Source organism: Teleopsis dalmanni, chromosome 2 (genome assembly GCF_002237135.1).
Source record: "Teleopsis dalmanni isolate 2A chromosome 2, ASM223713v2, whole genome shotgun sequence".
Lineage (NCBI taxonomy): Eukaryota > Metazoa > Arthropoda > Insecta > Diptera > Diopsidae > Teleopsis > Teleopsis dalmanni.
Window position 1 is genome coordinate 114,217,974 of NC_051847.1, and position 60,948 is coordinate 114,278,921.

The following is a 60,948-nucleotide window of genomic DNA, read 5'->3' on the forward strand; positions in this document are numbered from 1 at the left end:
TATATATCTATCGTTGGCGATATATTTTTTTTGCTCATTTGATACCCTTTTTAACTAAATGGCTAGTAATAAGTAATTTTAAATATATAATACTAGTTATATTTGCTTATAGGTGTTTAAAGTTATTGTCTTAATTTTTTGTTTTGAAATGTTTTATTTTGGTCAATATTAGAGTGTACCTGAACACACTCTATCTACCAGTTTTTTTTATTTTTTGTCTGTTATCGCTCTTTGGTATAGTCTAACTGCAATGTGTTATTGATATAACATAACAGCTCAACTGTCTTTTAGCTTTAAATATTTGATTCATCTATTATAAATTCTAAAGCATACACCGCAAAACCTGCAAAGTGAACGGAATCACTTCAATTTATTGCATCAAACTTTAATGGGATTATATTAGTACTCGTATTAACAAGAGTTCCATGTAACGAAGATATTTTAGAATACATCTGTTTATCATTTGAAACTGAATCCGTTACAAATATATTATTTTGGATATACTGTTAAAAAAAAATTATTTTATTACTTCATTTGTTTAGATTTATTTTTATTACATTTTTTAAAGCTATTATAGTAAACTCTTAATAAAAAAAAATGTTTTAGTTTTTGTATTTATTTTTATTCATAGTTCTTTTCTATGAAGTTGTCAACGTTTAAAATTTTGACTTCTTTTTCAGAGTGGGATGATTGAATAACTGATCTGATCTGGCCAGAATTGAAAATATTAGCTACTTTCTATAGAAAAGAACTATATAAAAAAATTAACATAAAAACTATATGGTTTTTTATTTTAAAAGTTTACGATAATGGCCTATAAATAGTAAATAAATAAAAATAATTTTAATTTCGTGCGTACCATGGGGACCAAAACGACGATTTTTCTGCTATCAAATACGAAATAAAATAAACAAATTTTAATTGCTAAACGTACATTTAATAGCAAAATTCAATTTTAATTTTAGTTGCATTTTTACTATTAGAATTAAAGATATTCTTAAGTAATAAAAATGTTTTATGTTTGGACATAAATCCTTGTAAAGTACTTGTTTCATCATGTTTTTTTTTAATATTTTAAAATTTCAATATGATATTAATGAAAACGTAAAATAATTCTTTCATTTGTTAATTTCTCTTATTATAGATTTTTGTTTTGATTGGATCAAAATATTAAGTTTAGAGTTTAATAAAGATATTACCATTTATTGATTTTTTTTATTTTGTTTTAATTTAATTTAAATTCAATAAAAACATATTTTGTCTGTAAATTCAGTTGCAGCTGTATGTTAATTTCTGAATTTTTACTCTGCTTTCTGTATTTCTATTATTTAATTTTAAAATCTATACATAAATAAAGGATTATATATATATATATATATATATATATATATATATATATATGTGCATATATACTTTTATATATGTATATATATATTTGCTTTTTTGTTTTTTGTAATTTCTGTAATTATTCGGTAAATGTTCCATTCTCGTTATATCCGAATATCGTTGTTTATTTCGGATTAGTATGCAGTACGCCGCTTTGTTTAATTGGCCCACCAATCTGGTCCACTGGAATTATTGGCATGTGCTGAATTGTAGCTGCCACCATAAGAGCCACCACCTCCACCACCGCCTGTGTAATAACCACTTGAGCTTCCTCCTGTAATTGTTAAATTTGAGATAAGAAATCAATGATTTAAATGATTTAAAAATAAATTAAAATGCTTACCATAGGAATTGCCATTACTGCGATATGATCCGCCAGATCCACCGCCTGAACGATTTCCACTGCCACGTGACCCACCGCCACCTCCCGATTGTTGACGGTAATCACGTGAACCAAACCCTCCACCATAGCGTGCACCACCTCCACCGCCACCACCACGGCGCTTATTAGCACCATGTGAGCGTTCGGATGATAGCATATCTTCTAAAAAGGAGGGTACTTCTTGTTTCGTTTCAATTAATAATTCCAAGAGATCGGAACAAATATTACGATTTTTGTCATTGAAAAATGATGTGGCGACGCCGAGATTTCCCATACGTCCAGTACGACCAATACGATGCACGTATTCTTCTACATCAGAAGGTAAATCAAAGTTAATAACGTGTTTAACATGAGGAATGTCAAGACCACGTGCTGCTACAGCTGTAGCCACTAATATTGGACAATCCCCTGAACGGAAGCATCTTAATGCTTCTTCACGTTCTTTTTGTGTACGATCACCGTGAATGCTAGTAACAGGATGATTGCACTGATACAAAAACTCTTCCAATGAATCAGCGCCTTTCTTAGTCTCTACAAAGATTAATGTTAAATTATCCTTGGAATATTCCTGTCCATCACGTATTGATGATAATAAATCAAGTAAATATGAACGTTTATCTGGTTCATAAACCCACAAAATAGTTTGTGTTATATTTTCAGAAGTTGATCCGACTCGTCCAACAGCCAAAAATATATAATTACTAAGAAAATCTGAAGCTAATTCTTGTATTTGTTTTGGGAAAGTTGCAGAGAACATAAGAGTTTGACGCTGTCCAGTTGGGGGCATATTCAATTGTTCCACAATACGTCGTATTTGCGGTTCAAAACCCATATCTAACATGCGATCAGCCTCATCCAATACAAGAAAACGTATGTTGTCTAAACCAACTTTTCCTCTTGTTATCATATCTTCTAAACGACCTGGAGTCGCTACTATTAAATGACACCCACGATCTAGCTCACGCATTTGCTCACTTGTGTTATTACCACCGTAGAGTACAGCAGGACGCATGCGAGAACGATAAGCAAATTTTTTTGCTTCCTCAAATATTTGTGTCGCCAATTCACGAGTAGGCGCCAGCACCAATCCCAACGGATATTGCTTACGACGACTATACTGACGATTGTTTTGTGGTGATGGCGTTATGCCATGCTCATACATCTGATTTAAAATTGGCAGCAAGAAAGCTGCAGTTTTACCTGAACCGGTTTGGGCGCAAGCCATCAAATCACGACCATTTGTAATAATGGGAATCGCATATTTTTGTACCGGTGTCGGTTTATCGTATCTGGCCAGCAGCACATTATTGCGTATAATTTCGGTCAGCTGCACATCATCAAAGGATGTGATATTTGGAGGAACGTTTTGGCCCGTCGCCTCCACGGGTATATCTTCGTATTTGTCGAAATTGATACCGGTATTACCGACACCGAATAGCTCTTGCTCAAGGCGTTCATCTCGAGGTCCCAATTTGGTGAAATCAATATCACCGCGTCGGTCCTCCTTCCAGCGTCCACCACTGCGCTCATTGCGCCCATCTTCTTGACGACGTTCTGGCTCTTTCCAACGGTCATTACGTGGTTGTTCATCGTTTTGTTCATTCTCTCGATTATTACGTCCGCCACGAAAACCTCCATCGTCACGACGGTCGTAATTTCTATTATTTTGTGATCCACGTCCACCACCACCACCACCACCACCACGATTCCAATCTTCACCACCACGCCTAGTATCGTTATCTCCTAAAAATAAATTTTATTATATGCTTTCAATTAGGCATTTTATATTATAACAAAAATTGTTTACCGTTGTAATTATCCTCGTATCTGTTACCCCCACCGCCGCCTCTACGGTTAAAATTACCAAAATCTCCGCTTTGACGATCACGATTATTGAAACGATTTCCGCCACCACCTCTACGATATTCACCACCACGTTGTTCTCTGTTATCAAATTTTCTATCGGAACGGTTATCTAATTCAACTAGAAAAATAAAATATGTAGATTATTTATATTCAGATAGTTAATTCAAAAAAAAAAGATGTTTTATATGATGACTATATTCTTGATGCGAAGAACGGCCGGATCTACGTTCAGGAGCCACTTGTCGTCAGCGACGACCAACCGGCGTTCAACCCGCCCCAAACCTGACCCAGCGGATTACAACAACAAGATACGATCACTAGAAGCTATTTATAATGCAACGAGATTTCATAGACAGATTTGAATAATGTTAGACATATATGGATAGTTAAATCAACATATATTCCACCTATATTATAATAATTTTAAGCAACTGATTGACATTAAAATCGTTGTTATTTATAGTTGTTTGTGCTGCGAAACGCAGACTTGAAAGTAGGTACTTGAGAAATTGACAAAACGCCGCAGAATAGGGTGGGATGGAAAGAAATGATATGGTGTAAGGATATCGAATCTAACCGGAGCCCAGATGAAGGAATCTTGCAACCTTAAAGAGATGAAACCATAAACAAATATGACTCAATATTTGTGTTCTTTTAGGCACTAAAGAGATGAATATCTTTATGTGGAGTAATACAACACTTATAACACATTGAGCATTAACCTCGACTAAGCAGTAACAGTTCTTGTTGCACTATACAATGGCCAGAAATATCACGATGGAATCTCGAGGAATATATTGCTTCAGTATGGAGTTGCGGTGGGAGTTAATGTTATCATGAGTATATCACCCTCTGGGGAAGAAGTGCATACACTCCACATGAGGCCATTTTGATAAACTATATGGCACAAATCAGTTTTGAATACAATAACTGATATGGGCAGACTCACGTATAGATTGAAAAGTATCGGTGGAGAAACATTTTTCTCCGGAGCTACTTGCTTTAATTTCCTTATTTTCCCTAAAATTCCTTGTCTCCCTAAAATCAAAAAAACAAACAATTTTCTAAATACAAAATATTTACAAATGCATAATTTTTTCGAGTCCGGTCGTTAAACAAAACTGTACAGGAACTATCTGTCTTCATGAACGACCTAATGCCGCCAGAAACAACAAAGTCAGAAAAAAACGTATTCTCTTTCACATTATTTTATTTGATATTGCGGTTGGGACGACATTTAGAAGACTCATTACGGTGAGTATTGATTTTAAAATTTATAATAAAGGTAACAAACTTCATAGATTAGTTGCTGCCGTGTCATATATTGTGTGAATATAGATTTCGCTATTTATTATTTTATACTTTCGTGATTGAAATATTAAGTTTTCTATTTCAAAGTTCATATAAACATGCGTCTTTAATAAATTTAATTAGTTTAATAATATTTATAAAATAATAACAGTAATCCTTATAGACAATAATATATTATATAATACATAACTACACACCTACAACTTAGAGAGACAATAGAATACATAAATCAACTAAACCAGCTCCAAAGAAGGTTCAAATTTTGCAAAAAGCACAACTTTTTAATTAATATCAATGCTGATTACTATACAGTATTACTGAATAATTTTAGCAAAAAATAAATTTTCTTCCATGGATTCGCATGGGTTTTAATCCAAGTATTTCGAATATTTCGAATATTTCGAATATTTCAACCTGAAGAGAAATCCAAAATTATGAGAGAAAATATATTTACCTTATCTTAAAAATTTTATAAAATCATAATATTCAGACAAATCCACAATCCTGTGAGTTTATTTATTTTATGTTACAAAACATCGGTCGCGTTTTGTATCAATTCTAAAATACGAATGAATTTTATGTATTCCATTAAAAATAGAACACATCCAGTTTAGATAACTCTAACTTGATGGTTACACACCCACGAAATTTTTTCTCAAGGATATTTTTGTGTTCTCAAAAAAACATACTTAAATCAAGCACTGCTTTTAGTTGAAATTGTAACAAATATTATCTATATTATGTTTAATTTTTTAATTTAGGAGAGGAGGAGAATCAACTTTAACTTATATGTAACAAAATGATAAGAACATTTTTAAAATATTTTAGATAACATTTAACAGGTACTGTACATTAATCTATTAATTAATTGACATAAAATAATAATAATTATTTAGTTTTTTTTTTAGCAATATTACCTCCTTCCCTCAAATGCGGAGGAATATAAACTCCTGAAGCTAAATTAGATGAACTTTTGTTAGTTATGGGGCTGCTATTATTAGCTTTGCCGCCATTCAAGTCCAGACCAGCAACCTGAAAAACAAAGTAAATTGTTTATTATTTGTATTAAATAATAAATAAATTAATAACAATAAGAATTTAAATTAAAACATTAAAAAACAAAACATAAAAAAATTAAAAAATTTTATACAATAACAAATATATATAAATACATAATTATATATACATATATCTTTGTTATTGTTAAATGGTTAGAAATCGCAAACAATGGCAGCACAATATTTATCAAATTACAACTTTATCTCCTATTGTTTACAAAGAAAAACATAGTTTCGCTGTTACACAAGACGCAAGAGTATAGTTCACAAATATACTTACTTGTATAAGTATATACTCATTTAGTGTAATTGATCAGCATCTGTACTAATATAATATAAATAAAATAATACGAACTTTATGTAATATAGTGTGCTTCCCCTAAATTTGTTATCAAATAGATATTGATTTTAATCAATTTTAACAGACTATACAGAAAATAAATTATAGTTTATATATAAAGTACATGTAGAATGGCACATCTAGTACTACATAGGGATGTCTGTTGTCGTAGTGTAAAGTAAAGGAGATCCAAAAAGAGAGATTTTTGTCAATTAATCATAATGGTACTAAGGAAGATTGACGAACAGTTCACAGATCGATTCTTTGTTATTATTACAACAAAGCGGAATATATATACAAAATATTTTAAATCGGAATATAAAGTACGTACATTTTGTTTAGTTTTGAAAGTACTTCTCTCTTTTTCATACAAAATTCCATGTATAAGCAACAGTTATTAAAAAGAATGACTAATGACACTCAGCACAATATACTGTTATGCAGGAAAAACAATTTATTTAAATATATAAAATACACGTGGTTATAGCTATTTTTAAAAATTTAATCGCTACTTCAATAGCCGTCAATACTTAATTTTTTGTAGAAATGTTAGCATTCCTGAATAATTAATTCAATTTATCAATTAAAATTATAATATCCGATATATGTAATATATATAAATATGACACTTCGATCATTACATTTGTTATCACAACTTTTCTCAATTATTACTCAGTGTAATAACCACTCAATTCGAATTAAGAATTCAAGAATCGGCATGAAGCTGAAATATATATACCATAGCAGAGACAAAAAGAAAATTACTCAATGCATGCAAAATTGTTTGTATGTAGTAGTTACGAAATCAATATATATAAAACATTATTATTCTATATCAAATTTGTTAAATTTATATTATTTTAATTACCTGCTGCTCTAGACCTGTTCCATTTTGGTTAATAGCATTACTCATATTACCCTCCAATCAGTTGCAGTTTTTTTCTTTCTTTCCGTTTAGGAAAATCTTTACGCACACACTTTTGCTTTATACAATAGTAATGAAATTTTCGTCCAAAAATATGATTATCAAAATATAAAATTTATTAAAAATACACTTATATAATTTCTAAAATAGTTTTTTTAACACTAAAGTATTTTTAGAGTTTATAATGTTTTTTGTTTTTCTAAATTTATTAGAAATTATACACACTATATGATCTTGAATTATAGACACGAGCGTTTCTTATCCCGTCCGTAAAAAGAAAAAAAAATATGTGAAAATGGTGGTCGGCTAAGAGTGATGCCAGTATATTGCAATTTTTGTCGTAGAGTTATTGACAATTTAGTTGAAGTGTAGAGTTTTATTGAATTGAGCTATGTTTCTACAAATCATTTGTTTTTTGTAATGATTCACAATCATTGATAACCATGAAACAGTCACAAGTAACAAAATATTTATTATTTCAAATCATAATCGCTGTTCTTAATGTGAAACACTTAACTTGTAACACATGTATTATTGAATCGATGGTTTTTTTTGCGGGATTTTTTAGTGGCAGCTGTACATGTTTTGGTGTTAATTGTACTGGAAAAATATGAACTAACTAACTAATATGTAACATAAACTTAAAACTACATATCAAACTATTTTAATATTCAAGCAATTTTTAAAATAAAAACACAATTGATTATAACATAAATGTTTATATGATAATAACAATTTTCTATAAATTCTACTTTATTTTGTCAATCCGACCACAAAAATGAATGTGTGTCCGAAAAAATCGTTTTTTATGTTTAAAGTTATATATATATATTTTCTGGGATATATAATATATGTCACATCTCCAAAAAGTAGAACGTGTTAGGTGTGTTAGTTAATATTGATTTTTTTTTTTCAAATTATTTTATTACTAAAAAAATATCTATCAACGTATAAGCATTATTCACTACTATTAAAAATTTGTTAAAATATGTTATAAAATGTTTAGAAATTCATAACTTGTATCATAATTCCTTGTAGAGAAGATTTAATTAGAAATTAAACTAAAATGGTTTCTAACATAGGTACAAATTAAAAAATGTTTATTTAAACCATTTATAATATTTTGAAAGTAGTTGAGCTAAGAAAATAGTTGCTCTTTATCAACTCAAGTTATATAACGCTGCGAGTTATTTTGTATTCAGTGTTTAGGGGTGGATATACTATGAAATATTAAATAAACAGGTTGTTTTTCAAACTATTAAGATTTTAATGTGCCAACAAAATAGTAAAAACTGCACAGCTGAATATTTTCAATTAACTGCAAAACAACATAGCTTTTTTTCTATCACACGGAAAGGCATAAAATCATTACAACTGCATATATAAAAAAAATTAAAATATATAAAAGTAAGAGGTGCATATAGTTTATTTAACTTGTCTGTTGTTGTCACTAAAGCTCCTATATTATCAGTTTATTATTTACTCTTACTCTCCACTATTGGAGTGGAGTGGAGTATATATACTCTCCATTTTTGCGTCATATTTTAAAAGTAAAACTTTTATCCGTTTTATCCGTATACTATGTTGGTATACTATATTGTATCTAATTATCTAATATATCATATGATATATATTTTTGTTTAGTTTTGATTTGTAATTTTCAAATATTTTTAATTTTCAAACATAAAATTACGCATAAATACTAGCTGACAAATCTTTCAGTTTTATGTTACGACATATATACCACGCCATATTACTTGAGCATAGCAGAATAAGAAAATATGGCAACACCTAACCAGTCATTATGTGATATTAACATGGATTTAGTGATGGCAATACATAATTTGAAATTAATTGAGGCATGGAATAAGGATTGCGTTGCCATTAATTAGCCTGCACATCGCGATCCAAGTAAATTCGTGTGTAAAAAAAGAAAAATGAAATAAATGGTGTGTATTATTTGCTAAAAGCCCATGACTTAGACACTTAGAACATCATTTAAAAAGTATAATATATTGTTTACTTATAATGAAATTATAACTCGTCATACTTTCGAATTTGCAATCTTTTCAAGTCGAAAATTGTGTTAAAAATTATAACGCAACTAAAAGCAATAAATTTTAATTTTAATTAAGTTAACAGCAGCAAAAAGAAAAGCTAAAATCATGGTTGATTTTAATCAATTGTATTTAAAATCCGGTTAACCAAATATTGTTTTCATTCAATTAAGTTTTAGTCGACGCATCTCCAATTATCTAAATTAATCTTTAGTTGACGAATCTCTAATTCTCTAAATTAATCTTTGATTCTGTTAACCGACTGTTTTTTTTTCGGTTAAGCAATGATTTCATGGTAATTTGCAGATTTTATTTAATTAAATTTGAACTTTTACTAACTTCTTACAGATTAGAAATTAAAATAATAATTTCATAAAGGAAACTATTTTTCTTTAAAATGTAATTCTAAATAATAATATAAATTGAGTAATACACAATATAATACAACAAATAAATAAACTTAAATTTATTTTTAGTTGAAATTAATATATTAATCAATAATAATATGCTCAATTAAAATTTGAATTCAAATTTCATTATATAATTAAAGTATATAATTAAAATATGAAATATCTTTAAATCCTACTTTTTTCTGTACATGTACACTATATTCAATAATAAAGTCCACCATTTTTCTCTTTATGCAATTATGTACCAATTCTAAATTAAAGGCTCTTTAAATTATTTATTATATAATTAGTTTAATTTATGAAATATCTTTGAGTTTACCTTTTAAAACAAAATAAAAAGACATTATATATCTTATATATATTTTATAGATATCGTTGGTTGACCGAACGAATGAAAAAATAATGAATGTCGTATTGTATAAGCAAAGATTCTTAACCAGTGCTTAAGAATCTTCGATTAACTAAACAATGATTTCCGATGTTTATTTTGCTTTGACAAATCATTATCATTTTGTCATTTTGACAAATCAAAAATTAAAACTGACAACAGGCCAGACACTTAAGATAACCCTATTTATACAATAAATTAAGTACTTAATTGAACTATTTTTACGTTATTCGTAATACAATGTAACATACCTTAAAGCTTCAAAAATGTCAAAAAAGATAAGTGTCGTATGAGTACTTTATATATTATGTCGTGTTTTGTAATGGTTTTATATATATGTGCACTATTTTCACACTTCCCATCCTTTTAGCGTAATTTTGTGAAAATGAAACAATAGCTGCGTTTCAGCAAACATGATCCGCTCAATTTTACATGCAAAACAAAAACAATGGGGTGAACCAGCAATTGATCTGGTTCATATGGCGTTTACATTGGCCGAAAATGGCTCATTTTGGTCAAAAATCGAAAATGAGTAGCGAATGGCTCATTCTTGCATATAAAATTTCAAGCGCGAAAATGAGCAATTTTCTCACATTCTGTATGAAAGACGTTCGAATGCATTCCACATATGTTCCAAATGCAAGGGAATCCATTGAACATACCCTAAATAAAAGCTTTTCATGGCATTTTCACAGTTTGAGAAAGCTGTTTTTGACATATTTACAAAAAAAGGTAAACAAATGTTTGGTGGTTGCATTTTCTTGAAAACGATGCACCTCTTTTTAGAACTTCTACTTCCCAAAAGGTAATTAATCGAAGTTAAAAATATGTTTTAAGTTTATATTGTAAGGTTTGAAAGCATATTTAATCTTCATGCAATATTTTTTTGGCACAGGCCAAAATCAAATCAACAAGCAAGTTGAAAAATCAGCTGTTTGAAATGAGAACAAACGAATTACAACGAATGTAAACACTTTCAAATGGCTCATTCAAAATGAGCCATTTTCGGCCAATGTAAACGCCATATCACTTTCTGGTTCAATGTGGAATGTATGTAAAAGATAAAAGTAGAACGTATTTTAATCCAAATGAGGTTGGCAATGCGATGCAACGGTGTAGTAAAATTATAAATAAATCTATATTTGTATTTATTTATTATTGATTTTATTTATTTATTATTTATTTTATGTACTTAATTATTTAATATGTCATTATTATTTATTTCTTTGTTTGAAGTAGTGTTTTAATTATTACTAATACTATAAATTAAAATTATTAAAATTAATTAAAATTATTACTTTAATTATTTACGTTTTATTATTATTAAAAAAGTGTTGCTTGATAATTTATGAAAATCAATTAATTTGAAATGAATATATAAACATTAAGTTGAATACATTTATTTAATTAAAACAGAACAATACATAAGGAAACAGGCTCTCCAACATACACGTTTATAAAAAAACCATTGCAAACTGCTTGCAAGTTTAAGCTATATTCATGCTTCCTTTTGAAATAAGCCTAATTGCTATGGTGAGGTGCATTTATTTTAACATGTGTGCTGTCTATGCAACCAATTACGAACGGGAATTTTTTCGAAGCTTTTACTTTTACATTATTAGCAAGTGCATATTTTATAAATTAGTGTCCAATTGATATAAGCTAAACACTAGTTCTTTCAATTATTCTCCATACAGAAGTTTTTGTTATGCCAAAACAAATACCAAATTAGCAAAAAGTATTCATATTCATATAAATATATAAAATTCTTTCATTGCAGCTAATGATAATAATTGTCAATCACATTAATGTGGTTTTACGCAATGACTAATAAACATAAAAATATATTTCTTTATACGTTTTATTTAAGCTCTTTTCTCAAAAACGTTTTTTAATACAACCTTGCAACGTAACATGTAGTGTGTGTAGAATTTAGACACGTAAAATTTTAAAGACAATATTATATTTCGTCGAAACTTTATTTTTCACATCATAAACAGGTTGTCGAGTAATATATATTATTTGGTAATTTTTTATTGTAATTTTTAAGTAGTAAAAATGTCAATAAAAACTGAAAAAATTGAATGCACTGATGATAACGATGATTGGGATGATTGGGGTGACGCAGAAGACAACTTTCCTGTTGAAAAGGATTCTCAAAGTGAAAAAGCAGCAAATTTTAATAATAATATAGGAAATATATCGGAACAAACAAAAACTCAACTAAATCAGCAGTTAACAAATGACGATATAAATTATAACAAAAATGAAAAAGAATTCATAAACAAAACAGAAACAAAAACAAACTCTTGGAACGTATGGAAAGTTTTGTCAACAGCGACGGAAGGTATAGGTAATATAACAACGTCCGTTACACAAGGACTAAATCAAGTGATAGGAGTACCTGATCCAGAAGAATTAGCACGAATTAATGCATGTGAAGGGAATAAAGTCAACAATACATATCATGATGACAATCCCAGTAAAGAAATTAAAACTACAGAATCTCTGCAAGAGAATCGTCAGCCTAATCAAGGAATGCCAATTTTCGGTTTAAGTTTAGTAAATGGTGTGACAACATTGGGATCAAAAGTAATCAACACTGGTTTAGACACATTAGAAGGTATTGGAAAGAAAACAATGAATATGTTGCAAGAAAATGATCCGTTGCTCATGAACAAACGCAAGATGTTAGGATTGGAGCCGGATAGACCGAACCTTAGTGAAGTAATAAGTTTTTTATTGTTTCTTTTTTAAACAGCTAATGTAAAGTTTTCTTATTTGTAGGTGTTGAAGGAAGCTAAAAAAGATGCAGATCAACTTGAAAATCAATTGAAAGAATTAAACATTGAAAAATCGAAAGACCTGCTACGTTTTGATGTGATTTTCGAAAATAAGTGTGGCCTAGTGCACTTTGAAGCTTTGGAAATTTTATCAAAAGAGTCTAATATTAAAATACTTAATCTTTTATCATCAGTTAGCGGCAATGCTCTAACAGAACTGAAAGAAACAATAGATGAAGTAAAAGAACTTTTAGACCTGGAAGATTTGGAAGGTGAAAGTGATGGAAAGTACAGTATGGATGAGCTTAATGTGAAGTTATCATCAGCTATCGAAGATGCTGATTTAAATATAAAATTTAATGATATTAGCAGGTATAATAAATGTAATTTAAAAAAATTAAAATACTTAAAATTTTTTCTTCGAAAGTCTTTGGGCTAAAACAATTGATTGGCTGGAAAATGTTACTGAATTTGATGAAAATGAAATATTTAGTTTTGGGTTGAATGCGCTTTCCGAAACATGTGCCTTAGAGATGACTAAGCTACATAAAATTGGTGAATGTTTGTTAATAAAAGAACACCATAGCACCGCTAGCGAAGTTGATGCAATTGTACAAATATGCAAGCAGTTTAACGTACATTTAAATGGTCTCACAAATCGTTATGCAGCAGCGCTGACTGCTAAGGAAAATATCAATGTTACCAAACCACTCATTACGACTCTATTTGCGGAGATGATAACAGCGACTACACATATCGAAAATGCGTTTAAACTATTTCTACCAATATTACAAATCGGTGCTGCTTAAATGTAGTCTTTCTACACTTCTATATTATTATATGCTTTATAACTAATTAACAAATATTGTAAAATGTTATACATGTGAAAAAATAAAGATATATATTGGAAAAAATTTTAACTTATAATAACTGTCTTAAAAAACAGTTGAAATAACAAATGGTAATTTCCTGCGTTGGCCTCTGATTGATACATTTTATGACAATGAAATCTATTAGCTCGCAAAAATATATTGTTGCTAGTTAATTTAAAAATTGTATCTATCATATATATGTGTTACGATATATGTGTATATATGAAGGGAATTTGATATAACTTTAAAACGAAAAACAATAAATTTGCTTATTAAATGTTTTATTTATAAAACGAGTTTAGATAAACAACAATAGTTTTTACAATTTAAAACATTGATTTATATTTTTTTTTATACAAATGTACTTAATTATATATAAATATTAATATATATATAAGGAAGAACATTAAATAGAATAGGTCTGCTCAACTAAATTTACTACAATTTTATTTACGAATTATTGAAATTAGTTAGAGAAATTGTCGGTTTTCTCTGGTTTTTATTTATACATATAAAAAAAAATTAAAGCATATTCAATGAGAGAATTAATACACTGTACTATATAACATAACAGTTTTCACATTCCTCACATAATACATTATACATTGTAGAAGTACATTTGCTTGAATGGAGACTTTCTCCTTAACTTATTATTTTTGATATATTTACAACTTTAACATGAATTATTGATATTACAATATTTAATATTAATGCATTTTTAGTCATATTTAAATATATCATTCAGAGTTATTCATAATTTGTATTGATATTAAAATTTATTAGTTTCTTAATGTATTTCGAATTAAAAATCAAAATTCTGAAGAAAACAAATTTTGCATATAAACATTAATGTTAAATGTACTTAATTTTCATATAGTGGTATTCGTGCATACATAGTTCGAATTAATTTCTTAGTACTATTTATTTATTTTATGTATCTCTTACAAAGAATTACGGTTCATGATTAGCAGGGTTCCTTAAAATCTGAGTTCAGGTTTAAACTTCATCATATATCTGTAAGTGCACAGAAATTAATACATAAATCTTAACAATTCATTTAAATTAAAAATATTTACTTATCAAGTGTTTCCCAAAATGTCATTAATACAGCACGATCTAAGTGTCTTCGAGTCTGTGATAAATTTAACAATGTTACCGACCATTTAGCAACATTTCCATCCAATTTCAATTCACTAAACCGCAAATGAAATGCACAAACTTTCAAAGAGAAAATTTAGTTTATAAAAATAAATTCCTTTATTTTTCAATTGAATAAGAACTTACTTTTTGAAAATATTTCAACGGGATTACTGTCCCAAGGCCAACCTTTAAACTGCCAAGCCGGACCCATAACAAACACAGCCACTACGCGCTGCCAATCTTGAGCGGTTAATTTTTGCGGATTGTCGATTACACGATACGGTACAGTCATATTATTCTTTTTTCTCTAAATTTAAAATAAAAGCATTTTAATATATGGTAATTATCTAACGTAATAATAACTATTTATATAATTTACCTGTAATAATAATTCATTATCTCGTACACAACCTTGCCGCTTTTTATCATCTGTAGATACAAATTTTAAATCCTGCAATATATCCTTCGCATTATACATTGTTATTAGACTAGTATTAGCGGATGGTATTATTATTATAGGTGTTCGGGAAGTGCGTTTTTGTACATTTTGTGCTACTTGTCGCACTTGATTTACAGGAATAATTTCTTTATTTTTTCCTAAAAAAATGTATGGGTATTTTAATTATTTAAATGTTTGTGTGTGTCTACTTACCTGTTTGTGGAGTAACATTTGCCTTACGTTGCACCGATCCTTCAGTTACAGATTTAAGTGACATACCATGATAAGTACCAAGTGTGTCGATTTTAAAGCCCTCGGTTTCTAAATAGAATGTGTGTGTGCTACTATCATTTATACCAACATAATAGTTATTAACAAACCTTCTTTCTGACGTGCAAATCTTTCCTGATCGTAACGGTTATATTGTGTTAGTTGTGGTTTTGTATTCACAGGCCGTGCTGGCTCTGGTAGTTTTATTGGGTTTTGTGTTATTGGACGGTTTCGCCCTTCTTCACGAGCTTTGATTCCTTGCAATAAGGCGAATATATTTTTAGCAAATAATTTACCAGAACTTTGAAGTATAGTAGTACGTGTTCGCCATTGACGTTCCTTGCTTATTATGTCCTTTGTAGAGTCTACATCGAAATCCAATATAGCACGCATTTCAGTCGCCATAACATCTTCATTATCAGTACGTTTAATTGTTGTACGCTTATTAGCTAAACGTTTAGCTTTAATAGCCGCAATTTTCTCCACTGACATGGTCTCTGACAGAGATTTAATGTTGTCAATATTGACAGTTGTTTCCTTTTTATTAACATCCCAACGGGCTGCAAGCTGCTCACGCACTTTTTGTACTTGTAACTCTTCGAAACGTGCTTTTTTAGCAACATTCTCACTAGTGGCACTTTCCCCTTCTGCTGGTCGTTTGACTTGTGTTGGAATTTCAAGCGGTGCACTTTTGTCAATACTTGCACATGTTTGTGTTTCACCATTCAAATAAGCTAGAAGCTCCTTACGATCTGGACGATTAACAGCCGGTATGTCTTCAGCCTAAGAAGCATCAAACTTATGACTATTCTTTCTATTTTCGTTCAATATTAAATTTTTTTATTTCTTACCGCACACTGGCGTACATACACCGAGTGCTGAAGAGTTACATTTTTCAGTAAATATAACAAACATTCCAATGTGTAGTATTCACGTGGAGCACCTTTTTTACCCGACCTGTATCATAAGTGATTAATATTGCACAAACATAAAACATTAAACTCAAATTATGTAAAACACATTTATCTCACCCATATTTTAAATAATTTGTTTTCACATTTTTTGGCCATGAAAATTCGCCAAAAATAATTTGATTATCTCGCTCAATAATATCTTTTTTGTTTATGTTGTATTGACGTAACAAACTCAGCGGATCCGCCATTTTTACAAACTAAATATATTTTCTACAAATTCTAGATGCACTATTTTGCAAATATTTTTATATTTTAATATTATCACACTTGATGTTTAATATTACACGAATTACGTTTTAAACGCATACGTTAAACTTGGATTTTACTAATTATTTTTATTTCAGAATTGTGATGTTGCCACAACACCTGGTCCGTTGTTTAAAATTGCAATGTTGCCATACATGTGAATAAAAAATTCCGTAACGTAACTGATACACTGAAAAATAAAAACATAAATCAATACAACATAACTGAGAACCATCACGACTTTCAAACAATTTTAAAACATAAATAGGTTTCCTGTAATAACACAATAAAAAAAATATGTGTGAAAATTTATGAGAACTTGCATACCTTCTCAATAATTCGAAATTAATTTTCAATCCATTTGTAGATCTACTACTGCTATTAGAACTTATTTATAGAGATTAGTTATGATATTTCTATGGCGATAAAACGAAATGTATTTTTCAAATCAATTCTTATAAAAATAATTATTAATAATTAAAACTCATAATTTGACATTGGAATATTATATTTAAATATTGCCTACTATATCATTTGTGCTATTGCAAAATCCACAAAATCTTGTATATTTTATATTTTGTTTCAATATAAGTAGTTTTGGTGTTTTAGCGTGGATAATCGTTTTCGATTAGTTAGTCTCCATTGATTTTTTAGGAACAAACTATTATAAGACATTTTAGGTGGCCCCCAAGTGTGGTAAAAAATAGCAAGTAGCAGGTCTATACTGGTGGAAATGTACACAAAACAACAACACTAGACCTTTTCTTTTATAAGCATATCACAAAAGAACAAACGCTTATTTCAAAAATAACATATGAAACAACAACACTGCTGACTTATTTAGTCCAACCTTTTTAAAATTGCTTAATTAATAAGCAGCTCAAATCACATGGTTGCCAACACTAAAAATTCGTATATTGTGAACGATTGTTGGAAGTACATACGAAATTTCCAGTCATGTGTGAACGAATGATTTCATTAATTATTCGTATTTCGTGTCCCCATTGTTGGTAACAAATATGTTATTTTTTCTGTTTATTATTTTACTATTAAAAGGCATTTAAATTCGTATTTTATTCACAATCACGTAAAAAAAATATTCTTACCAATAATTGTAAAGATTTATTATTCATTTTTGAAATTTTAACTTTAAATTTTATTATGTGTTTTGCACATAAAAGCATAACAAAATCTCCATTTTGTACATAGTTGCTATCGAAAGTAGTGCTTATTTTATTTGTTCTTTTGCGACATGCTTACAAAGGAAAAGGCATAATGGTACCAATTAGGTGTTACTTAGTTTTTATCTAATTTACCCTACTAAAAATTATGGTAAATACCATACCGACATAAGTTACTATTACCTCCAATTTACTCGAACTCGCACACGGCCTGAATATTTGACTCTTGTTTGTTTAATTTTTTTGTTTGTTTTGTTTGATTAAAAATAAGATATATGTTAATAGGCCGTTTATAATGTAGTATTTACAAGTAGACGGCAGAACGCAGAAAAAGTTAATACTTGTAATAGAGCACACACAACACATAGTATAATAAAAACATAATAGGGATATTCAGGCAACTGATTAGTTGCTTAGTTGATTCAAAAACTTCATATGAAAAAAAATTTAGCATATTGATGTTAATCAGTTGCTTGAACTACCCAAAATGCATAATCTGATTAGTTTGTTGTGTGTATATGCCTTGGCAGCACTCGCATCAACAGCAAAAGTAAAACATACTTGTGTTTGCAAAATTGTTTACACACAATTTAAACAGCTGAGAGAGACACCCAACAAATTTCTATACTAAAGTTCATTTTAAGTTATTATTACGACACTTGGTACTGGCAGCACTATTAATCAAATTTGTACTAATCTGAGAATCACCGAAATAGTTGATTCTCTGCTTAGTTTCATTTTTGTTTGCAAATTTTTGTAGTAATCAACTACTAAGCAACTAATCAGTTGCCTGAATACCCCTAATATAACTATAATCCGGTCATTAAACAGCGGGTACGTAAAGAAATAATAAATTGCTTAGTGTTTAAATTGGTTAGTGCTTATATCAGGTGATGTAATATATTTTTTACATTTATGAAAAAAAAACAAATGTTAGATAATCCTATATATATGATTTCATCCCTAAAACTTTAAACGAAAAAACTTATGGCGCTTTTATAAAATATTTCGAACTTTTTTTGCTTTTGCAACACTAGACCCACTTTTGAGTCATGTGTCAGCTTGTTGTTTTTTTTTATTAAATAGTTAAACAATTTAGGAAAATGACTATTTTAAATTATACAGTGAGAACAATGAAAAAATAAAAGTATGTAATATTATTAGCAATGGGGCAATCGGCAGGAAAAATCTGTAAGTTTTTAAGCTTAAACACAAAGTTGTAAGCATGTTCCGGAATGTGTGCAATAAAAACAAAAATAGGAAAAAAATTCAATAAGTTGACTTTCTATATTGAATAATAATATATTTTATTTATATGTGTAAAGGATTTTAAATTTCTTTAATAAATAAAGTTTATTAATCTTAAAAAATATATATATATATATATTTTTTTTTTTAATTATGCAAGTAAGATATAAAAAGTATGTAATTTTTACTAATGCACCGGCTTACTTCATTTAAGTGAAAAGGCCGATTGAAATATTTGTGAACGCCATGGTATCTTAATATAAGTGAAATATTTATAACAAGTTACCCGTTGTCTCTTAATAGGATTTATATAAGCCATGCTTGACGGCGAAATAAGTTAAAGACAATAATTGTTAAATAATTAACTACATGTAGAACATGTAGTTAACGATATATGTCAATAATCAAATATGTAGATGCAAGCTTGTATTAATGACATCAAACATATTGTTTTTTATAAATTGATATAATAATAATGCTTCATTTCTAGGTTTATTTATTCAACATACATACATATTTGTATATACTTATTTATATAGATTCGTTAAAAATGGAATACCAACTTTTTAATTAAACATACGAGTAAAATGTATTAAACTAAAATTTCTTTGAAAGTAGCATATAAGTTCAGCATATAAACTACTAATTTTAATTTAATTTAATTTTAATAAGTTTAATAATTGTTTCTTTTAAAGCTGAAACAAATGTAAATGTAAATGTAATTAAAACTCAACGCATCTGAGTTATTTGAATATTTCTATAAATATCCTAAGAACAGAGAAGTGAACAGATTGTGTAACCACTTAAAATAGATCATATAATAAGAGTATGTATATATTATATACAATACGATCGAAATGAATTCGTACATAATTCTTTTCGTGTACCTGAGCATGTTGTAAAGATAAAGTGTGGTTAATATCAAAAATTTCTCTACACATTTGCAGTAACAGTTGTGCAAAGGATCCGAAATGTGTGTACGCAAGCACACTGCAGCACTATGCATATAAATTTAGACAAAAAATCCAAGGAAACGCTATCTAAATAACAATCGAATGAAGTTTCGAAGAGCAATGCACACACAATTTTAAAACACATGTGGCATTTAAAATGGAAAACCTAACGGCCTTCTAAAAACCCAAAGGATACGATTACATATCTGTAGAATTCCCCCACCTTGAATGAGCAAATAATTTCATTTTTTTGCATATGAAACACACATGTTTATCTCTGCCCTGTGTCCTGTGAGTAAACAGTATATTATACTATTTTTAAAATAGTACTACAAGCACTGTAAGATTCTCTTACCTTAACTTTAATGCGAAGATATCATTGTCAGAAGTACTACAAGAATCTCTTACTTTACCTTTATTATTACCTTTTCATACATGCTTTACGAAGCATGTATGAAAGTTTTATTGCTAATCAAATTGAAATATGTAAGCAATTAAAATAAAATAATTTTCCTCACTCAATTTTTTTATATTATATTTTATTTTGCACTAGCTGCTATTTTCGCTTCAGTTGATAGAATTGTCAATGGAGATAGTCTCTCATGGCTCATCCTACTTCTCAATTAGGTCTTAATCCATTTCAACTTTGGGGAATTCCGTTCAGTAGATGCTATACTGACTGGCACTGTGAGCATGATTCTAATTACTTTATAAACATTTGTATATAGTTCCTTTAAATTATTTTCTTTAATATATTTTCTTTGATTGAGTATAGTGAGTTTGATTTTAAAAGCAGCAGCTCTTCATACAGTTCAATAGGCCGATTTATACCTAAAGCATTACAATGCATGAGAATGTCTTCCTTTGGTATACTTTTCATATGATTAATGTCATATATGAATCTATATTGTTTAAAATATCCATTAACTGCTTTGAATCGAAATTCGGTAACTATTTGCGAGGCTCCTGAAGGTGCGAGGCCGTCGCCGTCGGGGATTCTTAGCATCCTCTTTTTGCCGGAGTCTGAGGGCCGTTGATATCTTGTATCTTCCATATGATTTTTTGTGGGATGATAACTTCAGTGGTTCCCCGTTGCCTTTTGAATGGTTTAAAGTTTTCCGTCTTATTCTCAACCGCCCGTAACGTAGGGAAAATACGTTGTTTGCAGCCGCCAAAATGTTTGGAACAGATGCTGCGTTTTGACTTACGAATGGATATGGGCGTTTCCTCCACGTATTCTTCAACAATTAAGGTTTTACCACACCCATACTCGCGTTGTTTCTTTTATCGCCTCTTATGTGGAGGTGAACGATCCTGTAGTGCTATTCTATCCCGGCACTAAACGGGATATAAATTTGTTAAGTGAATTTATATTTAACAATGCTTTTGTATTGTTTTATAATACAAAAACATTACATTTACTAATATAGTTCTACAAAACTCCTTTTTTTGTGTATATATATAACAACTTTTCCCGAGTAAATGAAAATTCTAAGAGTTTTCGGTAATATAATCCTTTAGATGACCAGGTTTCGTTTTAGATCGCTACGAAGTTCTAATGTATAGCTTTAAGTCTGCATGTTCATTTGCATTGTTTAACGGATCTTACAACAAATCGCTAGTTTCTGCTGGCAGGTCTATATATGCTTCTGTTATTGATAAATGTATGAATTCATAACAAGAATTGCCTTGATTCTGTGCTATTTCTGGATGTGATGTTGGTAAGAAGATTAACTGAGTTTAATGCACATATTCCAGTCGCTTTATTTTTGACATAGTTACCGTCTCTGAGTCGTAGCTTTGCTTCACTGTAGTGGTTAAAATTAACTCACATATCATCCCTCTGATTTGATATACATGTTGTCTTCAAATTTTTTCATCAAACAATTTTACTTCATAGTGTAGTTTCTATAACACTTTGCATATAATTCCCAATTTCCAGTTGTCTTTTGTTAAGTAGTCACGCACCGCACGAATTTAGGTTTGTTCACATTTCTTCCCGGTTGTTAAAAATTTAGAGCGATTTCTCGATTCAATTCTTCGTCTGTACCCTGCATATTTTGTATTATGTTTAGTTGTAAGTATTCAAATCGATGTTCTCTCCTAATCAATGAAATTTATTTCAATCACATCAAACTGTCATCCTCAACTCAACCTTTACTTTGATGGTTAGCCATTACATTGCATCGGAATTTCCTTTTTTTTTGGTGGCTCAATTTTTATATTAAAATTACAAGCTTGTATAAACATTGCGTATTCCTGCAATCTCGATGTTGAAAGCAATGACAATTCTTTTATAGGTGAAAAGATTAGGACAATAATTTTTTGTCCGTGATCAACGTAGAATTTCTTGCATACCAGTTGGAAGAAGCTCTTATTTCATCCTTTTTAGATATTTGCAAATTGCTTGAATCGTTAAAGGACTTTTAAGAATTTCAATTTTTTTGATTATAAAACCACAGTATTTAATAAATGGTTTCAATTGTGATTTGATGTCAGTCATGACGGAAGAGATTATTTTACGTAATAGAAACTATTGTATTTGATAGAGACGTTTTGAAAAGTAGTGAACTACAGCAACAAAAATTGTTTTTATATTATTTTAATTTCGAATATTGCCAAATTCCTATCATCAGGTCTTGAATTTATTTCTTATACTTAATTATTCATAAATAATTTTTTTTGAGACTGCCAAGTACCAAGGGTTGAAATTTGAAGCTCAGAGTAAGCATGATTAGCCAACTGACCCAAAGCCATACTTGTATGTTTGTACTTGGAGTTTTATTAATTTGCCTTTAAAGTTCATTAACAAATTCACTTAACACGTTATATTAGAACGAAATTATAAACCAGCTGTAGAATAATTGAATTAATTATATTTATATTTTTAATTGTTGAAATTCAATACTATTCTTTTGTAAAGGCATCATCATGCAATAAATGATTTTATATTATTCTTTCTTGTGTATAGAGCCTAATTTAGGAACGTAATACGAAGAAAGTCATGCTAATGTTACTCCACGATTCACACAAGCGATAGTATTTTTTTAGTTTCAAGTTAAAGGGTTTCAAGAATTTTGATTAAACAATTCCTTAAACATTTAAGCTTCAACGTAAATGCTCTTTATTAGAGTCTACCGTAATTTAATAAAGGGTACCCAGTCCTAACACAAGCTCTTGTGTGTGCTCAACTTTAAATAGTCTCTGTCCTGTGGATGAACCTTTTACTGTAAATATGATTATGATAAATCACTTTTAGTAAAATTCTGGACATTTGACATAGTTGCAAACGATTCCTTGGTTGTGGGTAATAGGTATTTACCTATCTTGAGTAATAAGCTTGTTGTCACCTTGTAGCACCGGAAATTCTAACGTTGTTGTTGTTTTTCTTGACTGTTACAATAGGTGTGGCCCATTCACTATAATTCACTTTTTCCAAAATTTCATTGTCTTTTTGTTGTTGCAACTCTATTTCTACTGTATTCAGTAAAGCGAAAGGAATCCTACGGGTTTTTATAAACTTCCATTTTGCTTATTCTTTCACGTGTAATTTAGTTTTAAATCCACTAAATTTGCCGGTTGATTTATTAAACAATTCTAGGTATTGTTTATCCTCATATCCTCATATTTTCGATACTCATATCTGATACTTTATGTTTCTTAATGATTTTTACTTATAACATATAAATAATAAGGTGTCCTTTCTTTATTTTACTCAAGTTAAGTTTTATTTCTCTTAACCAATCCAGTCCCTGTCAAATAGAGCTGATTTATTTTCTATTGCTATTTCCTTTTCTTATTTAAAATTATACTTCACTTAACTGTAACTTTCACCCATACATATCCCAAATTCCATGTTCCGATTAGAATATTTGAATAATTTTGTAGCAGTGGTAAAAATTTCAATTTTCCAAAAAGGTTTGCTTTTTAAACAGCCCATGATTGTGGCAGCCGTTCCTGTATCAACTTCATTTCTTGTTGACGAGTATGCATATAGAACTTTTGAATCAGTTTAGTACTTATTTTGTTAAACTTTTTACAATAATTATCACTTCCTTACATTTCTTTTGCAGCATCGACTGTTGCCACAATCGTCTTAGGCTGCGGTTTCAATGCATGCGAATTTTGTCTTGTCTGATCAAATATACGTAATCATATGTGAGTGGTTACAGTTGCTGAGAACTATTTGTACGAAGTGTCGTCTTTCTTGTGCGAAAATTTGATTAAACAAAATATTTTGTTTGAAATTCATTCGGTCGTGTAAATTAAGAGGTGTGTGTTGTTTTCATTCAATCCAAGTTTCATAAAAGAAAGTATTTTTCAAAACATGTCAGTCTTAGAAAATGAATTGGGATTTGCTAATATTATTAGTTGACGGCTTTATGAGAATTTTAATTATTATTATTTAATGCTCTATTATTTTTTTTGGGTGAACACATTCTTAGGTGTGGTTATACCGGCGATCCTTAGTGGATTCATTTAGGCTTATTGGCCCACTATGTTACCGCATATATAAGAAAAAACTCACGGTTTAAAACCATCTAGAAACTTTAGCGAAGCATAAGATGTTATGTAGTGTCAGGTCCTGTAATTGGTCCAGGGGATCCTGAAGTATTAAGTCGCCGCCGTGCATGAACTGGGCAAAAACATAGCAGATGAGAGGCACTCTTATCGTCTTTCCCACAGCTGCGACAGATTTGATTGAAAGGGAGACCTAAACTTCTAGCATGGTTCCCAAGTTCACAGTGACCTGTAAGTAAACCTACCAAAAGACCGATATCTCTTCGGGGTATCTCAATGAGATTCCTTTTCGGATTTTCTTTTGTCGGAAAGTGGCTAGATTACATACAGATGCCTAAATATCGTTGAGTCTTACCATCTTTTATTAAAGATTTCAGTACAGAAAGAACTCAGTAACAATTTGCATGATGTTAGCGATATAACCAGATTATTTAGGTGTTCCGAGTGTAGTCCTGAAGCACCCCTTCTGGCTAGCTCGGTTGTTTTGCAACCGGTTGTTTTAGTTGCTGCTACGATAAGTTCCTTTATTGTTCAAATAAATGTCGGGTCATTACCGATTGTAAGGGGCTTCCATTAAACAAGTGAGGAGGTTTTTCCAACGTAAGGTTGTTGAAATCATCTTCAACCACACATTTTCATCGATGATCATAGTTTGTTATTTTTTTTTTATAACACATTTCTGTTGGTACGAAAACTACTGTTAGACCTGGTTAGATCCCGAAAATAATATCACACTATCCTACACATACTTTGCTTGAGATATGTTAGAAATGTTCACGTCAGGTTATCATGACTTGAACTACATTTGCTGATTTTTAGCTGATCTGTTACACACCGCTCCCTGCATTTTGCAAAATACATAGAACGTGGTTTATCTTCTCATGCATTGCAATGAATGTCTAACATAGCGTAAAGGTTGAGACTAAAATGTTATGTTCACAGCCTATAAGAAACGCATTAACACCCTAACATATTCGTGCCCTATTTTTCAATAGAGATAAAAAGCTAGTGGATATTTTTCTTTTAATGGTTTTAGATCTCTTTGATATTAGTAGAACATTATTCTAAATGAATAGGTTTAAACAAGCTAGCTAGTTGTATCTGTATAAAAGTTATTTTATCGACATGGTTTTTTTTCGGATAAGTTCGTAGTTATATTTCAAGAATTCATTAGAAGTTTCTTTGATGAAACCTATAAGCGTAAGTATCATTAAATGTAGTTTCACTTTAATATGTCCAGTTTTATAGTGCAGTATATTCTATAATGAAGAGAACATTAACTTTTTAAAATTCTTCAGAGACTATCTCTTTTAAGTTTTTTGTCGTTTTATTAACTTTTATTTCTCTTTATAAGTTCAAGAACTCAAATTCAAGTGCAAATTTTTATCACAGCAAATTTAAAGAAAAAGTATTGGTTATCAATTAATATTTATAATTTTTTGTTACCCATGTATAAGGTTGTATTTGTAGTGATAAGACAAATGTTATTTCGTGTGTTGACACTAAGAAGGCGAAAAAGAAATTGTAATGTAATTTTATCTAAAAAAATAGTGAATTTATTACAAGACTGTTAAACGCTATAAGCCAATAAATTTTAATCAAATGAGAGTAAAAAATTGTATTTTTTACAATTGAGTATATTGTTTCCTAATTTGATATAAAAAAACGTTTAACAAATTTTATAACATATTTTATAGACATAAGCAGATGGAATATAGGAAGTTGGACTGTATTCTCGTTCTGATCTAGCACAAAACAGAGAAATCACAAAGTGACTGAAGGTGGTATCATACGTTGTCAAATAATTCGCCAGAAACCTCAGCACATATCTAGCTATTGATGAGAAATTTAATTATAGACCAACTTATGCCACAATAAAGCTCCAATACACAGAATTGTATAGCTAAATCTTACTATGTTGTCCACGGATTTACTGCCATCACATGCAGCATAAATTTCACCCACCTACGCATACCTCTAGAGGCCTTTAAACCGGAAACAGTTCTCAATGACGTAACTTTCCTATTAAAAGACAGTTGACAATATATTCACTATGATATATAAATTTGTATAATAGTAATAGTATAGTTCTATTCTATACATTCCATTGACGTATGTATACACACTATCATATATCAAAAGGAAAATAATTAACATTGATGGCTTATGTCTGGTTAAGTTAATATAGGCAAGTATTTGTAATAAGATGGAATTTACAGAAGTTAGAAACTGAACTGATCAAACTGCCGTCCGATTGCCCAGAGAGCGTTTGTTTATTTTTAAACAAATGTACTCGTATATGGAAGTTTGACTATTAATTCACTTTTCTTGAATGCCTATGTTTATAAAATTGTTCATATTCAATTCAATTCATATTCAACTTGGAGTATTCCTATTTTTATGATCATAATATTTACGCCATAGGTATATAAAGTAATTGTACTAGAACAGCTCATAATATACTCTGGTTAATATGTTTTCTTCTTATCTTTTGTCTTTGATCATTAAAATTTGTATAGAGTTATTCTTAGTTTAACAAGCGGTCTTAGAATAACACTGAGTATCTTTAGTTTGAGTTTTCATTTTAATAAACCGAAATACTTTCTAAACATTTTAGACTACTTTGGATACAATTTTGAAAGTCAGTGTTTCTTCTCTTTATTGTTGTGTAATTATATCAAAGTCTTATTTCGATTAATTCTTTTGTAAGAATATTGCTCATTAATGCTGATCTACAGAATGTAGATCATAAATAGTTATTTATTCTGTTACTAGCGCGCTAATATCAATAATATTACTAATATTATTAATATTGTTCGTCAGGTGATGTAGCGCTAGTGCCAGATTTATATATTGATCTACTTTGTAATTGTTCTGATATGAGAGTTCAAAAGATAACTTATCATTTTAAACAAAAGCAGTGTTATATTATTGGCCTTAAATAATTGTAGAGGATTAAAGGATAACCATTGTTTCCTCCACTCTGGGACTGAGTATTCCAATTCTAACAAATTAATAATAATATTTTTTATGCATGAGTGCTGGAAACATGTTATCAGTTCTTGGAGATTCGTTATACAAAAGTTAAACTATGCACCCTGGAAAATGATATAATAAGATATTGAAACTCATTCAATTAAATAAGGCGTATGAACCATTAACTTTACACACTTGATATTGATCAACTGAGCATACCATATCAAGTCTATTGATATTGAAATGTCAATATCAATAGACTTGATATTGAGCGAAGTCAGAGTGTTGTTGAGCGCACACAAATACTATTTTATAATTGCTACTCCTTAATTTTTTTCCAATGCTAAAAGCCTTACGTTATTCATTGTTTGTAGTCTACATAATAGTCTACAATTCATAAATTCATAAATTTACACATTCATACAGCTTAAAGATATCTATCTATTATGTGTACTTTAAAATCGTACACTATAACATTTGCAAGATCCTTTTTAATTGAAGCAATTGTACTTCCATAGGGAAGTTCTTTGACAAAAACTTTGTGTGCATTTTTATTAAATGTTAATTTCTTCGATTGAAGTATGTATATTTCACATTTTTTATTCGATCTTCAACTAAAATATTTATTAAAAATGATTAAACTTTAGCACATGCCGGCTGTTGGAAGTAATTGCAGATACTCCTGCAGATGCTTTAGTTTATGACAATTTTTATAAAAGCATTTTAGTTTTTATATTAATTTAAAAATGCATATTCATATCCTGACATCCTGCCAACCAGCCTCCAGCTGGTCCCTGCAGAACACAAAAAAAACTCAGAAGACGAGACGATGCTGACCGGCTGAAGCAAAAAATTTTGAATTTGCAGTCAGTCGTGTTTTATATAAAATTGAGTACACCTTGAAGTGGTATTCAAACACGATTAAGATAGATGCTTGTTGTTGTTATTGTCAGCGACGTTTACCCCATCAATTCATCTGCGTTGTGTTGTGTGAATGTATTTTAAATTGTAGGGTATTTGCAAACTCCAGGTGTAAAACTTATTTTATTACAGAAGCCAAAAGAAAGAGTTTGATATTACAAAAACAATGAGATTGGTCGTGCTGCCTGGCGTACGTATATTGACGACCCCTGCATTTTTATATAAATGACATTAGTTAGAATATAAACATAAATACAAGAATACAACTGCTAAAAGGAACACATATTTTGATATTATGTAAATTGTAATCTGCATACACCAAACAAAAAACTTTAGCTTTGCCTTTGCCAAAGTTTATCTGTCCTTTATTCAAACTATAGAAACTATAGAGTTTTTGTTTTGTTATATATGATATATGAATCTGAAACTATTAGTTTATGTTTTGCAAATATTAAATTTCCTGTATTCAGGCTGTCCTGTATTGAGGCCTTTTAGACAAATATGTTTTGAGAGAGAATCGTTAGTGGAAGAGGAAGTAATCAGTGTACTTAATGGGGAAAATAATATTAAAGGGAAAAAATTGATTAACTATATTACTAGTGCGTTAAAATATAGAAGACTGATTATCAATGAATTTAATACTTTTTAATTAATATTTAAAACATAAGCAATTAATTTGAATTCTGTATAATTTCATTTTGGAATTGTAAATTATTTTAAGCAAAAAGGTAAATTTATATAAAACCAACACCGACAAGCGATTATAAATCATTGTCGTATTCTTTGTTTTTCAATATATTTTTAAGTAACTCTTTAGATTTAAGGCATGATACTTATTTATCTAAAATCCAAATCTAAAAAAAACATTGAATTTAAAAACGTCTGTTCAAAATTTTATTTGTTTACAGGCGCTCCACCAATGGAGATGTGAATGTAAATGTGAATACTAATAGTTCATGTTTAATAACAATGCTTGAGAAATGTACTTAGACCATTATTAATTTCTAGTATTAAATATTAAAAAAGTATTAAATATTATTTATAGTATTAATATTAAAATATTTGAAAGAATAAATCATGTGTTTAAAGAATTATATACCAATGCATTAGAGTGTCTAGAAACTAAAGATTCTAAAGTATCTGGAATCTATTTCTGAATGAACTCGATAAATTTAACTGGTGTCACAGTATTCTTAATAACTTATTATAGTAAAATATATAGATTCATAAAAAGATTTACACTAAGTTTTACCAAAATTATCAATTATTGTACATATCGGATATACATTTGATGTGTTCTGGTATATCCTTCACAGCGTTACAAACAAGTTGAGCAATTTATTTTAGGAGTTTGTGCAACGAGTATATCAGACTCACAACATAAATATGTCAAAACTGACTCTGTTTGCTTCTAATAAATATTTAACTTAGCGAAAATTATCGAGTTTTATCGAATTTATTTAAAGCTTGTAGTTGTAACCCTAAATTAAATACACAGAATTTGCTTTCTATTTTAAAAACAAAATATGTGAAATTATTTATAAATAGGATTTTGCTGTAATCGTTATGCCGTTGCGAACCCTAGTCAGCTACTCTTCGGAACAACACGTTGTGGTATTTGTATTAAATAAACATAGCACAGAGATACACACCACCAATACATCTCTGACGCACTCCCACATTTTAAACATCTGCTCGAGTTTTGTTAGCATTGGATTTAGTTATTTGAGTTTTCTGTTCACGGTTCTTATAGTTAACAAGAAGACGATTCTTATCTTTTATTTAGAGTATTTTTAAAAAAAAAGTAAGTGTTCCTTAATGAGAACTCTCTTTCTATTCATTCGATAAAAAATTCTTAACAATTTTTCGTTTTCTAAACATATTTCTAAAAATTTCGATTTCGTCTTAGTTCATTTATAATTTTATGTTTAACTCCTTTTACCAACAAAACGGCTTTACTAACAGTTTCTATTTTATAGTGGAAATAGAATATAATAAATGGAAGAATTGTTAGAAATATACTATTATTATGTATATTAAAAATGTTGATTAACCTTTTATTACTTACTTTTAAATTCATAAACCAAAATTTTTAAAGTTAAGAACCAATTTAAAGCTATTCCAGTTAATAACAGTATCCAAAAACTTAAAATAAACTAATAATAATTAGAGTTAATAAAACATAAAAAATGTAAAAAAATTTAAATTCAAAGGAGAAAAAAATTAAAATTAATTAATTAAAAAAATTAATTTAAAACAATAGACATAAAATGAGAAAACAAATAAAAGTGATATTAAGATAGTTCATCTGTGAATTATCTGTGAATTTCGAAAACTCCTTTCTTACCTGTATTTCTGATTGTGGTACATAGAGCGTTCCGTATTTTAAAAGAAATTTTAAACGAATGCATGAAAAAGTACACACTGCTTAAATTTATGTATAATAAATAACGGAGATCTGTTTGAACTCGATAGCTCCGAACAATTAAAGAATTTTTTTATGGATACCATTATAAATAACGTAATCAGGCAAGAACCTTCATATATTGTTCGATGTCGCCCTATAGGATCGCGCTTCTCTATATTTCTGAATGATCAAATCGCCTGTGGGTATAAACATTTCGCTTCACACAGTTTAGTAAGTTTCTTACCTTTGTGAGAGACTTCGCATTAATTTTCGAGTACACTAATGAGCAGAACATATTATTTGAAATAATCAATTATTTCTCCAACATGACGCGTATATCAACTGGTGTAAATTAGAAATAAGTTAAAACATCTGAGGCATGCGAAAAATTTTCAACTTGGTTACATTATTATTGTGAAGAATAGCTGTCCTGCCCGTGATCACTTCTATGACAAGATTGAAGAGATCATGGGATAAGAAATTTTTAGAACTTTGTCTGAAGCCTTGACTTAATGTCTTAAGTTAGACTGTTGGCTTTTAAATAAGATTAAAATTCGATTTCTCTCGATTTCTTATTGTTTACATACAAGACACATACAAGACATTTTATATAGTTTTGTCTTTTTCTTCTAAAGAAACGTGCGCAAAAACTCCTCTGATACGAATAGTAGCAAGTATTTCGTTTGTTAATGTGACCTTTTGAACTGAGTTGGAAAGTTTGAACTGCATCTAGATTCACAGCTTTTTGCATTGTAGATGTTTACTGTCCCTCATATATTCCGGAGAACGGTGATATTATCCTTACAGTTAGGGCTGCTATCAGCTGGATAGATGCACATTCCCTACTAATGGTCCCTACATTGCATCCATATATTAGTAAATCATAGGAGAGGGGTCGTCAATCTTCGAATTCATTTTCCTTTATTTTATTCATAGACGGTATTCCACTTCGTGGTCAACAATAGTAAACGTATTTTTGTCATATTGTAATTGAGGAGGCTTAATATCCCATAATATTTATTACATATATGTATGTCGAGAATAAGTGAGACTCTATTTGCATTATATTTAGTAGAGTTTAATTAATATTTATCTTTCATCAGAATATCTATACTGCACTTATACTTACAGATTCAATTTGTTAATGTTCATGTGCTGCAAATAATTCAATGTTTGTAATTATAGATCAGCTAACTAACTAACAACTAGATCATTTTGTTTTACTTAATTTTTGATAATCATTCGATTATAAATTCTAATTTAATAAATATGTGCTACTACAACTGCTGTACAGGTATCTTCTTCCTCTTATTTATTTGCATATTCAATTACAAATGTTTAGCGATTATACAAAAAATATTGTAATACATTAACTATTTGAAATAATTTATAACATATAATTTCAAATGCAATAAATAAAGTAAGTCTTATGGTAATCATTTAAACTGACAGGTTTACCAACACCGCGTTATCGAATCTCAGAATAGGCAGAATAGGTTCCTCGGGGAGGTATGCAGGTCTGAGGTCAGTTACTGCTTAGTCTGATGAAGTGATAAACAATAATCCAGTCGAGGCGTACAGAGGGGTTATGAGGAAACCTGGCAGTTAATAGAGAGTAAAACTGCTCAAGTGCACTGACTCAACTAGCATCAACATAATAATAAATATTATTAATAATATTTAAAAAGTTTAAACTAATTTTCTTGATCCTTATAAATACTGGAAACTAATGTAGAAACCGTACAAATGTGATAATGAAATGTGAAATGAAAAAGTTTTCGATTATGTATGTTGAAATTTTGCAAATACCTTTGAAATAAAGTCTGTAGAGAAAATAACAATAAAAATTATTGTATTAAATTTAATGATTTGTGTCCATTTATAAGGGAGGTTTCACGCATACTTATATAGTATGATACATAGTAGAATCTAATGTAAAAAACGTACAAGAAAATAAATAATGAACAGCTGCATGTTATTCTGCTACCAAAGTTGATTTACCTCAATTTATTTATATCTGCCTGCCATGCACGGCACTGCTGCAAAGGCTTCAGTTCAGGTTACTTGTTAGGTCTAGCAAACATTTGTTTGTTCATCACAGTTTACTCTCACTCTCACTCTCTCTCTCTCTCGAAATTTGTATCTCTCCACATACTGTAGTTGTTAACGTACTCCATGCATGTCGCATCGTACATTTGGTTCATTGAATGGATTGATATTTTAGACGGTTTAGTCACTTTGTTCTGCACGTTTAGGGTTCAGTTATAAATTTTAGTTCAGAGCGTTTGGGTCGGTTGGAGTTTATTCGGTTTTTCGACTTTATTTATTTTGGTGGTCGCGTTCGCAGTTGTTTGGATATTTGATTTTCTAATTGTTTGAGAAACGAACATTTTGCAAAGTTTGATCGTTTTACGGCGTGGGGAAATTATTTTAGCAAAACTTAAACTGTTACCAAAATAAAAGTTAAAAAAAATTCTTTTGAAACAAAAAATATGTGTTATGTGATTTTATAATATAGTATAGCCGTATAGCCGTATAGCCGTATAGCCTAATATAGTTTGACTCTACATAACGATACAAAATATATTAAAAGTGATAGTTTAAAATTTTGAATAAACTGCAAAAAAATGGGCTTATCCAATGTTTCAAGTGGTTATATGCCACAGAATACTGGAGGTCATGTTGTTGTTATGGGAAGTCCAAATGATAAAATATCGAGCAAGAAAAAAATTCATTTGCTGCAAAAGATTAAAAAACGCTTCGGCTTTGGTTAGTATAAACATTTTTTGCCTGATATATACATATATAATGCAGTATATGAGCAACTGCATGTATTTTTGCATAACAAAATATCTGAACAAAATCCGTTTAAAAACTTTATTTATATGTAAAAGTCAAACAATGAATCTAAGAATACATACTTATAATTCGCGATTTAAATTTGTGACATCGCTAGAACTGTATAGACAATAAGTTGCAAGTTATTTTTATTATATATAAATTTGTTGCTTTTAAAACCATATACATATGTACGTACATATATAATTCATAGTATTTGTGACACTATTAAAGTTCTATTTGTTTAATTTTATTTATGTGCAGATGTATGCACGTGGTGCTGTATAGAAATAATAGTTATTTCATTATATATATACATATTGTGGGACGTTGGGAGAGCGCACCGTTCAACAAGTACCCCACTGAAGTGAAGTATTAGCTGAAGTAGACGACTAAACAACTTGGGTACTCTTTCATCCTTCGATTCCGTTATTGAGTTAAAGTTAAAGCTTCCATTCGCATAACTACATCTCTTGTTATTGTAAGCAGCTCATTTGGTTTGAGGTTGCCTGCCAAGTCATCACCAACCCAATGGTGTCTCAAGACAGTCATCCTCTTGCTCACCACTACTGGACATTAACACAATATGTACACCGTTGTCTTGTTTTCTTCTAGGCATAGTATGCAAGTGCCTTCCTTAACAAGAGTTATCTTTTTGAGGTGATACTTGAAGTTTCCAAGTCCAGTAATCAATGAGGTCAGCCAGCTCAGGGTGCTCCGTGGATGGCTAAGCACTTTTATCGCTTCCCTGGCCAACGGTTTCGGTATTATGGGTTTAGTCTGTCTATAAGTGCTCATCTCCATCTCCATCTGTTAAGAGGAAATGAACTTATCCACTTATCGACATAAGCTGCAATCATGTGGTAGCCCAAAGTAGTCAGTTATTTCCTATTGGAAGCTAGTTGACTATTTCATTCGTTTTGTACTTAAAAAAAAAATTGAAAATATGGTCTTTTATACAATATGCAATTTCATGTATCTATAAAACAATCATTTTGATAGTCATACATTAAAAACATGTTCATTTAGTTAAATATGAATATACCATATAATTAAATTCTAAACTAGTATAGTCAATTTAAAAAGATATGTATTTAAATTAAAAGTAATATAAAAAAAGTCAGTAATGTCTTACCGTATTATGCAAGTATATTGCAAATTTTAATACATAATTAAAATCAAATGAAGTGTTGTAAAAACTTCATTATTATAATATTCTATATTATATGTATTATATGTACCATGTATTATATATACAAGGTATTTTACTCTAAAGTCCTTTAACTTTTGAAGTGATTTCTTGATGGATGGATGTTCTTCTGTGTATTCTTCCTTAAAACAGATTTAACTCCAAATAATGAATGCACTATTTCTGAGATTTTGACCTTAGTCAGTACTTTTCTAATGATTTGAGCAGTAGTCATTAAAACCGAATTCAAGTATCTAACGCGTTCAGCGTCATCGGTATTACTGTTGTACTAGATTTGTAGAGCATTTTTTTAATCAAGCAACAGTGTTTAACCGGCAAAATTATGAACAGTACTTTTACTCCCATAGCTAACATATATCTTAATGATAAAATTTTGGATAGTTTTGGATAGGAACTGCCAACAAAAAAAGAAAATGTTTGTATTGTTGTTTTAGATTAAACTCAATTTTTGAATTCCATTAAAATTGTTAAAATTTCTATTTAAGAATATCAAACCTTTAGCGTTTTAAAGTATTCGTGAGCTTTCGCCTAACATATTCGATGTGAAAGATTTTAATCAGTATCTTTTCGCATCGTTAATTTTGCAACGTGTAGTGAGAATTTTTAGTATTTTCTCAAGGAAGTTTGATATTAATAAGAAAATAAAAACAGTTATCCATACATTGTTACAGTACAGCAAATACAATAAGAATATTTTCTCAATACAGTGGACCCTTGGTAAAACGAGAAATATAATCATAAGTGCAATTGGTTTTTCGAATGAGTTTTATTTTCAACGTGCGTTATTTTAAGAGAGCATTGTTGGTATGTTTGTTCTTTGCAAGTATCGTTTGCTACTTAGAGGGTTTGTTATATGATATATTGGTTATACAGAGAGTCTACTGTATATGTACAATATATTGCCATACAAGTAAAATAAATCCAGCTCCCTCCTTTCTGCACGCAAATTTACAAATAAAACAAAAAAATTTTAATTTATAATTTTTTTAGAATTCTTTTTTCAAGATTAATACTCTTTCTTATCCAGTTGCTTAAAAGCAAATTTTTTTTGTATATACATTTTTAAATTGATGATGTTTTATCTTGTTAAAGGCATTAATTCCCACATGTTATAGCATAATAACATTTCTATTATGTTTAATGTTAAATAATTAATTAACGAGAATGAAATGAACATACGAAAAAATGTAAAATAAAACAAAATTGGACACCGAGTCTTCTAATCATTGTAGGAACTCATATACTCATATACTCATACACGTATATAAAAACACATCGACCAGATTAAAATTAACAAAAACATAAAGCGCTGTTAACAATTAAGTAAAAATATTAAAATTTTGGCTGTGCTTTTATGAGTGCCTCAAACTCCTACAACACCACACCCTATCCTACAAATATACTGGTTCATACGTTTATACGTACGGCACACCATACCATATGATAGCGTAGACATTTCAAACTTTTTTGCGGCATTAAGACAATCAAGAGCCGCCATATATACAAACGTACAAACTTTGTTGAATTGTTTTGTTAATGATGCGCCGCTTGGCGCTGTGAATATAAATTCATTTCTTATTGCTTTTTACAGCGATCTCGTGCACACATTGGAATCACCTTAGCTTCCAATAGGAATGGCCGACCGACCAGTTGACTTCAATGTTTTATGAATGTTTCTGCTTAAGACTTGAGAGTAAGAAGTAACTTGAAGCGCACTTCTTCACAAACTGCATTTCATTCATTTTTACACATTCTACAACTGAGAAGAGTCAAAGCCACAACACGCCAAAGTTCATTGTGTTTGGCTTTTTTCTTTTATTGACTGCGGTTAGTTTTGGTTTCCAACCTAAAAAAAACCCAGTAGGCATATCAGTTTGATGTCTAGCGGTTTGTTTCCGAATCCTAACTGATTTTTTTTATCGTCAATGCCAAAAAAAGAATATCACTAATTTTGTAGATGCTTCTAAATAAACATTTTTGATTTTTGATTTTACAATTATTTTAAGACAAGCTGTAAAAACGAACGGTCCAAATAACATATTATCCATACATTGGAATCTTCTTTTTTGAACTATACCATATGGATTTCTGATTTACTTCAAACAAGAGATATTTAAATACATATTTGTATAATATTTCGTATTGAGTATTATTCTATTTAATTCTGCTATTGTTTAATTAATAATTATATTGATCCTTAAGTCAAAGATTGTGCACTCGTTGTGTTTTATATCCGTCTTTATTCGGTTGAAGCTACTTTATTTTTAGAAAGAATTTGATAAATATTAAAATTGAACTATTATAAAAGTAGTATTTTATATACAACTGGTTACACTGTATATAAGATATTATTTTATATAAATGCATTTATAAAAATGCATTTCCAATTACATTTTTGTATCTACAGTCAGCATAATGAGGCCTGTTAAACTGTTTTTATACATCAGTACCTAGATTACCGGCAACTTAAGAGTTAATTCCAGTTTCAGATAAAAGGGAAGGGAGGAGAATATGAAGGGAGGAGTACTTCTTCAACTTCATATAACGAAAATTGTTGCATTTCTTCAGCTTGATACATATCCATATCCATATACAATATTAGTACAATCTCTTTGTACCCTTTATATTACTATATGAATTTAAAAAACAACAAAAATTGCAAGCTTATAGTTTGACGATAGTGTCAACGTCAACGTTACTGATAATATTTTCAGCGGCAAGCTGCCGTTGGTGTAACCTAACATTTTCTACTGTTTAATAATACCTTTCCCTGTAAATTGAAGTTGTGAAGAGAGAGGCGCTCTTCTTATTACTATTTACACCAAATAATTTATATTGTAGTTGTAAGTTAAAGCTATAGTTGTAGTTGTAGTTGTATGATTTTATGTTTATTTTGGATCTGAAGAACCCAAAGTCCAGCATTTCCTTTCGACTAAAGAAGAAACAGTCTGTTGCGACTAAAATGTCTAATGACTTTTAATAATCTCATCTGCTTATACGTCAGACAGTAACTAAACCGGTACTAGCAGTAATGTTTAAAGCAACTTGATCTTATTTAACATACATATTAAGAGAACCATTTTTCAATTTTCTCATGCACTCGTATATCTAATCTAATTTACATAATCGCACCGTCAATTAGTTTGCTCGCAATAAACAGTAATTGTGTTTGTTGGGTTATATTTATTTCCATTGTATCCATATCCATATGGATCTTACTAAATTGATGAGACCCTCTTTAATTGTTATACAACAACAAGAAAAAGTGGTGAAGTGGTGAAGTGCTTTCTCAAATTATTTACGATGTTAACTTACGGTACGCGAGAAGCGCAAAAGCTTTGAAACACATAGAGGCACGTAATATGTACGCATGCAAACTTTGCTCATATGTATGTTACAATATATCAAAGATAGTCAACGTTTATCAGGGATTCAGAGATCAATCGTTTTAAATTTGAAATTTTTCATTTTATTTTGTTTATATGTGCATCTACTAGATACACTGTGTATGTGTATATGTGTGCATGAATTTCCTCCTATAATTTCAGTTTGTGTACTTGCAATGGTTTCGTTTAACTCGAACTCCGCTGCAGGTAATAATAATAAACAAAAGACGCTGCAGAACAGCTGCTTGCGCTTGCGATCATCCTCAAATAGAAATTGTTTTTATTATTTTTTGTTGAATTTTTTTTGTTATTTTCTTGTAAACTCAGCTTCTCACGGTTTACTTTTAACCTATATTTGTTGTTTTTATAGCTTGGATCTTGCGTCTTGCATCTTGTATCTTAACAGCTAAAAAGGCGCTTGCCTCAGCGTGTTTGTGTAGTTGCTGTTGGCTTAGCTGCTTTTGTTATTGAGCAAATGTGAAAAGTATTTCATAGATAATTTAAATGTCCGTTGTTTGTTAAATTTTTCTGTTTGACTTGAAAAATCAAGTTCTCTCAATTTTGTTAACACTCAATTTAATTTTAAATATTTCACAATATTTTGTTTTTTGAACTTCAGTGCAAAAGTAAAATCTATTATCTACATTTTTTTGTAGTAATTCTTTCTTACTTACTTTGCATATGAGTCATACTGATTTTAACCACGAAAACATATATGGTTATAAGTGTATTTATATATGTAAATATATCACTACTTTTATAATTTGATAGACAAAAAATTCAATTGAAGTTTTGAGTATATTTGTATATTATTATATAGCATTTAGGAGTTTTTTTTTTTGTTAATTATTGTTTGAAAAAAAAAGTCTAACGAATTTTATCTAATTGGTATTTTATTTTTATAATTTATAATGTTAATGATACTCTACTTACTTGGTTGACTTGGGTAAGTTTTATTTCTTAAAATCCCCAACCCATGCATCAAGATTAGTACTTAACTCATATCACGTTTTGTGTGTGTTAATTAAAATTATAGAAGGTATTTTTTTTTATTTATAAAAATACTTACTATAAATAAATGAGTGCATTTAGTTCATCAAGATATTTTTTATTATAGTAAAGGGGACATTGGTGACTATAATATGTATTATAAGTATTCCAAATGTGTGACGTAATAAAAAAACAGGATAAATTCAATATGAAAAAATTCTTTTACAAAATATAACCCAATATTCGTAGAGATATATTAACATATATTATTGTTAGGGAATGTGGCACTGCGACCGTCGGCTCTATTGTGCCCCCTTCTGGGTTTAAAGTATGTCTCTAAGCCCTGTTGCGTCAATAAAAAGTAGTATAGAACCTACTTTACAGAGTTTTATTGCCTCTTCCGTAATAATATAAATGATCAAAATTTCATTTTTTAATGAAATTCATATGTTAATTATCGAAACTTATATAATATATAAATTTAAAAATTGATCAATTTGGTCCAATTGGATGTAGCGCCATGTCAGCTTGTTTGAGCTGAATGCATAAACATAGAAATGTTTATGAATGTATGTATCCACTTCATATATATTTTGTCCTGCTTATCATCCATATTTCTAAATCAATAATGTTAAGTCAAGGCATCATTTTATGGTTTTTCATACATTTTTTATAACATTTTTTTTAAATTAATTTGTGTTTATTGAGCGTGAATATCATTTGCATATCCATGTATAGTTAGAATTGGTTTCAGTATTTATTTGTTCGTCAGCAATTTGCCACACACCAATATCTGTCGATATTAATTACGCTAATTTATGAGCGCACATAATAATTCGGCAACTTAAAAAAACAAACAAACAGTTTTACATAAAATCTGAATTTTGAGCAACTTAATTTAAGGCGTTATTAAAATGGCGTAGGTTATTCTTACAGATACATACACATACGATGGAAACTACATATTGTAGATTGGTGTTTTTTTATAAATCCAAATTGACATTCTTGCACGACTTTAAACTTGACTCAGAAGCTGACTAGGATATGCTTAACTGCTCAACCTACCATAACACAAATCGTCGAGAAATCACTGTTTAAAATTGGCTTAAAACGTAATTGCTGATAATAACGATAGAACAAGAGTTGGTGTTAGTGTTGGTGTTGGTGGCGCAACGGAGTTCGATGCAGCTGTCCCAAGAAACCCCTGCAGTTCGTCAGCACTAGCACTAGTATGCTACAATGGTAATTGCATGAGTGCAAGATTGTCAGATTGTGAGATTGTAATAATGTGACACCAACAATTTTAGTAGGTGCATATTTTTCGTATTACTCAGTCAGTTGATTTGTGTGTTGTACCTGTGTTTTTATCTTCACATATAATTCACTACAGCAAGACAATTGGTTAACCTTTTTTCTACTATGCCCGGTTTACCTGTATCTGGTTTTCTTACAGCTGCAAATAATATAAGGGATTTTTTAAAATGTTCATGTATGCTAGTTTTTGAAACTCTCCATAGGTAGTCGGTACAATTAACAAAGATAAAAAAAATGTCTATGGGTATAAAATTTATAATCATTTGTCGAATTTTGTTTAATGTGTTTGGGTCTAATAAACTTAACAAATATGGTAGTGGTAGTACTGCCTGTCTTTAAAATTTCGGGTTTATAATGGATAAAAATGAAGTATTTTAAAAAATATATTAATTGCAAGATATTAACCCTATTTCGAATCTATCACTGTGAGTTTTCGGTAAACTCACAGCTTCGTACAATATATTTCGATTTTTACTTATCAGTCGGGTTTTTGGAAGAGTTCATTATTATTTTTTAATACATCGAACACCCCCGCAAGAAGGAATCAGGTATGAACAAATAGTCACTTAAAACATTAAAAACCGCCATTAAACATGTTACCGCCATTTTTTTCGACGGATACTATTAAATATATTGCAGTTAGTGGAAGTAATCTCTAAATATTACTACACACAAGTAAATCTAAATCCGTGTTAGGTACGCATAAGTAACCTGTCAGGTCCTTTATTCATCATACTTACCACAGGGAGAGAGTACTTATCTGTGTATAAGCAAGTCATCAAGTCATCAGTGTTATATTATTTTCTTGAAATTTAAAAGATCAAAAACATGATCTTAAGAGAGATATTTAAAATTTCTTGGTATGTCCTTGTTATTTTGATATACATAGTGATCATTATGTTGATAATTATGTTAAATGCATTAAGTTTAAAGCGCCTAAACTATAAATTAGAGCAAAACATATGGTCATCCTAATAATTCTTTAGCTGCGCTATGAAAAATTCACACGACTAAGAAAAGATTTGCTTTGGGTCAGTTGAGTGAGGGGCGCTGACTCTGAGCTTCAAATTTGGCAGGGCACGAGTTCGATTTCTGGTACTTGCAGTCTCAAAAATTTTTTTACGAATAATTAAATGCAAGAATTATTTCCAGGATCACTGATGATGGGTATTTGGCAATACTCAATACAGCTGTATGATCAGCCAAAAATCATTTTTGTTGTTGTAGTTCACTACTGTTTAAAAAAAACTCTTTATTAAAAATCTATAAAATAAGTCTTAGAGTATTCTTTAACTATATGTTTATTTCTTAACTCAACATTCAAAAAAGTAATAACTTCTTTTATTAATTTTTGAATTGCTTTGAAAAACCTTTCACTTATCGGATCCGTCCACACGCGTTTAAGTAAGATTGTTTACCCAACTAAAAGTAAACATAATTAAAGTATAACAAATATCAGTTAACTGAAATAAATGATTTTGTTAGATAATATATAAATATATCATCAATTATATTTTCATATGAATTTTTCTTATCAATATTAATTGTTTTAAATGCTTTTTATCAATAAAAAAACTATATAAAAACTATTATAAGAAACAACTGAAGAAAACGTTAGGTAGGTATGTATGTATAGAGTTTAATTGATAAATTATTAATCTGTAGAACCTTTATTGTAAATTTATTGTATTTTTTAATAGTACTGTGTAATAGTTGACATTTAGAGTGACTTTCACACAGTATGTATCTCAGCGGTATTTAATTGGTGAATTGGCGGTACTATGAATTATTGATACCTGCGATTAAATAAAATCAAAATGAGTATTTTTATGCTTCTTTAAGGTCACCTTTTTCCATTTGGAATTACCTAATTCACCAATTTTTTGTGATGAAGCAGGATTCGTATTTCATGTGCAATCCGCAACGGCCTTTGCATCGCATTATTTTTGTTGCATTTATGTTGCATACAACATTTTACATGCTAATGTATCTGTACTTATTGAATTTTGCATTTTGCATTTTGCTGTTGCAGGCAATTATTTTGTTAAATTTTTTACAGGCTTACAGGTCCATGATATCTGCTTAGTTTCGTACTCAGTGCTGAATTTTACTGTTTTCATATTAAAAGGAACGTTTTATACGAATTTGGTATCGTGGGAATATATTTGATTTTCGATTAGTAATTTTTATTTATTCAGTTGCTTGTATATGTTTTTGCAAAGCTCGGATCAGTCGCGTATTGAAGCTTAGCTTTTTTAAGTTGAAGCTTTTCGAAGCGTGGGAAATTACTGTAAGAAACGGTAATTCAGGTTTTTCTAGGTTTATTACCAACATTGTTGAGCCAGCGTTACTCAAACCGTGTTGTTAATAGAGCGTTATGCAAAAATTTTAGTTGGGAGCATACGTAAAAAAGTAACTGATGATGAAGTTTTAACTAAAAGATATAAAATTGGTGAAAAAACCTTCTGGATGTTCATCAATGTGATAAAATTTTGCGATTTGCGAATTTGATAAATTTAATTAAATTGATTTTAATATCTATTGTGTGTTTTATCAAGACATAAAAATGGCTATTTTTATTTTTATTTTTATTTTTTTAAAGCACATAAAATAATAATTACATTTTTATTGACAGTAGCTACACCACCACTAATTACGTTATGTAAAATTATATCAGTGTTAACTGGTTTATTGTTTTTTTTTTCGAGAATATAAAATGCATAAATTTGAATATGTGGAGGGGGTAATTTCTTCAGATTTAATAGCATCCACATCGTCAAGCTCATACTTACATAACTCTCAATCTCCTATAAATATCTTAAATTTACACTCATTTTTATCATAAATATAATACTTTATAAATTGCTACTACATAAGAGTCTAAACTGGTATCAAGTTCAAAAACTTTGCGAAGCAATGGAACTCTGTCTCAAATCAACTGAGATCACATTTATGTTTACAGTGGAAAACTTTAACAAAGCTATAACTGGGTTACACATCTGGAATCGGTTTATAATAATTGACTATTAACACACTATGTTCTACCCTAACTTGGATTAGTATAGTTTTTATTGTCTTGTATAGTGGGATTCTTTTCAGCAGAGAATAGAAATATTATACGCAATCTCGTCCGGGAATACTCGATATACATGTTATAAGCAAAATATACAAAATTGGTATTAAATTGAAATCTTAATTTAAAAAAATTTAATAGTGATTAGTGAATACAACCCAAAAAATATGTGTGAATCTATATAACCTGCAACTATACTTCCGTTCCATTCCATATAAATGTGAAGAGAAGTTTCCTTCTCTCTTCAACATTGTTTGCAAAGAATTTATTATTTTATATCAATTTTCCCATAAAAATGAATTAACACTTTGCTGTTTTCTATTATATCTATTTTCTTTGGAATTTACATAAAAGAATATTATGTACACATGTACGAGTATATATATTTTCCATTATATTTGCTGTTATTTAGCGTGTGACTAAATTGTGATTTTTCTTGAAAGCTTGAATGATTTTGAATAATTTCATGCTTTCGAGTTTCAAGTTTATTAACTTAAGAAATCTAAAAACTTTATAAAATAAAATAAAGTATCTGATTGTATGCTTTTGCAGTGAGTTTTTTACATTTCGGAATGACTTGGACAGAAAGCCTTAAGAATTTACTTACTTTCGCCGTTCTCAGCACTTCTAGGAGATGAATGATATAAAGAAAACGTTCTTGTGCTTAATTAATTATTAGTTATTAATTTATCTTAATATAGATAAAATAATATCATGTAATGATGCTGTCATATTTTCTGTATTGAAGTAATATCAGCAAGCATTTTAGATATTATTTAAAAATAAATAAATGTATTAAACGTTTTTTAAAGAAAAATTTTAAGCTCAGTTAAGAGGGTTTGAGTTTAACTTAATATATTACAACAATGAAATAGAAAGTATGATCCGTAGGGGAAGATATTGTAGAATCTTTGAAGTCAAGTGTATTTGGTAATTAGTTCATGTCTGCATATTTTATGATATACGATTCTACATAGTTATAGACTGACGATAAAAATACTTGAAACATGCTTAAATGTAAAGAAAGAGAAGGAACGACCATATACATGATGGAAACCTGGAAGCGGGATAGCTTCCATCAACAAGTTGAATTATATAATTTTAGTGTTTCAGTTGTTTATTATTATACTATCATTTACAGTTGTAAATGAATAAGACAAAAACTTTGAAACGTCCACAACTTAATAAATAAAATATCTATGTAAAAGATACATATAAAAATTGTTTTTTTTTTGTTTTTTTAATTGTACATTACCCTTTTGAATAAACAAACACATTAGCATGTGAACGAAAGTGAACTCGAAACAATTAAATATTAAAAATGTATATATTTTCGAATTTATTACATATTATTTGAAAGATTTACATATAAACTTTAAGGTAGCACATATTAAACCATAAAACGCTTTAATATATTAACCATTATCTGACTCAATCTCAAGCATAAAATGCAATATCCGTTCGATTTCACCTTTATTATTAATAATTTGTTTAGTCTATGAATTTTTTAATTAATTTGATATTTAAAGCTGAAATAAATTCACCCACTGCTATTATTACAATAATTTATCTAATAATTTGTAAACTCTTTTAATCGATAGTTTTTATATGGGCGTAAGTATCTTTGTTATTTTACGAAGTTGTAGGTAGTTTTACTCAGACTTTTATATATAGTTGCAAACGCACAACTTGTTTCGTAGTCTAACCATTTTCAATTATATCAGAAGGAATGTGGGTGCACGCGTTAGCTGTTTCTTTATATGAATCTATTGGGTCAATATTGTGGTCAAAACTATAAAATATTTAAATAATATAATTATGATATGTTTACAAATAATAATTAACATAGACAAAAAAAAAAACGTTAATTTGACTAGTGATTTCTCCCTTTTCGAAAAAAATTCTTGTTACATTTTAAGTAATGCATCAGAATAGTCTGGAACTACCAGTACGCAATAAAGGGATGTTATTTAATAGGGACGTTCAATATTCCAAGTGTAATATTAGATGGCTAGAAAGCATTGTAACTTTAATTCATATTCGTAAAATCAAATTATTAATAAAAGTTCTAAATTCACAACTAAATCGCTATCTTAATAGCATCATTCCTTTTTAATTGTAACATATTTATTTGTTGTTATTTTCATTTTTAACTAAATTGCGTAAATTAGACTAAATATATATGTAATTGGTGCAAACTAATATTTCCGCCTTGTGTGGCTTTAAGTGGTATTTACTCTTGTGTCAAAATATTTAAAATTTTATTGGTGACACGCGCCTTTTAAAAACTATGAGCAGTAGAACTCATAATAGAAGAAATTAGGTGGGTTGGAAAAGTCACCGCACTTCGACCTACGACATCATTACTGATTTTGGTTAATAGCGTAATACTTTTAGTATTGGAATATGCTCAATAGCTACAACCAACTGTTGGTCGAAACGTTGACACGTGACCTAGCAACGGTAAGATTTGCAGCTGCGAGTGTTTGTACAACCTACGCTTTAACACCAACACTGATTTCAATATATTAGTATTATCTTTTTCTCTTTTTGAATTTTACCTTTACTTTTTAAAAAATATTCATGTTTCCGATTAGCTAGTTTAAATGGAATCTGAATCTATTAAAATTAAATTATTTAAAAAGACACGAATGGAACTTATGGCAAGAAGTGGCTTTAAATAGAAAATACTCATTTTGCGAATTATATAAAAATATTATATTATATACGTTTAAATAATAGTTATCTGTGTAATTCAAATTATTTATGTTGTGAACTATCAATTGAAGCAATTAAACGTAGCAATTTAAACGTAGATTGAGGATATTACAAATAAAAATACAAATAATATTGAATCATTTAGTATGACATTGCAGTTTAAAAAACACAGCAAGATTAACTCTAAAAAATATTTTTTTAAGACATTTAAATATTTTATTCAAAGTAGCTAAACCTTATTATGAGGATAGACAAACGAACTATATTCCTGAAAAAGTTTCCTTCCGTACTTTAGGACTCTAGGACTGTGCCAAAAAGATTGGTAAATAAAATTAAACTGCAATTACATTTAATAATAATTTTTTTAATTTTTTTTTAAATTGAGCGAGAGCAAAGATAATAGAAAAATATAAAATTGTGCCCACAACCGAATAATAAACAAATAAACATAAACAAATTAAGTAAAAAATAATATAAAATCAGTAAGCCTTATATATCGTATAATAATATTATAAAGCTAATGTAAGAGATTAACTCAAATTTGATATTATTTATCTTTAGTTTTTAGTTATTTCCTTTAAAAAATAATTTATGTATGCTACACTATCATTGGAATGCATCAGGCAGAGGTTGTATTCAATCTAATATTTTAGGGTACATATAGTTAGAATTGGTAAATAATTTTGTATTGGTGCTTTTCTATATACATTATTAAATGTACAGCAAGCTTTTAATATTTATATCCACATTATTCATCCTAAAAACACAGCCAATAGTCATCTGCCACCTCTAGTTTCTAAAACTACAATCCATTTACATCTTTTAATGTTATTTAAGATGACTTTTTAATTTAGATAATAGGTCCTTGCAAACTTTTTTGCTGAAATTATTTTGCCTATTCTAATATAGAGAAGTTTCGAACAGTAGCCATACTTGACTTTTATATTCGCACCTTTTTCTGGAGTTTTGTGCAAAATTTATTATATTTATTTAAGAATTTTTATATATTCTCTTTAGTTGATTTCAATTTTCTCCAAGGTTTATAGCCTAGTCTAAGGGAAAGTGTAGATTAACTACAAAAAAAATAAAAATTTATAGAGTTCTGCTCCTCTTGAAATGGTGTTGGTTTTTAAACTTTTTTCAAAAGCAGTATATGTCTTTTTTTATAAAATACATACTATAGCATTAGTAGTTAAAACTGCCACATGATCTTTAAGACTCTACAGGTCACTCAACTAAATATTTTCGGTATTGTACTTTCTACTAATCCTACTAAGTAACTATCTACTAAGTAAGTAACAGTTGAGCAAACGCTAATTTACATACAAAAAATTTCCGTTAAAGTTTCATTTTTTTAATTCAGATAAATAACTGAGGAAACCTTACAAATTGACATGAACCAGGCTTAAACCTTAAGGCTTCTTTTCTTTACGCTGGTAGATTTTGTAATGGTAGACTGACTTGACTGACTTAACTCGCTTAACGAATTGACTGAAGGAATGACTTGATATTTCCGCTAAAACAAAAAAAAAAAAAACAAAATAATCATTTCAACTTTATCACAGTTGATAAAATAAACTACAGCAAATAGGAGATTATTGTAGGCATAATTGCGTTGTTACAACAGAAAAACAACAGAAATAAACACAACAACAATAAAGAAGAACATATTTGCAAAATTCATAAAAATAATGGATTGAAGCTTAGTACGAGCACTCTATGGGTACTGAAGAGTTGAGTTAGTTGAGGTCAATAAAAAGTCCATTGTACTTTGTACGATTTAAAGAAATATGATGCTCCAGTGAAAAAATTGACATGAAAACAAGACAGTAATAAAATTGTAGAGCAAATGTTAATTGTGGAATACATATTCGCAACTAGTAAGTATCTATATATCTCTATATATAGAGATTTAGTTGTATTTGTTAAACATCGCAGTATATCGCATTATATTATATGGTCAGCAGTAATTTGTGTATGTTGTAAGAGTAAAAAAATATAAAAAAAAATTATAATGTCACGCTTTATAGTTTCAACTTGTGCAACAATGAAATATAAGAGCTCTGCTGAAATACTTATACACAAAGACTAATTAAAAAAAGTAATTCAAAGGAAATTCAAATACAATACAGCGTATACCAAAGAAGCAGCATGCTTAGTAGTGCGCAACGCTTCGGCGAGTGAACTTAACTACCGACTGCAAATTATTCTAGGCTCTAGGTACATAATGCTGTATGCAGTATGCAGTATGCAGTCCTAAATTATGATGCATATTGAAGTGGTAGGTAGGTAGGTAGGTAGGTAGGGTGGTCGTCCGACAAAAGCAAGCGGAAGAGAGCATTATCAATAAAAACCTACATATACAATATCTGAAGTGCAACACTCAAACAATTACAAGAGCGTTTGAAGATGATACATAATTAATGTTAATCATCTGAAGTGGCACTATAGAGCTCATAATAACGTATTAATGATGTGTTCATTAAAATTATCTTAAATAAAAAACATAGAGAAAATAATTTAAAAACAAAAATTATAAAGATTCATTTTAAAATACTCATATGAACAGAAGTAGCAAAGGGCGAAGCAAAGAGCAGAAAGCAGCACTCCATTAATGTCAGGTTAAATCTTTTTATAATTCATAAGACATTTAATTTGACTTTTGCTTGTTCAGAAACAAATGTTGTTAAATTGGTCTATAAAGTATTTCCATGCGTTCCGATAGACTTGTCCGTATTACCTTCACCCTATCAAAATGCAACATTAAGTGAGTGCAACAATAAAATGCACAGGAATATGTATAGTAACACAAATCTACATATAGATATCGTGTTATTGTTTTTAATTTTGAAATTTTTTCTGTTTATATATATCATAAATGAAAACTTTTTCAGTTTATAGTTTTTACGCTTCGATAAATAAAGAGCGGAAAAGACGCTATAAAAAAATACAATTTATCTTTAGCTGAAAAGTACGACGTGGTATTTCTTAGAAGGGGTCCACATGTACTAATACATCATTGCTACGAATACACAAGAAAAAATTCAAGATAATAATTCTCGCAGCTCATATATGGTTGTATGTAGATATTGGGGAAATATTATGCCTGATCTAATTTTGTAACATTTTTAAACGATTTTTTTGATTTTATTTTGATTTTTAAATAGGCAATACCAATAAGTTTTTAACCTTTCAGAATGCACACTGTAACTGCAATAAGTTGAAAACTCTGCATTAAAAGTATTGTAGTGAAAAACCTTTTTTACCTGCAGTGAGAGCTATATTTTTTTATTGTTTAATAGTTTTGTATCTTTAATATTTGGGTGTCAAATAAATCATTTTTAATTAATTACATATATGAGAATATAGAAGAAAATACTCCCAATAAGAAATTTAGGTGCTCGTGGTAGAGATTATTACTCTACTAATGCCATAAATGTATATTTCTTAATTTAAGCTCAATTTAGTTTATGATATCTTAAATTCAAGATTGAAGTTTTAATTAAAAGTTGCTCATTTTCTTAAGCACTTTTGTTCGCTCCTAAGATGAGCTTATAGAAGTTTATCATTAAAACATTTTTGTAATATTTGATACGTTTTACCGAATAAAGGGTACGGTTTTGGTAGCTCTTTTTTTGTGCCAGCCGCCGCGATTTTAGGAGAAATCATCGAATAAGTTCGACCATCTCTGGAAGAGTTTATTCATAAACTCTTCTTTTATAAAAAAAATTCGACGTATCTGCAAAATATTGTTCCTAGAAGGCGTCTTAAATTGAGAAGAACTACAGGGACTCGTGAACATAGAAGTTACAGGAACCTAGGTCAGAAAACGCAAATGGCATTGGATCGGTTACACGATACGCAAATCGAATACTTAAACCAAACAACACAGTAATACTTAAACCAGTCAACAGCCATAAGCACCTTATAAGATCTGTGGAGAAACGGTCGATGGAAAAGACACTAACAATTGTTTCAAAATAAAAATATTTAATATGTTATTCATTTTAAACTATTTTAAAAAAGCTGTAAATTTTTCGAAATTTAACTAAATTAACACTTATGGCACTCACGTTTACCATATATTTAATTCATTTTATTTATTAATACTTTAATATCAATACTGGAAAGATTAGTGCGACAGTGCTAAACAAATATTTTTGTTAACAATTTATTTAATGTGTAATGGGTAATTATGCCATTAGCTAACATGAAATGAATAAGCAGAGCCATCGCTCTGGCAGGCTCTATCTGACAGTCAGCAAAATCATCAAAATTCAAAAATTGTAGAGTGAAAACCGTTCGAAGTTAAATTGTTTGTATTGACTTGGCGGCGTCTGATGAGCAAATTCCTAGACAAATGTATTAGTTTTATGATGCATTTCAAAATAAAAAACTTAACAACGCACTGATACGTCCTTTAAACACACACTCGAAACATAACATTAGAAGAAAGGTAACTTTTTCTTATTGAAACGTGATTTCCTATATGCGAAGCCGTTGAATTTGTTCTCGTATAAAGAGAACATTAGAGCACGATTTCAAAATTAGTAATTATTTGTTGTTGCAGTTGGTTTTACTTTAATTAAAATATAATTTTTAATTCCTTCTCTAATCGCACTCATGTTTACTATGACGACACATATTGCATATTAATTAATATAGAATTCAACATACATATGTATCTTCCGCTCTTGCAACATTGAGTGCTACTAGAATATACGTGTAGCATCTAAATGCTGCATAGCGCTAGACACCGCTATAACATATATAACATATATATAATGTTGTTGCGTTTAATTAATGCAGCTGCTTTATGCCAAGTTTTCAAGTTATACGCGACTGAGACATATATCTGGCTCTTTATTATTTGTATATTGCCAAGAGCAACAACGACAGTAGAAGAAACCGGAAGCTAAAACGATTTTTTTAGATTATTGTATGTCCGCTGCCTTTCCTTTTTGCCTTACATAAAAACCGGATGTATACTTCACAAACATACTGATTGGAGTTTGTGCATATTAATAATGGCTACGTTTACATGTGTTACATACTTATATTCGTCTTTGGACTCACTAATTTCGCTATCTATGTGCATGCCTGTAAGACCAGAGATTTAATTTACTTCAAACGAGGCTTGCATATCCGTATCAAATTTCCATTGCTTTCTTAGCAAAGCAAGAAAGTTCAAGTAGCATTTACGTACGAGTACTTATTGCATTATCCTATTCTATATTATATTAATATACATATTTATATATATCTATAGATACATACTTTAAATCGTCTTTTATATCGTTCCTCCTTTAATGTTAAGTTTTTCAACTATTTTTTCTTCATTTATTTTTTTTTTTTGTTAACAAATTTAAACATCTGCCAGTTTTGTTTGTTATACACAAAATACTACGAAAAAACTTCCCCCAATTTTTGGTACATTTATTATTTGACATTGTACTATTGAACTGCATTATTCATTTTACCAACTATTTGTATATATAATCATATAAGGTTGCTCCGTTGCGTTTCCAATACAACTGGCTTCTTATGGAGTTGTAAATGTTGTTACGGCTTGTATGTATTCTTTAGGGGTTGTAACAAATGCCTTCCATAAGGATACGAAGCGACTTCTCAAAATGCATTAATTTTTCTGATTTTGCTTTGCTTATGCTTATGCTGTACTTATCCTGTTGATTATATTGGCTTCATATGCTGACATTTGTACCTGTCAGTTTCCCTCTCCGACTGTCTGCCTTATTTTGCTACATATACATACACATACACATACACATACCTTAGTTTATCTTTAAATTCCGGCTGTTCCAGTGTAGATCCTTTATCTTGTAGTTTTACGCATTTTAAAGGCAGCTGGCACATGCCTTCATGCCTTTTTTTGTTGATTTTTTAACATAAATACACTTTTATATAAACATCTTTACTCTTGCTAGAGTATCCTACTATCCTAAATTATTACAAACGAACAGCATGTGAAAAGGTGTAGGGATTCCTTTGTATTCGCTTGTATTCGTATGTGTACTACTTTACAAATATGTATGTGGATCTTTTTTAAGTGGCACGTGCCTGGTATCGTCCTTATGGCGTTACTAGTTTGCTTTCGAGGTAAGCATTTTTCATCATTTTTAAAGACTGTTAAAATAACCTTTTGTCGCAAGCATTATTAAACTGTCGATCATTTTGTCTTTATTTTATTTTTTTATATGTTCTGTTTAATATCATTAATTTGCAACTGTTGGTATTTTTTATGCATATGTATATATATACAAATATATATGTATATTTATATACTCCTATATTGCCAATTTTACACTGGTGTTCCTCTATGCAACGGCATGATTCCCTGCAACTGCTGTTTTAAGTTGAAGTTGCAATTTTTGTAAAAAGCACGCAAATGCTCCAGTAATTATGTACTGGGCACTCGACACAGGTTCGTTCATCTTTAATTTTTTTATAGATGTTTAAAAATAGCAGATATTGGTAGGGGATCAGGCCGCAATACTGAAATGTGTTTTTGTTGGGGTATTTTCGCACAGAGCACTTATACATAACTCCCAAAGTGCGACATCTGTTTTCGTATCTTCTTATTTCTATTAATTTATCATTTTCATTATTTTTTTTTATATGAAAGAACTTTGTAGTCTCTTCGTACATATTGTAAAAATATAGAATAAATTATATCAAATAAAATGTAATTTTGAAAAGTTTGAAAAGTAATGATAAGATAACATATCATGAGTATGAGATATGTATCTAGTTCACTAAGATTATTATAAAGACAAGATTTCGCTTATACAGTAGTCTGTAATATAGTTATTTGTTAATAATCACACAATAACGCCTTTATTCTCATAAATTCAAATATCATACATATATGGAATACGATATTTTTATAACAGATATTTTTAATTGAAGAAAAATCAAATCTTAAGATAAAAATACTTTCTTTAAGGATATTTAATAAAAATAAACTGTTATCAAAAATAGGAAAACTTTTTTATATAATAGTGAAGCAATGAAGCAATAATAGTGTCTAAAGTGTACAGACCAAGTCTGAATTATATATTTTATTGTAATATATTGATCTTATTTAAAATTTAAAAAGCGAAAATAATTTTATAAAAAATTTTATTGATTGATCAATCTCGATTCCTACAAATAGTTATAATTGTAGCTATAAATACATCTATAAAATATCCAAATTTGTTATTGTGTTTTTATGTTTTACTGTAGTTTATATTTCTTTTTAAATTTAGATTGATACACAAAATAAAAAAACAAAAATGATCTAGAACATCCTTTCTATATTTTCAGTTTGGAAACCACTCAAATTTAACTCTTATATAATTGTTATACTTTTTTTTTATTAACTCACACCATTATTCTGCTTAATGTACGTTTGCATATTATATTACAAATCATTTCCGTAAATCGAATCCCTTTATTCTGCAATGACTTCATTTTTTAAATTGATTAAAACCACATTTTCAATGTAACATAATATATGCTTCTTAAAAGAAATTTTCAATTTGCGTTTTTTATAAAAGAGGTTTTGCTTTAACAATATGATAATTATTAAATACTTTTAATTCTTAAAAAAAGTTTGAGATTAAAAAGAGATATTAGACTGGATCGAATTGAAATGAATAAATTTCGAGAAATAAAATACATTATTAACTTTATTATTAACAAAAATAGTTTTTAGTTGTAACATACAATACCGTGATAGGAATATGAAGTTATATTAAAACAGAGATACACTTTTCTAAATTGTAATACAAAAACGTTGTAGATACATCTATTTGTTGTCAAATCCTAACGTTTCTTTCTAAACTTTAATAGGTAACCATTTTAGATTATCTTATATACATTATTATTGACAATGTCTATTTATTTTAATAATTTTTGTGTAAAGGTTAGATGAGATTATAACTCTGTGATTTTAATCACATACATAAATAATCAAAAAGCCTTTCAAAGCTTTCGAATAGAAACGGGATAATAGTTCAATTTTAAAATCCAAAATTTTAATTTTTGTGCAATATATCCATTTCGAAAATCATCAAGCATCAAATATCCATCATTACTGGTCTTTCGAAACATTTAATAGTTTAATTGTCCGTATATAATTTTAGGTTCTGAAAGTGTCAGCTGACATAACTAACAAATAAATTATTTCAATAAATTTAAACAATTGAAAATAAAATTATAATTAATTAATTAGTTCAATTATTCTACAGCTGGTTTATGATTTCGTTCTAATATAAACACAGCAAGTAAAATTGTTAATAAAAAAAACTTTCATAGTAATAGTAACAAAACTCCAGAAAAATATGCGAACAAAAAAGTCAAGTACGGCTTTGGATCAGTTGGTTAAGGTGCGCTGATTCTGAGCTTCACATTTGGCAGGACCCGAGTTCGATTCCTGGTACTTGCAGTTTCAAAAATAATTATTTACGAATAATTGAATACAAGAATTATTTCCAAGACCACTGATGATGGGTATTTGGCAATACTCGAAACAGCTGTATGGTCAGCCAAAAATTCAATTAATTTAAATAATTTAAAAAATAAATTTTTGTTGTTGTATTTCACTACTGTTCGAAAAAACCTCTTTATGAAATAAATTTAAATAAATTTTATTCATGGCATATATAAAATTTTATGGTATATGCATATAACTCTAAAAAGTATTATAGAACTTAATTGCAATAATTTATTAAAAATATATTATACATATGTTATATAATAAATAAAAAAATTTATTTTTATTATTCAATCTCTTTTACGTGTTCTTACAGTTCGTCGATCTCCTTTATCATGTGTTGGACCGCCATTACAATTTCACACTGTACATGGCGATAATATAAGACTTTCACGGGATCGGACTTTGGCTCGACGATTCCATAGCTTTTGCCGTGCAATAACATTTTCATCGCGTCCTGTGCATATAAATGAACGCATTTATATTAAATTTTCTGAAATTTCAAATAATTGGAGCGGTGGCCTACGTTTTGGTTTCACAAATAATGATCCAGTGACATTAAATAATGCTCTACCAAGATTTGCTATGCCTGATTTAACTATTCAACCTGGTTTTTGGGCCAAAACTTTAGACGAACAATATTGTGAAAAAGACAACATACTTTATTATTATGTAAATTCATCTGGTGATGTTATCTATGGAATTAACAATGTAGAAATTGGTGTTATATTAACAGGCATAGATACACATGGACCATTATGGGTTTTAATTGATTTATATGGTAACTGTACGGCAATAGAACTATTGGATACAGTAATTCTTATGCACCCCCGAGGTGGAGTTACTAATAACTTAAATGCTACAAATGCTGCCGGTTTAACTAACACACTGCCTGGCTCACAAATCAGTCTGAACTCACATCATCCGATCCAGCAATCAAGACGTTCACTGCCTGCAAACGAGCAAGATTTAGATCGCCATGTTATGAACTCAATGCAATCATTAAATATTGGAAATGATCATACAGCATTTGTGAATGATTTAGCGAGTGGCGTACCGCCATTGCGTTACAATGCTACCGGTCGATTAATACCAGTACCTTTTCACATAACCAAAGGACGAAATGTACGTCTTTCACATGACCGCTTTATAGCGTCCCGTACCGAAAAAGATTTTTGTCAGGGTTACGTATTTACTGCTCGTCCAATACGCATTGGCGAAAAAATAATCGTACAAATTCTTAAAACAGAGCAAATATATGCAGGTGCTTTGGCGCTTGGATTAACCTCTTGCAATCCAGGTACTTTACAAGCTGGCGATTTGCCAAATGACTCAGATTTTTTGCTTGATCGTCCAGAGTATTGGGTAGTCAGTAAAGATATAGCTTCAATACCACAATGCGGTGATGAAATTTCATTTTTTGTGTCACCAAATGGTGAGGTAACAATAAGTAAAAACAATGGACCTGGTGTAGTTGTTATGCATGTAGATCAATCACTCCAATTATGGGCCTTTCTTGATATTTATGGTTCAACACAATCTGTACGGATGTTTCGCCAACAATTGCCTAGTATGATCGCCTATCCTCAAATGTCGCCTGCAACCTCTTCAACACGTTTCATACCTGCATCAGAATCATTGAATAGCCTTAATAACCAAACAACTGATGCACGTAAACTATTGCATCCGTCACAATTAAACGTTACACATAGTACAATAAGCACTTCTTCTTCAACTCTAGCCTCTATGCAATCGAATAATGTAGGTATTGGTAGTGCTTCAACAAGTTGCACGCCAAATAATATTAATGGAGCAAATAGTTTAACCGCTACTGCCACTACGACTGGTCACACGATTAGTGTTCCTTTAAGTGGTGATATGATACAAATACAACCAAATAATAGAGGAACTGTTCTTGTTGTTAACTTGCCACCAACAACGTCACAAGACCTCAATGGAACAACATTTTTTGCTAGTCAATCTCGTCTTAATCAACCAGCAACAAGTGGTGTATTGGCGGGCGCCTGTTCTAGCAATACTATTGTGTCAAATGCAAGTAGTCAGTATATTGAGGTAAGTTCAATTGCTTAAAAAGTTTTTTTGACTAAATATTAACAGAAATATATTGTATTTATAGCCTATTAACAATGTGAACAACGGTTATGTGAACCATTTGAAGGATACTGTCGATCACAGCAACTCAGACTCGGAATGTACAATTTGCTATGAAAATCAAATAGATTCAGTGCTTTACATGTGCGGTCATATGTGTATGTGCTATGATTGTGCAATTGAACAATGGCGCGGTGCAGGTGGTGGTCAATGTCCACTTTGTCGGGCTGTTATACGTGATGTTATACGTACTTATACAACATAGGAAGGGTTTATGTTTTAACAGATGAAACTCTAAAATGAATTACAAATTTTCTTTTCCTAAATATTGATAAAACGGAAACTAACTCGCAATGAAAAAACTAATTCTATAATAGTTAAAAAAACTTTAGTTATATAAATTAAGCTATAAAAATGATTGTCCATTTCAGTAGAGTAAGAAAGCAAGTCATTTATGACAAAAGTAATATATTATTAAATTTTAGTCTTAAATAAGAAACGTATCAAAATGAATGCTTTAGAACAATTAAAATCGTTTGAGCTTGTATAACAATATTAATTTGTTATGTTTAATATATGTTATGCGTTATGCAATGAAATTTTAATTATATTATTTATATTCTATTAGCTCAAAAAGAATAATATTATTATAGGTTAAGATGAAATGTATAAAACATTATATATTGTATTTATTTCAATAATTTATAAAAAACTAAATAATGATTTATATATTAGTATATTTGCGTGGAATATTTTTAAGATTGTATTAATATTTTTTTATATGTTTATATGATTGACTTTACGAATGTATTAAACTATATGATATAAATAGATATTTAAGTTGTTTAAATTTACGACTTTTAGTTGTTGTATACGGTTTTGCCTAAAACCATTTTTTAAAACCAAAGTAATATTTTTATTTTAATGAACAAATAACTGGTTTTAATTAATTTAAAAAATATATATTTTATTCGAGTTTTTCAAATGCAGTTTGTTGGTGTAATATTTACAAAATAATGCATTTTAATATATTAATTTGCAAATTTTTATTTAACTCATTTATAATTATTTTTTTAAAATTGAATAAAATGAAGTGACATTGTTGTTACAAATATATAGTTGAGCATCTATTTCTTTTTTGGAATTTTAAAGCGCCGCTATATATATTTACATCGAAGTTTTTTTTAGTTATTTCAATTATATTTTCAAATTTTCCACCAACTTGATATGATATGGTCAACGATTTGATTGTTATTTACTGTCTATTATTTTCACTACTGACAATTGCACTCGAATCTTGGCAAAATTGAATTATATTATAACAATGAAAATTATATAATTTGAAGTTTGATATATATAGTATTTTAAATATATAGTATTTAATATTTTGGTGCTAAATTTATAGACTTTTGCATATTATTTTAAAAATTTATTTTGGTTAATCAAAATTTTTGTATTTAACTCAAATATGTTGTTTTAAAATTTTATTGGCGACATTTTACTTAAAATTTTATTTGTGGAGAACGAATTACTTTAAGCAATTTGTATATATAAAAAAAAATTGCGTTTATAAAAATTAATTTACACAAACAAAAAGCAATTACTAAATTAACAAAATGAAAAAAAAAATTTGTTAAGTTTGAATATGAACTAAATTTGTGAATGATCGATTTATAAGAACTAATTCGGACTGCGGTTTTACCCAGATTTTACTAAATAACCTTCAAAATCTTAAGATGTTTTAACGTTGTATTTCATTTCTAGTCAACGAATAAAATTATAAACAAGACTACATCTTTAAACAGAATTTGAAATAATTAAAGTTTAAATACTACAATAAAATTCTAAATAAAATAAATATAAACTCAACGTTAAACTTACAAATTGACAAGGGCTAATTAAGAGAAGATAAATTTTTAATATTAACAAAATACGTAATATATCTAAAATAGTTATTTTATCACTGTCAACTAAATAGTAAAAAAAAAAACATTTTAATATAATGTTTAAAAGACTTAAAAGATTTGATGCCACATCAAATGCACACAAGAATATATTTTACAAAGAGTGTATTATAGACATACACATGCAGTTAGACATAATCGCCAATTAATATAATGTAAAAGTTACCTAAGAATAATTTTTAAAATTGCAACATAAATGAAATAGTTAATATCACTTTAATTCATAAGTAAACAATAATGCCAATATAATGAAGTGTTAAGCCAATTCTAAGGCCAACTTTAATATTTTATATATTTAATTAAAAACATTAAGTAAATAGAAACTGATACTAAATTACAATTAAAGTGTTTAAAGTAGTAATAAATTATTACATCAAAATATACATAAATATTTTAATTATATATTTAAAATGGAACATAGACTTAATATACTAATGGTATAATATTTTAAGTTATAAAAATGAATTAAAAGAAAACTAAAAATATATATACATATAAAATTATAAAAAAGTTTTATTTCTTAACTTGAAAACATAGTCATATTTCAGAATGATAACAATAACATAAGTTATTGTTTAAAGTTGATCATTTTTGCCGAAAGCTTCGCTTCTTGTGACGAAGCGTAATTAACTTTAGAAATTAGAATTGGAAATATGAACAATAAAATATAATATTGTGCAGCTTTTCCTAATCGCGATTAGCGAAATTGTAGGATTATAGGATTTGCTTAGGTTCTATGTAAGATGACACCAAAAAGTTGCTTTATGTAAACATATTCTTTGCTATTCGAATCCTTCTATTACTTATAGTTACTTAAAACTGAAATAATTTTTAATGTATGATTTTGGTTCATTTAACAACTTATGTTGAAGATTTACAAAATCCACCTTTTTTGTTTCTTTTGCATTTATTTATTTATTAACGATAATGCTATTAAGACTGCATTTTTTTTACTTCATCAATTTATTTGTTTAGGCCGAAACCCGGTCACAGGTTGTATATGGCCAAATAAGTAAGTAAGTAATCTATCTGTTCAAGGTAGATCATTCTTTCGGCTTACCCAAGAATTATTGGAATGTATCAATCAATCAATGTTGTAAATGATCGATATAAACTTAATACTGTGACTCTAACTTATTATTATATTGATATTCCATTTAACTAACACATCATTCAATAAGTCGTGTGACTGACACACTGATGGTGCTGCCATTGCCAAATCTGTATGACGTTTATGAAGTACCAACCTTCAAAAGACTATGTGTAAAATTTCAGGATATTTCGATTAGTCAGAAAAAAAGTGAGACCAATTTAAATGAAGCTACTTTTGTTATTTTCAAAACAATGGATTCAAAACAATTTCGTGTGTTAATTTACCATAGTTTCTTGATGAAAAAAATATTGTACAAGCTCAGCAATGGCTTCAAAATTGTTATTCGGACTCTGCTCCATCGAAAAAAAACCATTTGTTATTGGTTTGCTGAATTTAAACGTGGTGGTACAGACACCGATGATGGTGAACGTTCTGGTCGTTCAATTGAGGTGGTTACTCCAGAAAAAATCAAAAAAGTCCAGAAATTGGTTATATCTGGTCGTAAATTGAAATTGCGTGAGACAGTTGAGACCGTAAAGATATCAGAAGGCAGTGTGTTTACAATTATGCATGAACACTTGACCATGAGAAAGCTCTTTTCAAAGTGGGTGCCGCGTTTACTCACAGTGTTTGGCCATGTTTACACGTCATAAATCAGATTTTTTGCGTCGATATGAGACAATGGATAAAACATCAAAA

At 29.2% G+C, this 60,948-nt stretch overlaps 4 protein-coding genes across 5 annotated transcripts; 2 read left to right on the top strand and 2 right to left on the bottom strand.

The window, feature by feature from the left end:
- Positions 1–1,406: 1,406 nt before the first annotated feature.
- On the bottom strand, positions 1,407–7,928 carry LOC119677336 (ATP-dependent RNA helicase bel). The gene is made up of 5 exons (XM_038088635.1): positions 7,212–7,928; positions 5,863–5,977; positions 3,576–3,752; positions 1,730–3,511; positions 1,407–1,660 (listed from the first exon to the last, which is right to left on the bottom strand). The coding sequence occupies exons 1-5, from the start codon at positions 7,254–7,256 to the stop codon at positions 1,545–1,547; spliced, it is 2,235 nt and encodes a 744-aa protein (XP_037944563.1). The 5' UTR covers positions 7,257–7,928; the 3' UTR covers positions 1,407–1,544.
- Positions 7,929–12,129: 4,201 nt separating this feature from the next.
- Positions 12,130–13,802, top strand: LOC119677342 (protein FAM114A2). Its single transcript, XM_038088645.1, has 3 exons — positions 12,130–12,850; positions 12,911–13,278; positions 13,334–13,802. Exons 1-3 carry the CDS (start codon positions 12,182–12,184, stop codon positions 13,713–13,715), a joined length of 1,419 nt encoding a protein of 472 aa, XP_037944573.1. The 5' UTR covers positions 12,130–12,181; the 3' UTR covers positions 13,716–13,802.
- Positions 13,803–14,498: 696 nt separating this feature from the next.
- On the bottom strand, positions 14,499–17,262 carry LOC119677339 (parafibromin). The gene is made up of 9 exons (XM_038088640.1): positions 17,175–17,262; positions 16,659–17,037; positions 16,479–16,584; positions 15,738–16,410; positions 15,571–15,678; positions 15,298–15,515; positions 15,063–15,225; positions 14,855–14,996; positions 14,499–14,792 (listed from the first exon to the last, which is right to left on the bottom strand). Exons 2-9 carry the CDS (start codon positions 16,787–16,789, stop codon positions 14,756–14,758), a joined length of 1,578 nt encoding a protein of 525 aa, XP_037944568.1. The 5' UTR covers positions 16,790–17,037; positions 17,175–17,262; the 3' UTR covers positions 14,499–14,755.
- Positions 17,263–19,122: 1,860 nt separating this feature from the next.
- Positions 19,123–57,725, top strand: LOC119677337 (protein neuralized). Of its 2 annotated transcripts, none has more exons than XM_038088637.1 (3): positions 19,123–19,219; positions 55,397–57,153; positions 57,218–57,725. In XM_038088637.1, exons 1-3 carry the CDS (start codon positions 19,195–19,197, stop codon positions 57,455–57,457), a joined length of 2,022 nt encoding a protein of 673 aa, XP_037944565.1. In that variant the 5' UTR covers positions 19,123–19,194; the 3' UTR covers positions 57,458–57,725. The 2 variants fall into 2 exon arrangements, with proteins under 2 accessions (XP_037944565.1, XP_037944564.1); XM_038088636.1 differs by lacking the exon at positions 19,123–19,219 and adding an exon at positions 33,578–33,823.
- The last annotated feature ends 3,223 nt before the right edge of the window (positions 57,726–60,948 follow it).

Bases quoted from the DNA above. Each gene is read 5' to 3' on its own strand.
- LOC119677336 (XM_038088635.1), bottom strand. From the start codon at position 7,256: ATGAGTAATGCTATTAACCAAAATGGAACAGGTCTAGAGCAGCAG. The intron at 3,753-5,862 runs GTAATATTGCTA...TTATTTTTCTAG, and splicing joins TCCGCATTTGAGGGAAGGAG to TTGAATTAGATAACCGTTCC. The intron at 3,512-3,575 runs GTAAACAATTTT...ATTTATTTTTAG, and splicing joins ATACGAGGATAATTACAACG to GAGATAACGATACTAGGCGT.
- LOC119677342 (XM_038088645.1), top strand. From the start codon at position 12,182: ATGTCAATAAAAACTGAAAAAATTGAATGCACTGATGATAACGATGAT. The intron at 12,851-12,910 runs GTAATAAGTTTT...TCTTATTTGTAG, and splicing joins ATAGACCGAACCTTAGTGAA to GTGTTGAAGGAAGCTAAAAA. The intron at 13,279-13,333 runs GTATAATAAATG...TTTCTTCGAAAG, and splicing joins AAATTTAATGATATTAGCAG to TCTTTGGGCTAAAACAATTG.
- LOC119677339 (XM_038088640.1), bottom strand. From the start codon at position 16,789: ATGGCGGATCCGCTGAGTTTGTTACGTCAATACAACATAAACAAAAAA. The intron at 16,411-16,478 runs GTAAGAAATAAA...GATGCTTCTTAG, and splicing joins TGTATGTACGCCAGTGTGCG to GCTGAAGACATACCGGCTGT. The intron at 15,516-15,570 runs GTAAGTAGACAC...ACATTTTTTTAG, and splicing joins AAATGTTACTCCACAAACAG to GAAAAAATAAAGAAATTATT.
- LOC119677337 (XM_038088636.1), top strand. From the start codon at position 33,682: ATGGGCTTATCCAATGTTTCAAGTGGTTATATGCCACAGAATACTGGA. The intron at 33,824-55,396 runs GTTAGTATAAAC...GTGTTCTTACAG, and splicing joins TAAAAAACGCTTCGGCTTTG to TTCGTCGATCTCCTTTATCA. The intron at 57,154-57,217 runs GTAAGTTCAATT...TTGTATTTATAG, and splicing joins CAAGTAGTCAGTATATTGAG to CCTATTAACAATGTGAACAA.